Here is a 72,089-nt window from a genome sequence, read left to right on the forward strand (position 1 = left end):
CCAATTAAGAGGGAGTTGTGGCAAGTTCCGGGTTAAGAGGGATTTTTGAATCACCCTTAATTACAAAGGAGTGCAATTGTGTTTTCCACATGCAGGACTAACAACCATAAGTCTAGATGAAGTCCATGAATGGAAATGTGTACACAAGATAGACACAACCTTCTTGTCTTCACTTGGGAGTAAATAATGGGCAGATTAGGTAATCATCTGGTATCCGATACACTTTACTACCTCAACCGTCAATTGTTCATGCTTAGCAAGGCAGAAAGTGATAGAAGTTGGACATTTCCCATATTGGGTTTTGATACCATGTTGGGGACACATGTAGAACCATATTGTGCAAGTAGAACTAACACAATTTGGAATTTTCTCCCATGTTGTATTTTTGAAAAATCCTAATGAAGTCCTTTGGTACATATAGCTAGAAGTCTCCTTGTTGTGCTAAAATGAGATCTGGAACATATATCATTGCACCTTTAAAAATATATTGTAGGTCTTGGGTAATCGTCTGCAATTGGCCATATCTAGAGACAATTGTTCTATGATCCATAGGTTAGTATCCATTCTTATCAATTGATAAGCATAAACTATCTTGGTTGCTTATAATTACTATGATTGTTTTCTTTTTACAAGTTTTCCCTCCTATATAATTCTTGATGTTTGAGAAGTGTTATTTCCTCCCTGGCTTAGCGAACCTCATCCTATAACTTATCAACATATACAACCCCTTTCTCTCTTCACATCCTCCTCCATCTATGTGTTTCTATATTTTTGCATTTAAACTACTAGCATAAAATGGGGCAGTTGGTGATGTGGTCTAAGTTCTCACCTAGGAGGGAACCTTGGTGACTCTAGTTACAACCACATTTTTGTAGAAGGAAAAAATTCTCTATAGGTTATAACTCTTGTGCCTTTGTTGGAGAGGTCTCCTTCTTTTGAATAGGTAACCTTATCTCTTGCCTATGCCCTCTCAAGGTTTGATGATTCCATTAGATGATTGAATTTTGTTTGTTTTGGTGGTATTATAGGTTTGGTAGGAGTTTCTCGCTTTGGAGAAGTCCTCATTTAAACCAAGGTAGACACACTTTCCCTTTGCATAGGTTCCATTCTTGGATTTTGATTTTTGTAATGCTTAGGGTTGGCAACAACCTTGCATTTTTTCTTTTTGATTAAAGTGATTGTCTATTCTACATGGTCCTTTGACTCTCTATAAAACACATTATATCAATATCTATAAAATAAACCCATGAAGTAGGGTAATCTACTCTTTCTAGAGCATCCGACGTTATCACATTGATTATACCTTGATGGGTTAGGGCTCCATTATTTCTTGTTTTTACTTTCCCATCTATTTCATTTAGTGATTGTGTTGGGGCTAATTTTGCGAAGAAGAAATCAAAGAAATATTGATGCTTTATGATAGGTTTGGAAACTCTGTGTAGAAAGGTGGGGAAAAAATAACACATACAAAAATCACATAAATTTGTTGCATTAGGAGGAGTACCCAAAAATGGCATAGAAAGAACAATCATGCAATAAAGAGTAATGCACAAAACGAATGGGAAATAATATTTTACTTTTACTAGACCTTCAAACTGGTTTTTTATTTGGTCTATATTAGCAATAATAGTATGTTTCGCATGGTAATTATATTCCATGGTATCTCCCCTAATATCATGGTCAATTTAGAAGTATGTAACCATGTATAAATAAGTGGACATTGAAGGAATAAATGTTGGTTATATAGTTGGATAACTAAAGGTAGTCAATCATTATTTATTAGTCTACTGTTGTGATATTATGATAATTACGTTGCATTGGTAGTGCTAGAAATTTGTCAACAAAGGTGTCTTGCTAATGTGAGGTCCCAATTAGACCTCACACCATTTGGTGTAGGAGCCCCATCAGGAATATTGGCTAGGTCTCTATATATCCCAAAGATATGCCTTTACTCTAGCTGTCAGAATTAGAGAGGGATGCAATGGTGTCTTCAACAAGTGAGGAGGTGTGCCTGGTGAGTGTCTAGTTGTAAATGTGTCAATTTTATTCTACTTAAGGGAGGGGAGAAAATTGATCCTCTAAGTGAGAGGTAGTAGTACCACCCAAGAAGGGACACACATGAACTGAAAGGATCCATCAAACATCCACTGAATTAGTCGAGAGAGGATGTGACAATCATTACAACTAACAAATGAAGAAAGATATGTCTAATATCTTACAGAGTAGGCCACAAGGATGGAACGATAATGACAAACATTAAAACACATTCTCAATAATATACATACTAAAATAGCTTAAATAGTTCAACTATATTAGCACATGTGAAAGTAAAGATGAAATACAATCATCCGCGGAACAACCTCACAAACATTCATAATCCATGCATGAAAAACGTGTTGGAGTTGAAGGGTTTTGTTATTAAGTAAAATTTCCAAGACACATTTTTACAATGTACATCACTAGATCAAGTAGTGGAACATTGGAGCCACTCCTTGCTCCTCAAAGAACTATCCTATCTCTATAATGTCTTGTAGGAAGAGCCAAGGTGAAAATTTATGTTCTTATACAATGAGGGTGTATATATAACCAAGAGGTGATGCTTCCCCTTTGTGACTCTTCGAATACCCTCATGACTGTTCAACTTCCTATGAATTTTCAACTTACATAACTCTCTATATTCATGTGTGTCCTTTGGAATTCCACTCTAAAATACATTTTGAATATAATATACATGGTCCATAATGATTACATGGCATATGGAAACTCATGACACATAATAATTTGAAACTGTTGAAATGGACTTCTTAATAATGTGGCAGTGTCAAGCCACTATTGTTGTTGTGTCTTTTATGTCTTCTTGAGAACACCTTGTCTTTGACCTCCTCATGGCCTAGTGATAAGACCTTTATGATCTTAAGTCTTTAGTTGTGGTCACAATTTGGTGTCCCTTTGCTTTTCTTTGTTAGATGAGTTGGCATGCCCAACTGCAAATATTTATTTCTACATGCTTCCCCTTTGCATCTCCTCCCTGGTCATCCTGCCATGGTGTGAGATATTACCTGCATCTACAATTCACTCATGACGAGATAGTATTAGTTTGAAAACCCTGTGTCTAATATAGAGAATTTGGATCCATAAACTGGGCCAAGACCAAGTGACAAGTCAGGAGAGAGTGCGCAGTGACTTTGTAATTGTGCAGTTCAAGCGGAAAAGGGTTATACTTGATCCTTAAAAGTATGCAGCGTGCACCTCAAGCCAGACTAAGAGATATATTTGTGCATTCCTCACTAAGGGAAAAATTTGCATAGTCCAAACTAAGTGAAAAAATTGCATAGTACAGACTAAGGGAAAAAATTGCCCAGTCAAGACTGAGGCAAGGGGGACTTGGAAACTATGTAACTGCACATTTTAGAGGCTTAGTGATAAATCTTGATGCTCTTTCTTGCGTAGTGTGCAGTTTAGGCTAGGCTTGGAGGAATGATTATGCAGTCCTGAAGGCTAAGACACGACCTTGAGCATAGGAACTGCATAGTGCTGCGGCATTGAGAAGTAGGGACTACACATTTCTTAGTGCCAAGAGGTAAGTCACACCTTGAGGTATGGAACTACGCAGTGCATAGTCTAGGTAGACTGATTGAAGTTAAGTTGTTGGTCGACAAGCCTCTTCATTAATGGTTAACTGTCGAACTAGTGAGACTAGTGTGTGAGGTCATAAAATTTTGATTGTGATCTCACACTTAAAATAATTGAGGACACAAAAACATAGATAAATCATGAAACATAAACAATGCATTTACCTCTATGTGACAACCTTATGAACAATTGTGATAAGTTTGACACTTCAGATACACTTTGCAATGACTGTGACAACACTTATGCGAAAATGCTCAAACTTTGTGAATGAGAGCGACAAATGTTTGAATTATTAAAAAAACTCATATATAGAAAGATAGACCCTTAAAACCACCAGAACATGCTTCTACACATTGTGTGACAACCAATCATGTGAAAATATGACAGTGTAGCCAACTTGAAAATGGGATGAAAACACTTCAAGAAGGTACATGAAATGAGCTTTGGTGTTTGCGACAACAATGTGCATGATCAAGGAAGGTTCCAAAATTGAGTGTAAGCCAAAATTTTGGAGGGTGTTGTAGCAGCTACAACACTTGGTGATGCAACGGTAGAATCCAAGCTTGCCTTCCTCAGTGAACTTCTTCTGTGTAGGGCCTTGGTTCTTCAGGGAATATTGATTCATCGTGTAGGTTACTTTAGTATTCCAAACTACCACATGAATAGAGATGGGCCCCTTTATTCCTTAACGGTTGAAAAAAACATAATATTGAAAAATATCATAATGTTTGTAGTTGGGAAAGGGAGTGTAGCTCGTGAGCTTAAGATTTTCAGAGTATAATTTTTCATCTCTGGTGTTGCTCTGTTGCCAGTAGGCCTGGAAAATACCCTAGAGGAGTCACGTGGGAACAAAAAAATTTCTCCATTGCGAGCAACCTCGCATAGTACCCTAATGTATTTTCTTGCTTCACCTCTCTGCGTAGGAAGCCTTTCGCTTCCTTCACCTTTATTTATTTATTTTAAAGACGATTGTGCATCAAATATTATTCTTTTTTTCATATGAGAGGGATCCCTAATTATTGAGAGCACAAGAGGTTGTTCCTTCAGAGAAGCATATAAAGACGTCTGATTTAAGTTTTCTCATTTAGATTTTCCCCCTTATCCTCTTATACTAATTGGATAAGAATGAAAACATTGAAACATAAATACCAAGTGTAGGCATGAGGTTTCTGGAATAGACATGGGTTCATGATTGGACCAAAACTCTCCTTACGGTCGAATCGTATTTTTCGTAGGAACCTCATTGGCCAAAAGATATAACCAAGACAATGAAGATAGATAGAAGGATATGCTAATGTTGAAGTGTCATAAGAATCTTTAGAGTTTGGCCACGCACATACTAAGAAGCCACAACATGTTCATGCACAACAATTATTCACACAGTGAGAATAAAAGGAAACAAACAACAAGAAAGAAAATAAAATAAGCAAAATGAAAGGAAAGACAACACACAACAAAGAAATAAAACTAGAGGAAAAGCAAAAGAAGCTAAACCAAAGCATAATGCAAGAGAAAAGTAACGAAAAAAAATAGAGACTAAAGAGAACAACACACGATAGGTGCAAGAGAAGGACAACTAAGATGCAGACAATGCTACTCCTAACTGAACAACTAATAGGTCAGGGTAATGTATAATGAAATTTCCAATGTAGCCATTGTAATCATTCTCGACTTGCAATCACAAAGATATGATCGACTAAAATAGATATAAAGTAGTTTGCAAGAGAAAATATGAGATCTTGAATAACTTGCACAATAAAAGAAAGGTATTTCCTGTGTGCAGAAATATGTGTCAGAACTTCTAATTTCATCTAATTCACATTCTTACCTTCTCGAAGAAAACCAAAAACAGACAAACCTCAAAGAATTCTCGTAAATTCACCTTCTTCTATGTCTTCCTGCTTAGCAAGTACAAGAAAATGTTGAAACATGTTTATTGCAATGTAGATTACCGTGTAAGATTTCTCCAACCATTCAATTATTGGATCATAAAATTCATGATGGTCCTCTTGAAAACCCCCCCAAAAAATTAAAAGTGGATTTTCAATAAGAGGCATTGGATTAGAATGAGAATATTGTGGGGGAAAATAGAGCTGATCATAATCAATAGTCATGTCGAGATAGTGAGGACTTGACATAACCATCAGTGAAGGATGACATGCCTCAACTACTCAACAAAAATATGAATAGTAAGAGGTTGAACGATGAAGATCGATGGATGTAAAACAATTTCCATTAGATGTACTACTGAGAAAATGAAAAGATTAATGATGGTAATCAAAGATAGATTAATGATCAGATGAACTTAAGAAAGCATCATATCTCTAGCTTTCAATTAACAAAGGTAAATCGACTAGATCATTTTCAAAAATGCTCCACATAGTAGGATCATCTACCTCACGTCACGGGTGTTAAAAAAAAATTTCTCTTGACTGGTTGTACAATGTACTCACATTGTAGTCACCAAGAGAAGTAAGCATAAATGATAGTGTAACAAACACATGAAATCAGTCAGGGTAAAACAAGCGAAGAATAATTTGATTCATCAAATAATCCATGCATTCATGATGCTCAGAAGGATTTTAGGTGCGACGAAGAAAAGGATTAGCATCAAAATATTTACAAGAAGGATGATGAGCTAATTGTTTTGAAAAGAGTGTGAGAAGTATGAATCCTCTAGCCAAATATAATATTTAGGATAACAAACACCATAATTCGATGATTCTATGAGGGATACACATTCTGAACTCGAGGATGATACATGAGACTTGCATGAAGATAAAAAATATGGAATTCGATCAGAAATTGGATCTTGAAACTTTGAGAGATCATATCCACAATGCCAAATATATTTCAGGACGGTATTTACATTGAGTGAAACCATGTGGAAAGAAGAGTTTTGCGAAGAAAAGTAGATCTAACTTAAGTCAAGGTTCTTACCAGAGCCGTGAAATCCTGAAATAACCATTGAAAAAAGTTGAAGTGTCCCAACTCCCTAGCAAGTCTTGTAACTTTATGTTGAAGCCTCAGAATTCTGCTGCTCCAACATTGGGGATAGCCACCTGGTTTGGACCTTTAAAACAACCACTTTTCCATTTCATGTGGTGGCTCCAACTAGGGATGATGGGACCAGTTTCCCAAAGTAGGTTTGAAAATGAGAATGGGTGGTTTTCAAATGATTGCAATAAGAATAATGATAACGAAATTACCTATTCTAGAATGCAAATCTCTAGATAACTTAATCTAATATAAACCCTAGGTATTCTGTGTGATATGTGATCTAAAAAGATATCTGTTTTACATGTGATAAAAATATGATAACATGTAAAGATCATTTCTTTGACTAAATAGTTAGTCAAATAAATGTATAAACTATATCGCATATATTAATGATCATATATGAAAATAAACACTTTCAGCTAGGCATCATACAATAGTGCAATTAACACATAACAGAAAGAACATACTCCATATCTAATTCATGAAAATGAAATGTTATCACTAATTAAACAAAACATAACTTAATCATACAAGATAAAAGTACCATATGTGTGAAGTTCTACTCATTTGGCTAGTGACATAGATCAACTCATTTCTTCAAATCAAATTATTCTCCAAGCATACAATAGCGCATCAACAAAGGAAAGTTGTTTGAGATTCAAAAGTAATGACATGTTCCATAATTACATCAAGGCATTCACAAACATAGAAAAGTGAATTCCTTGCAAATGTTTTTGATAAAATTCTGGACCTTTCTCTAAATGCATGAGAAGGGTATAAATACTATCTAACTAAAGTTCAAAAATAGATTATACAAAATATCTTGAGGAGGTTTCAAACAACCTTCCTCTTAACTAGCAACTAACTCTAAAAATAAAAGTGACTTGATGACTAGAGGTTTTAAATATGTCTTTCTATTTTCCAGCTTTTCCTTTAGGTCGCATATATTAGCCATTGGTTTCACTTAATGAGGTGCCCCGAATTGCGTCCTAACCTGTCCTGCAAAGATGGCATATGTGAGAGGTGGAAACATCCTTTGTGTTGAATTGAGTGCACAATTCAACGTGATAATTTGATTGTTAGGATTGACAAGGAATTGCCAATACACCACCCATTCAGTCTTTGATAACTATGCGACTGCTTTGCTTTGCAGTTTCACCTTTTCCTTCCAACTTTTATCCAAGTCATTCAAATCTGGCAGTGACTTTGAGTTACCTTCTTTTATCAAGTTGGTGGTGTGAAAAGTGTGATTGACTGCTTTTATTATATTTTTAGCCACTCCCGCTGCTCTTGCTACTTCTAATTCTGCCTACTTGATCCACACATCCCAATCTGTGAACAATATATCATTATGTGTTTCTTCTATTTCTGGAAGATTAGTGCTTCTTCCTTGTTCAGATTCTTGCCATTCAATGTAGTTAGAGATGTTAGTATTTAAATCATTAAATTTGGTTCTCTGATCAATTACCTTATCTATTAATTGGTCACTGGTAATTATATAAGGGGTGATATGGGACATTCACTAGCAGAATAGATCTTGTTGTTTTGATAGAATAGAGTTTAGCTCCAATGTCTCTTTGATGAATTTATCGATAGTAGGGACATCTTTATACTTTTCTATGGCCTCTTAGAACTCCTAGATTTGCATGTTCCTTGCAAAGATGTCTGCTTTGTGGCTTATCTTTAGTACTTCCATGCTGTGATGCAATTGGGCTACTTATTCACTCGCTTGATTTTTCACATTTTCTTTCTCTATCTCTAGTTGTCACTCGAGTTGCGATATCCTTTCTTCCATTTCCCTTAACAAAATAGATACCTCTGTGGATTTATCCATGGGTGCAATAGCATATGCCCCTATAAATTATGATAGCCTAGTTAAATTTTCAGCTAGGTTTGAAGGAATATCCCTCCAAACTATGTCCATTGGTTCATTCCTATGTGGGATTTTAAGTGTTTCCTCTCTCCTTCTTTTCCTCTATATTCTTACTACAGCCTTATGCAGTGGGTTGTAGAATACATGTAGAGGATGTATCTCTGAAACCTTTAGAATAATTTCAGATGTCAGGAATGTAAAGATGATTTCTATATTCTGAAACTCGTCTATTGCTCATTCCTTGGTTCCGACTCCGAAATTTTCTGAGTTTTATTTGGAATATGATATTCTATGGTTTCCAAGACATTTGTTATCTTGCGGCTATCTTGGAGTTTTTTATTAAATTGGTCCCATTCCAAATTGCTGCTTTTGACTTTGGGATGGGTATCTTTAGTTAGGTCACTTATGACCTATTTTTCGGCTCACCTTCTGCTCAATTCCATTGTAGTCTCTATGTATGGTGTATTCCCTATATCCTGGGTTGTGTTCGCCTGAGATTCTATATGAGAATTTGGCCCTTCGCTTTGTCATACCAGGCAGTAACTCCTCTTCAAATCAATGCATTTATTCATTCAGGTTGATATTTATTATATAAATCAGGGAGAGACTGTTTACTTCATCTCCTGGTGTCTATTCATATTTCTTATTATTTATTTACATCAGTTACTTATTCACCTAATCCTGATGATTAGGTGTCAACATTCCCCCCCTTAATCTGAAGGTATGTTGGTGAGTCCAAGCATCATTCTGAATTGTTCAAGCTTTTCTCTTCCAAGAACTTTGGTGAAGATGTCTGCAATTTGCTCATTCGTGGAATAATGGTGGAGATGGATTGTTTTGGCCTTAACATGATGTTGAATCAGATGATATTTAGTATTGATGTGCTTCGTTCGATCATGGAACTTTGGATTTTTGGCCAACTTTATTGCCAACGTATTGTCAATCATGAGTGGAGTCGATTGTTCTTGTTTTACTTGCAAATCTTCAAGAATTTTCTTGAGCCACACAATTTCTTTTGTTGCCTTAGCTGCTACCACATATTCTGCTTCTATTGTGGAATTTGCTGGAACTGATTGTTTGCATGATCTATAGGAGATAGCTCCTGATCCAACACTCATAGCATAACCTGAAGTAGAGACACCATTTTCTTTGTCTCCATCGAAGTCTAAATTAAAGTATCCAATCAAGCTGAAGTCGTCCACCTGTGTATACTTGATTCCAAAGTCTTGAGTTCCCTTCAAGTACCTTAGAACTCTTTTTGCAGTAGACCAATGTCCCTCAGAAGGCTTTTGCATAAACCTGGAGAGGATTCCAATAGCAAACAAAATTTTTGGTCTGGTAGTAGTTAGGTAGTTGAGACTTCCTACAAGTTGTCTACACTTTGTTCCATCCTCAATTTCTTTTCCTTCAATGGATGTGAGCTTTAAGTTTTGTTCCATTACAGTAGTAAGAGGATTGCATTTTGTCATGCTAAACTTGTTCAACAGATATTCAATGTACTTCTTTTGGGAAAGGAATGTGGACTTAGGATGTTGAGTTACTTCAATACCAAGATAGTAATGAACATAGCCCAAATCAGTCCTTTCAAAACCTTTCCTGAATTCCTTCTTTATGGATGCAATGTAGTTTCATTGTTCCCTATCATCAAACGATAATCTACATATACCACAATATATACAACTGTTTTTCTAACTTTCTTGACAAATAAAGTTGTGTCATCAAGATCGTAATGTTTGAAATTGAGTTTCATAAGACGCTGAGCTAGTTTTTCATACCAGCCTCGTGGTGCTTGTTTGAGGCCATACAAGGATTTCACAAGTTTTCATACTTTATGTTCATGTCCTTTCAAAGTAAATCCTTCAGATTGGGACATAAAAACATTCTCTTTTATATCTCCATTCAAGAAAGCAGTATTTACATCCATTTGATGGACTTTCCAACCATTTTGAGCTGCTAGGCCAAAGAGTGTTTGGATGGTAGCCCATTTTGTTGTAGGCGAAAAAGACTCCTCATAATCAACCCATTCCTTCTGTGAAAAACCTTTTGCCACAAGCCTGGCTTTGTGCTTGTCAAGTGAGCCGTCAGCTTTATAGTTGTTTTTGTAGATCCACTTGTAGCCAATTGGTTTGGTTCCTAATGGAGGATCAACCAGCTTCCAAGTGCCACTCTTTATGAGGGCATCATACTCCTTTTGCATCGATTCCTTCCATTCATCATGAGAAGTATCTTCCTTGAAGGAAGTTGGTTCAAAATCTATAGACAAATTCAATTCACAATCATAAGAAACATCCATATCAACAGGTGAATTAGAGTCATCTACATCACCTCCATTTTGCCAGTTTTAATTTCTAGTTCATGTCTTTCCAACCTCATTAGGATGAACACTTTCAAGTGTCTTTGTCAGCCACTTTGGAGGACCTTTCTTAGATGGTCTAGGCTACTTCGTTGATTGAGTTGGGACTGAATCGATATTGAGTCTCCAAATTCTATCCATCACATCACTTAAAGCATCATCTATTGTTGGAGTTTCATGCGGGGGAGAGAGTGCTTCAGAGGAAGATTCCACATTTTGTTCTAGTATAGGAATCCCCCCTTGAAGATGTGGAATCTGATTATCAAATTCTTGAAATGATTTTTCATTTTCGAATCTATCCTATAGATCAAGTTTCCTCTCAACAACATTATCAGTTTTGGATGATTCAAGAAAGATTACATCTCTAGATACAACAAACTTTTTATTGACTTCATCATAGAGACGATATGCTTTGTAGGTGTTTGAATACCCCAGGAAGATACACTTACAACTTCTTGCACGAATTTTATTTCTATGTACCTTTGGTATCAAGGCATAACTGGTGGAACCAAGGACCTTGAGATGCTTTACCGAAGGAATGTGGCCATAACACATTTCATAGGGAGTCTTGTTTCTGATAGCATTAGATGGACATCTATTCTTTAAATATGTAGCACATGGAACAGCGTCAGCACAAAACATTATTTTTACATTTTTGAAGAAGAGAATGGAGCGTATCATATTTAAGATTGTTTTATTCATTCATTCAGCTACACCATTCTGTTGGGGACTATATGGCACAGTTGTTTGATGTTTGATCCCATGTTGGCGAAGATAGTTTTCAAATTCATTTGATGTGTGTTCTTTTCCATCATCAGTGCGAATAGACCCAATATGAGATTGTGCATCATTTTCAATCCATTTATGAAAGTTCTTGAATGTTTGAAAAGCATCAAATTTGTTCTTCAATAAATAAACCCAACATACTCTGGTGTAGTCATCAATAAATGTCATCATATATTTATTTCCATTTGCAGAATGAATAGGCATTAGACCACATAAATTTGAATGAACGAGTTCAATTTTTCTATGTGCTCTTGAATGTGAATCATGAAAAGACTATTTGATATGCTTTCCTAGAATGCAAGCATCACATTGCTTAAATTTCCTAGGAATTGTAGGAAACTAGCAACACATTTTTCTTCAACAAGCGGAGGCTATCATAATTCAAATGTCCAAGTCTAGCATGCCATAATAAACATTATGGAAGTGTACCTTCTTCATAATGAGAATTGTATGAGAAATTTTGTGCACGAGCAGAGGTACCTTATAGCTTGGGAAGGCTTTCTTCTTCTATTCCCCTCATGACAAGTGAGTGGTCAAATGCATTTCTCACCTAAAGCTTGCCATCAAACCTATGAATGGAGTGACCTTGCTGGTAGATGTGGACCAAGGACAACAAGTTTCTCTTTAGCTGTGGGAGATATAGAACATGATGCAGAAGGAAGTCTCGAAGACCAGGCAATTTAAGCTTGATTGTGCCAAGCCTTGATGGCTTGATTTTTGATTGGTCTGCAAAGTATACTGCTCCGTCAACATTGTTACTAAATTATTCAAAAAAATCTTTTCTATGAATTATGTGGTAAGTTGCTCCTGAATCAAACAACCAATCATTTTTCCAATAAGCAAGTGAAGCATTAAATAAATCTTCATTTACTCCAATATTGGTTTGTGCCACCACATAATGAGAGGATTTAGGTGCTTCACCTTTGTCTGTATCATTAGTTTTACCTTTTTGTTGGTTTCTTTGCTGCTAAATTTTGTCCCATGGTAACCTGCATGTAGAGGCATCATGTGATCCATTTCTTTTGCAATGTATGTAGTGAAAATCTGCCTTTTCTCCTTGAGAGTGTCTGCCCCCCCGCCTCTGAGCAAGATTATTTTCTTTATGAGAAAGGCACACAACCTCTTTAGAAGATTTGGGGGTTGTCTTCTTTCCAAAAGCTTTCTCTTTTTCAACAAATTTTTTCACAAGAGAGTCAAAGTTAATATCTTTGAGATTTCCATTTGCTTGTAATGACTCAAGGTAATTGGAGTAAGTAGGATAAAGTGCCTTGAGAAAAGAGATAAGAGGAATATCCAATTCAACCTTAGTGGCTTTGATATCATGCATTATAGATATTACTTCGGATGCAAGAGTAAGAGGATCATTATTTTGCAATTCAAGAGTGAAGAGTTTAATCATGAGTTGAACAACTTCAAGTGCAGAACGTAAGTCATACAGTTCTTTCAGCTTTTGTAAGGTTTCGAAAGCAGTTGAAAATGGTGATATATGGTGACTCACCTCTTCACTTATAGATGCTGCAATTAATGCATAGGCTTTTCTATTCTTATTTTCCCAAATGGCAAGCTCTTTGCCTAAGGTACGTTGTTCTGGCTCCTTGTCTTTGTCTCCAATACATACTCCTTTCCACAACTCATTGAAAATAAGGGTGTGTTTTATCATCCGGGATCACTCAGGATAGCTCTCCTTGCCAGTGAGAACTATTCCCACAATAGATATGATTGAATGCATACTGTAAAACAAACTTCTACTTTTGATGGAAAAAATGCACTGTAGTAGCAATATTCTGAATTCTTAAGAAAACCAAGAAACAAGCCGCATAGATATTCTAATGCTTCTTTTGGAAAACAATGAATAACATCATGTCAATGGTAGAGCCCTCAAAGATCAACAATCAGGTAGGCCTCATCCATTATCCCCAGTTTCAAATCCTTCCACACGAAATCAATACTCTTATAAAGAGATTCTTAATAGTGTGAAGAATAGCCACCCAAGTTATTCTACAGAAAAAATTCAAAGGAAGAAGCCTAAAATTTATAGGACATCAAGACAATTAGGATCTTGGAAATCTCCATTCCAATTTCTTATTAAAAAGAGTACAAACTCAGCCTGGACATTAAACTATTTCAGAGGGATTGAGGACATCCTCATAGATTTATAAAAGTCGCAATGCATATTACATTGGCTCAAATAGATTCAATAGCAGTATATATAATTGTATATATAGCGACTAAGAGAACATAAAACATAACAGTCGCTGAAGCATAAAGGGGCTTAATTTCCATCATTACTTTCAACGCTTGTGCGTATCCTAGAGATCATGTTCTTCAATTCGATCTCCATTTCAGAAATCCTGGATTCTAGATACACGAACCACAATTCCAATTATCCTAAAATATAAACATTAGCTTAGCTTTTGATAAAGGATAATTAGTTCAATGTTCTGAATTCCCCTTTGATATTTGAGCGACTCAAAGTTTGTATGCCTTATAAGATCTTCTTGAGGTGTCACGCTGTGCAAAAGTATTACAGATCTGTTCAGCTTCCACACTGGAGATGATCTTTGAAACCGAGAGCAACAACGGAGCTACAACATATGGAGCTGCAAAGTCTGGATTTATAGCGTATGGAGCGTGGGGAAATAGCAGCAGCGTAAGGAGGAAGGCCACTACAATGGAAACATCAACTGCACCAAATTTTAAAACGCATATGATAGAGGGTGTAGATTTTAAAATGTATTGACACTGCCTGGAGCAGGCTTCAGGCAACCTGGTAGAATATGGGCAAGAAACTGACACTAGGAGTCACACAAAAGCTAATTTCGGGAGCTGGCTCTGATGCCATGTCAGACCAGGCAATAACTCCTCTTCAAATCAATGCATCTATTCATTTAGGTTGATATTTATTATATACATGAGGGAGAGACTGTTCACTTCATCTCCTAGTGTCTATTCATATTTCTGATTATTTACTTACATCAGTTACTTATTCACCCAATCCTGATGATTAGGTATTAATAGCTTTTAACAGTTACACTGGGCATAGGCTTGTCATCAGCTCTTAACAAATGCAATGGGATTCTTTCGAGCCTCTAATTTCTAAATTCCTGAAACCTTTCAAAACCATCCAGATTCAAATTTTCCTTTGCCCAATCGAATTCTTGTTTGAATTTTTTGGCTGATTGTAAAATATCTTCAAATTCCTGAGCTTCATGGACATAGGGTTTGAGCTTTAGTGTTGTAGTAAAATTTTGTGCTACTTTTTCTGGGTTTAATTGCATCTTTGGTAGAGTATGGAGTTTGAGGCTCTCTAGTTTTAGTAATTACTTATTTGCATGATTGAATTTTGACAACAAAAAAGAACCACACCCTTCCCAAACAGTTTGGTGAGCTATTTCTCTGGCTAATAACTTATCAGAGACATACAAAGGAAGTAAATGTAGGTCTGCTGTAATGCCATAAACTTTGATATATATAAACCATTATTCAGAAAAATACTTTCCTACTACGATAAGGTCTGTAGTAGCTTCTTTAGAAAACTTGGGGGCTTTCTTATAAAAAATCAATTGGTGTAATGGTAAAATAAAACCATCGCATATTTTGTAAAAATGGGGAATAAAATTGGATTCCCACATCTGTTTGTGACTGATATGAATGGGGTAGGGTTCTTGCAAAGTCCATTTCCAACCCACGATTGAAAACTTATTATAGAAATATATGGCATCCATGATATAGACAATGAAATAAAATGGAGGAAGGTTCTTTGTGGAGGTGGATCTCTTTTGGCAATAATCGGAAATAGCAGTAGCTAGGTTATCAGATAGGATAGTGGCCCAATTCATTATATGAGAATTGATGCAAGCATCGATTAAAGGGACCCATTCAATAGAGAACTTGGTATTATTAGGCAATCCATACAATATAAATAACATAGAAGCTACATAGTTATGGGGATTTCATAAAGAAGCAATGTGGTACATACCCGTCTTATCATATTTGAATTTTTTCTGTAGGACTCTCTAGCCCTAAATCATCATGAATGGTTCTTCATTCTTCTTTGCAAATTTGGCCAAAAATGATTTGTCATATATATCCCGAGGGTCCAAAATATGATACATTTGTTTCAAATCTTCAGCTTTGAATGATCCCATTAGCTCCATCTTTGAGTTCCTGAATTGTTTGTGTTCAATACTGAGATTTTGCACCACCCATCTAATCATATTGGTGTATGGGAGTATCTTGGCTCTTTCTCCTCTTTTATGAAGAAAGGAGCAAGTAGCATCTTTGAATTGAACTCCAGAGGGTTTTATTTAGTTCATTGTTGCCTTGGTGATAGTAATTTTAGGCCACTCATGTTCAAGTCTTTTGTAGATGACTCCCGATGTCATTGCTCCTCCATTGGCACTCCAAACTCTATTAGCAAATATGGGTGACATTTATGAAACCTCAAACCTTGAAATGCTCTTCTGCTTCTGCTTTTGCATTAAATTTCGTAATGACATCTCTTTGGAAGCTTGTCTGAAACAAAAGAGATATATCAGCACACATAATAGAGGGAAATTAAGTCTGAGAGCTCTTTGAAATTAATTTGAATTGTGGGAATATTTTGAATGTGATTTCTATGATAACTAACCATAACCTGAAAAGATCAATTTCTGTCCTCAAACCGCTAAACATTAATTACTCTGGCAAACCACTTAATATTTAATTAAAACTCAGTAACTTCCCACGCTTCACTCCTTATTTTCCACATCATAGTTTTCAAACATTGCCATATAACATTTCTTGGAGATAATGTGAAATGTGATTGTGAAAATAACAATATCACATTTCATAATTTTTAAGGGGTCACACAATGGCATGCTTTATTAATTTGCGACTTGAGAAGTGTGATCGCATGTTCTTAGAGTTTTGTGATCAGAAAATCATAGCGGGAGCTTTATCACATATCGCATTTTGGGATTTTCTTTAAGATGTTTACAATTGTCACATGGAAAATTGTGAAATGCGATTTGCGATAAAATTTCCAAGTATGGGTTGCATTCTAATGTTTTAATAAAATTTGTAAGATTAGCATTTATTTTCAAAGGCTAAAAATTTAAAAGGGTCCCCATTTATATGTCAAATATTAACTATTACTTTGTATAAAGGGGGGGGTTGTTACATAGTACAACAATTGGCGATTCACATGGGAGAAGCAGCTACCTCTGATTGGTATTTTGAAATTTCTAAAAATTTCAAAATTAGAAGAGTTATAGGAATAATAATTACATGAGTTATAAACTAAACAACATTTCTCTAAAATCATAATCACTTACTCAATTTATTTACTCAACTACTTTACTCTTGTAGTGATAAGAATACAAATGCTTGCATCAATCAATATTAATATTTAAAGAAATATAGCATGTATCTTCTACAAATTAGTTTTTTCTCATTTACTCATTTATCATAGATAGAACCTCTGCTACTATCAGGAATTCATAGCATCAGCAGGGTTATGTTTTAACCAAAAATGATTCATTGTCCATTTGAGGCAATTTTCTGAATTCAAAATGGTATTCATTTGCTTTTCTTCTCATTTAAACCTTGTTTTTTCCTTTTAGATTTCTTAAGAGACATTGTCTAGGCTTGGTAACCCAATAATGACAATTCCATTCACTGGTTGTAACTAAACTGAACAAGATGGCTCTTGATGAGACCCCTTATCTTTTGATTGATTAGATCATTGGCTATTACCCTGTTCTGATATGCGGTTTTAGTAATATTAGTTTAATTATTCCCCTATGATCATGGTAAACAAGCTCAAAATGAGACTTATTATCTTTCAAGTTTTGCATATTTTAGAATTACATTGAAAAAAGAAAATTTTAATAGATAGGGTTAATCATTGGCCCTTTTTAAGAGTCTTTTGGATGATAATAATAGTGTTTTGAGATACTCGTATGTAGAAATTCCTTACTAGGTTAAAGATTATTTTCATGGTTGATAAGAAAACATCTATACCTTATAAAGATAAGAGATTGTTCATAGAATAAGTGCTTTTAGCAAGGTCAAGCTTTTCCAAGGAAATAAGGTTCACTTTGATACTCAAATGCTCTAATTATTTCTTTAACTTTCCCCATTTATAGAAGCGAAAAATCAAAATATTATCAGAAACTTTATTTTGAGAAGCCAAAAATAAGTACTACTTAACCTTTATTTTCCTAAGAATCATCAAGACAATATGATACAAAATTAGAAGAGGTTGTCCTCTAGGAGAAGTATTCTTTCAAAATTTTCCCATTAATGGCAAAGGAGTCAATTCTACCTGACAGATCTTGTAAAAGAAATGTTGATGGAAAAATTTTCTCAATGATTTGGAATGGTCCAAGCCACAGTCTTTGGAATTTGGTGTGTTTACCCTTTTCCTCATGTGCTTTGTCTCATTTCAAAATCAGATCTCCTACGCTAGAGGTTTTATGACTAGCAGAGGTTGTATCAAAATAGGCTTCGACTAATTTCTGATGATGGTAATGGGTGGATTTAGCATTTTCTCTTTCGTCTTAGAACTTAAGAATCTAATATTGTCTTGCTTGAAGAGAAGAGGAAGGATATTCATTAATAAATTCCACTAGGGTGAGAGATGGGATTGTTATGTTTGTGGGGAGAACTGCTTCTTTTCCATAAACTAAAGCAAAAGGAGAAGAATCCATTGAGGCCTTCTGTGTTATTCTATCTGCCCAAAGAGAAAACGTCAATTATTTGTGTCGATTCCTATGATTTTGGTATATAGTCTACTTGATGATTCTAATAAGATTTTTGTTTGTTGATTCGGCTAATCCATTACCTTCTGGATAATAGTTGGCTGAATACTTCAATTTGAAACCTCTTTTAAAGGAAAATTCTACCATAATATTTCTAGAAAAATAAGATGCATTATCAAACATTAAAGCTGCGGGTAAGACAAACTTGGTGATTATGTACTGATCAATAAAGTCTATAATACTTTCTATATTAGCTACCCTTAGTGGGATAGCTTCTACCCATTTTGTGAAATAATCAATAGCTGTAAGGATGTACATGTGCTTCTTGGAAGAGTTAGGAACAATCTCACCAATTATGTCTAATCCCCATTGTTCAAATTGTTGTCAGATATTCACTGGCTATAAAGGGAATGGGAGTTGTGGTGTTTCCATAGAAATGGCCTCCAACTGGTCCATCATGTAACTCTTGCATAACCTTTTCAGCTTCAGGTTTTTCTAGGCATCTTAATAATACTGAATCATAAATTTTTCTAAATAATACATCATCAATTAATTCATACTGATTTGATTTCAACCTCAAAGCACACTTTGTTTTGTAATTGAGATGTATAGGAGCATATCCATTCTTTAAATAAAACTTCAAATAAGCATACTGTGATTGTGCATCGTTAAGGCTTATCTCTGATATTTGCACTTCATTACCTTGGTATCCTTACATTGATAAGTAGGAAGATCCATTTAGCATGCTGCAAAAACCTTGGTCCCTAACAATGTTAGCTGGCCTGATTTCTACATTGTACTCTTGAAGTGCAGTGACCCAATTTTCTCTTTTCTCCCCCACTTCTCTTTGAATCAACAATTTCCTTACTGCAAGGTAAGGTACTACTATTTTTGTATGATTTTTGATGAGAAAAGGTTTGAAATTCTTCAAGGTTTTAAAAACACCAAAATCTTGTTTCTCAATAGTTGATTAGTTTAGCTCAGCACCCTGTAAATTGGAACTGAAGAAAGAGATAGGTTCCTCAATGTTTTGATCGTTTAGGTATGTTAAAACTACTGCATATAATGTATCAGATGAAAATGTGTATAATACAAAAGGTTTAAGAAAGTCTGGAGTTGTTTAGAATGAGCATTGATAATGGATTTTTTGATTAACTCAAATGAATCTCTTTCATGTTTACCCCATTTGAAGACTGCATTATTTCTTATTGTTGATTGAAGGAGTAGAACAATCTGTGAAAAATCTTGAACAAATATTTTTGCAAAATTAGTCCGGCTTAGGAATGATTTCATGGCCTTTTTATTATGTGGGAGAGGAATCTTTTCAATTTCTTGGATTTGATTAGGATCAATATAAATTCCTTTTTTGGATTTAAAGAAATGCCATGTTTCTTGCATCTTTCAAAAAAATCCTTTAGGTGACTCAAATGATTGTTTATGTTCCTAGAGTAGACTGTGATGTCATCTAGGTAAATAACAGTTGATTTATTAATCAGACTGTTAAAATAAATATCCTTGGTGCGTTGAAATGTAGCACCTGCATTGATGAGTCCAAAAGGCAACTTTTGATAAGCATATGTCCCCCACTTGGTCATTACTGTTGTCTTTAGTCTGTTGTCTGGATGTACAGGAATCTAACTATATCCTGAAAATCCATCTAGAAAAGACATTAGCTCAAAACCTACAACTGATTGCAATATCCTGATAGGAACCATGTTTGATACCCATTTTGAGTGTCTAACAGGAAAGATTATCTTTACTTTCAGAAGTTTGTTTAATTCAGATTTGATTTGAGTTTCAAGGATTGGATGAATCTTTCTAAGCTTCTGTTGAACTGGTTTCTCATTAGAGGTCATAGGTATAGTATGCTGAACTATAGAGGTATCACAGGTATTGAGATCTGAATAATCCCAGGCAAAGACACCTTTATATGTTTTCAACAACTTGATGAATGATATCCTCTATTCGAATGATAAACCAAGATCTAGGTTGACATTTTGAGGCTTTTTAGTTGTGCCTAGTGTTACAGGGAAAAGTGTCTATTTAGAACTGCTCTATCCCACTAAGGTGTGACAGCTGCCTTAGAAACAAACAGAGAAAAAATACTTTTGTATTTCCTTTATGAACTATAGATAGAGAGGAATAGAAAGAACCAACCTGTGTCTTTCGCTAATCCTTTGATCTAATCCCTCTCTTCTTTGACAGTCTCCAGCTACCTGCTCCCTTACTTGCCCAGCTTCACCAAGTACCTGTAAGATCACAGAAGAAGAACACTATACAAAGACATGGATCTATATTCATAAACAACTTAGGATCAGATTTAAGTTAACCATACAAATGTAACAAGCATCAATGATACAAAAGCATGGAGGAAAAACTCAAATAGTTTTTTATTGATAAACAAGAAAAGATCCAGGAGCAGTTACAACCGATGGTTCCTGACCCAACATCAACCTCCCAGCAAAGAATCCCCTCTTCACCTCCAACAAAGCATAGATCACCCAATAGTCTGATGTTTATCTCAAAACCAACAACAATTCCTTACAATATGCAAAATTCCAGCCTCCTGGATCTCTGAGATGAGGGATCCATATATAGATATGTGTAAGGAGGATGAGTCAGCTTGTGATTTGATTAGTGTCTTCTCTCTGTCAGTTCTTTCTTCCACTTGGAGACTAAAGGCCTCTTACTCATCCTTGGTCGAATTCAGTGAGGCAAGTGTCACAGGAGAAGATTCTGGAAGCTTCCATTGTCTCTCCACCTCGCGGAATGACACTGCCATTTGTCATTTCTCGCTCATCGCACCCCACAGAAGGGAATTTTGCAATGCAACACACCGTCACAGTGTATTTAGGTGCAATGCAACGCACCTAGCCAGTGGAGTAGCTGAAATGATCCAGTTTTGACTTATTCTGAGCAGTTTCTGGTGGAGAACTTCTGGGAGAAGCTGTAATCTATTGACCTTGTTCCTTTAGGGGTTAGAACAACACTTTTATGGACTTAGGAGCCCTTGGTTTATGGACATTTCATGCTTAGAGTTGTAAGGCACAAAAATGTCTATAACAGTTGCCCCCTAAAGTATGAGGCCGTTAACCTTTTGGCGTCGGGTGAAATGCTTTATTATGAGGATCCGAAGTTCTTTCAATGCTGGGAGGAGACCTGTAATAAGATACAATACAATACATTATCTTCATACTGTTTTCATGATCTAGCGGAGGCGGGCATTCCCATGCTCAGCTTTATAAATTCATTTTCATGTACATAGGACAGACAATCGTCTGAGTGTAGACTGATGATTCTGATAGAGCCATCATCCTTTTGGTAGATGATTATCTGTGCTGCAATGTTGTACATTTAATGTCTTTATTTCCCTGGATATATATCGCAGCCCGGATGGATGAAACTAGATTCGGGGTCTTCAATCTTGTCTGATCTTCACTCGAAGTACAAGTCGATCCATGTGAGAAATGTTCTGAAGTCGAACATGGAAAGACATCGCTTGATTACCAGTCAATGATGTAAACTGTTAACAAGCGCGAGAGGAATCACTGATAATGATAATGATCCTCAAGGTACTGCAGTACAATTCACGTGGTGTGAATGAATGACTTGGCGTCGAACACCACGCAAAATCTTTCAGTCGAAGGTCATTGATGTAAACCTGTCGCCGGAAGTGAGAAACTTGCCATTGAGGCATGGAAGCTTCAAAGTACTGAATGGGGTGTTCCTAGACCAACTTCTTGGATAATGAGCCGATGTCAACAAGAAGTGATCCGTCAAAGGAGGGCCTTAATGAATCCCACATCAATGACACAGAATGGAGCAAATGATTTTGATGGAGGTGAAAACGATCTGATGATATACGGTTCAGGGTGGCGGTCATGAAAGAATGGAGTTATAATGTATGGTAGTCGGTGAGACACAGGAGGCTTCTCTGGATGACTTCTCTTGAACATGTCGGCGACACTGATGTGATGGATTGGTAACATTAATCCCAAATGTGGATGGTATGGTGTGACCATGGCGATGTGACCGGTGAATGAAACAATCCAACCCGACTCGGACACGGAGTGGAAGTGTCATGTTCAAGAGCGACTTGCTACCAATAAAGATTCTTTGAGTTTTCTTCCCAATTTTTCCCCAGTCATTGCTGACCAGTACCTCTTTATTTTTGTCAAGATTGAGGAGGATAACATATGCTTGTTCTATAATTTTCCCTTCGAGAAAATCCATCGCTATGTTTTAACGAGCCTAGCGATAGTGAAACTCGTTCTCGTCTAAAGACAAGTTTGTAGCTAGTAATATTTTTAACGAGTTTAACGACAAAGATAACTTGGTCCTTTTCAATTTTAGAGAGTCTGAAAAGGTACGTAAAGGTAACTCCAAAATTCCTTTTTCGTCATCTAATCCCTTAAGTCTGAAAAAGTATAAAACAATACAGAATGGATGAATTTTCGATAGTTTTAACGAGCCGAACAAAACAAGTGCTCGATCTTTTTTTGCAATAATCCCTCAGGTCCAAAAATATTAAAATCTAGATGAGGGGTAGCACTTCCTGTCCCTTTAACGAGCTGGAAGGCCAAGGACTCGACAATATTTTCATATTTTATGAGTCAGTTGAAAAGAGCTTAAAGAAGACTTGTCTTTTGAGGAACAAGTGATAAAACGGGTAGCAGCTGATTCCAGATAAGGTTTGGAATTTTCCAATCACGGCAGTGTCACAAGGATGGCTAGTGAAATCACTCTTCGCAGCTGTTCCTCAAAATGGGTAAAAAATCAAATGGAGGTGAATGATCGGCCAATGAAAAAGTGGAGGTGACGGTGCAAACACGACCAAGGCTTTAATGGTTGAAGTACTACATTCACGATGGTTCTTTACCGGGGAATAGTTCATTTTTTAACGAGCTTAAATGCGGGTGGAAACATTTGCTCATGTCTTATGTTTATTTTTTAACGAGCTTGAACTATGTGCTAAAACTGCTCGATGCGGGTTTATTTTTTAACGAGCTTGAACCTTGCGGTAACACTACTCGATTAATCTAGTCGTATGATAAGAATGTCTCATATAAAAACGACAACTTTTAGAGTTTTGCCCCACATCCTTTCTTTATGCAAGTTAGGAGATGACCAATCCTACGTGTTTAAAGGGTTAGAGGTCCTAAAAATTTAAAAAATAAATAGTCGCTCTTTGCTTGCACTCCAAAAGGTTTGCATGCCCCCAGGTATAAAACAGAGTTTCAAAGTCACCCTCTATTCGAGCTGACAAAACATTTGTTTTATCAAGAAGGGTATACCTCTTATAGGTTACCCAAAGATCGTTCTATTCACAGCGCAAACAAAACACTTCTTCAGCAATGTCTACCGAGATAAACAAAGGTGAGTGAAGGAGGCTACTCCACTCACATAACTTTGACAAGAGAATCTTGTTCTAGTCCAACCCCCTCTTCCAATTGCAGATGGGAGTACATACTAGTCATATTCTCTCGCTGAAACCCACCTTATACCCAGAGTTTTCCTGCCAAAGCAGACCAGGGTGCATGCCCCCTGGGTTTCAGTCATATCCCTCCGAATTACTCGCGCTCATCTGGAGGATGGACTGGAGATTGAGACATTTCTTGCGTGAAAAGACCATTCAAGGATGGTATATGACTATTTGCTCTGTATGATCTGAGAAATGAAAGCTGGTCCACGAGCTTGACCACTCTTCCTTCGCGCGGAAAACACATTACTCTAAAGAGTGAGGAGACAATTTCTCCCATGCAATAAATATAGTCTCGTCCAAGGAGTAGATTGTAATCCATGGGTCCTTGAACTACCATTACGTTCGTGTGGACTGTTTTCCTTCTCAATGTTATGGGCACATCGGGAAGGATCCCTAACGGTCGACTGGTTCCTTTATCAAAGCCTGCCAGATTTCTCATCTCAGGCAAAAGCGATGGTGAACCAAGCGCTTTCCAAGAAGTTGAGAAAGGGATACTCACAGAAGCCCCCTCATCTATGATGGTACCAGCCATAACCATTCTATATATTTGAACGATTATTCGGAATGGTACGCTTGCTCGTAAACGGGGTCTGCCTAGTTGATTCCAGTCGAAGGAGACAACTAGGTTGCTTGGAGGTGGGACCAAATAGACGGTCGGGTACGGCTCTGATGAACTTCCTTCCTGCGGTAAAGGAACGGGTAAATTGCCCCCTTGTTTGTCGGAGTCTGTGTTTATGAAGAGAATTTGGACGGTGTCACCCTTGTTCTCTTCAGTGACTGTATCATTTGAAGATGAAACCTCTGAAGGCAAGACCGGGTCAACTGCCGCCTCGACCTTTCGACTTTCGTCTGGTATGGATCTAGATGGTTTATCTTCAATGATAGGTGCTTCAACCGACCACCTAAGCGGGCCAGCCGGATTTTTAACTAGTGACGGACTCGGCAAGAGTTTTTTATATCCAGGAGGAAGTCGTAATGGTGAAACCGGACGATCATCCAAAACTCTTTTAGCTTCGTCTAAGAAGGGACAACGGTGGACAGCATGATCGCCTTCGCACAGTTTACAAGGAAATCTACCTTTCCCTTTTTGTCCTGGGCCTTCACTTTCACTAGTTGATGGTGTGCTTTCAACATGATCATCAGAGGTTGACGACACCGGGTTGTGCAAACGAGGAGACCAATCCCTTAAGATCTGAGGGATGCAAGGACAATCTCTGTGAAAGTGGTCTCCTTTGCAAATGACACATGGCAATTTAGGCCTGGTCGGTGTAGTGTGTGGATTTTCGTTAGACGACACTCGTTTTCCCCCATTCGCCTTTGGCTCCTTCTTCTTCTTCTCTTTCTTCTTCTTTTCTTTCTTCTCCTTAGGAACTTGACTTTTGGCTTTACCAGCCCCATCAAGCGAAGAGGAAGGAGGAGAGGAAGAATTAGAGGAAGTAGAAGGTTGGTGGGCAACTTTGGACTCGTCTAATTGCTTATTCGATTGTTCAGGAATAGTGGTGTTCTGAATGACAGAGGTTGAGAAGAGCCATACAGGCAAACCAATTGTCAGCCCTGGAAGCGACAATGTAGCCATATGGGGCGCACCAACATCTCCCCAAGAGGAGAAGGGACTAGGATTTCCTCCAAGGGGAATTCCTTGGTTGGTAGACTCCATTTTCTCAACCCAAGATCAACGTAGGAAAGGGTAATGATTATTCTGTTTAAAATAAATTTTTATACGCTTTGACACAACTTGTTTTTTCAGTTTTTAAGAGTCGAGAAAAAACAAAAGATGACTCTAGTCTCCTTCGATTTTTAATGAGCCTGAAGTGACAAGTGCTCAGATGGACCTTTTTCGTTAAGGAGTCTGAAAAGGAACGAAAGGGACTACTCTGGAGATCTAAGTAGAGGGAGTACCAAACCAATCGCAAAACTGCAGAATACTTTTTACGGTACGGCAGTCAATCTTCCCGAATGCTGTGTTCAGTGCATTGCGATCGATAGGGCGGTAGACATGACTTCCTAAGGATAAAGGATTTAAGCCTATAGGGGTCTCCAAAAATATACTCGATGGTACGTGGGAGCACAAGTCCGTACTGGCACTTATCGTCTCAAAGTGGAGGAATCACCCAACCATCAGTGAGGACAACAGTTACCAGGCTTTACGACGTAGGAATACGTCTCTAGCCTAGACCTCTAAATGTTGTGCGTTAAGTTTCGAAGCATTGTTAGATTCATTGAATTTATTTTAAGTTGATCTTGCTTATGAAGTTTGCCTTTTGGGTTCACCACGAGATGTAGATGTAATTCCTAAAATTCAATCTAAAGATGTGTTGTGGTCACCAACAACCCCCCTCTTTGTTTAGTATTAGCAATAATATCAAGCAAAGGGGGACCCTTAACAAAAAATCTCAAAAATATTTTTATCAAAATTTTTGTATTTAACTCCCTAAAAGCTATATCGCATCGCAAAGAGAAAGTGAAGCATTTTTCCTATGCGCATAAGTAAGCTACGATGAAGCGATGCGACATTCATCGCATCGCATATTCTGAAAGTGCCCTTAAAAAGAAAAACCTAAGGAATCCCCGATGGCCGATATGCGACGTCGCATATCGCAACGTCGCATAAGAAACACACAATGAGCAAATGAAAATTGCAATATTGCGATTTGCGATCTGCGATCTTATAAACTGCGATTTTGCGATTTGCGATCTACGACGAATGAGACTATTAATTTCTGCGATGTGAATCACAGAAACCACTCATCGCAAAGTTTCTTCGGCATGATCTGTAAACCCAAAATTGAGCGTGCACCTTAAGGCAAATTAATGATTGCACGCCTGAGTATCCAAAGATGATCATGTTGCGTCTTTCGAAGAGTCAAGTCATTATGAGTGTCATGATTATGCATTCATTAGAACTTAAAGCTTTCATGTCAATCTTTTCGTCAATTATCTTTTCCTTTGCGTGAAGTGCAAGGCAACAACTAATATAAATCTATATGCAGGAAACATCCAAGGAAAAGGGGAAAGAGCCAATACTAGAAGAACAAAGAGGAGATGTCTTCGCAGATGAATGCCGCATGCAGCAGGGCCGTGAATTCCATAGTATCACTCAACAGGCACTGATGAAAATAGACTATCCAAGAATCAGAGTCAAAGGCGCACAAAAGCAACATGTTTGCAAAAGATCCTGAAGCTCAGATTGGATAAAGCAAAAAGAAAAATGTTGAAAAGGGATGATGCTTCAGAAAAGCCTGGAACAAAGAATGGAAGCAATTTTCAATACGTAAGATTATTCAGGCAACGAAATCCCTAACTCATTGAGTCATTCACACGGCCGGAAACCGAAATAGCAACAGCACAATCAGTTTGAAAGAAATCTGGGTTATACTAAGTATACACACAGCAAATACACCCAGCCAGAGGAGGATTTTCAAAAATATCTTCTAGTTTGTTAGAAAGAGGTGCCAGCTTTTGTTATTTCTACTTTTATCGCTCGAGCAAAAGGAAAAGACAAACAACCGACTCTTTCCAGGCGAACCTTGCATTGCTTACAACACTAAGGAGCAGATACAGAAACGGTTAGAAATTAGATTCAATTTTTAGAAATAAATTTGCTTTAGTAAAAGGGCAGTCATTTGAAGCCGTTCCCTAAATTTGTGTAATTAAGATTAGTTAGTTAGTAGTATTTAACCCTTCTCATGGCATTTGGAGAAGGGTCCGGAAATTTGTCAAAAAACTTGTCCTCAGAACATGCACTTTTGCACCCTCGGAGGGGGTTTTTGATGAATGGATGGATCAAGATTTATTTATGTTTGCATTTTAATGTTTGCTACTGATGTTGCACTTCTATACTCTTAGTATATGTTAGAAGTAAGTAGAGATAAATCGTTATTGCTTGAAGTTTGTGAGTGAAAATCAGTCATAAATGGTACTTTTATCTCTTGATTAATTTCTGCTCATATTCTTAGAGTGATATACAGCTGATTTGTTTATATGTTGATGTATGAATGTCTGGATTACCATTTGGCACTTTTGTACGGTGGAATCATTTGTTTGTGCTTAACATATAAATAACTTTTCATGCGATATGCTGTTCACAACTATTTTGCCTAACTTCTTATGCAGAATCGTTTATCTTAATTGATTTATATTCTTATGATAGCTGAATGATCTTTATTACCAGTTATTGTATGAAATCTTTTTAGATCGCATGAAGAAAGAATCCTACGCCGGGTTAGTATAGATTAGATGTGTTGTTTTTGTTAGATTACAGTAGCATAGAGTCAGTTTAGAGTCTAGAATTAAATTAGTTTAAAATTACCTTTAGATTAGTATCTTCAAAATCTACACACACACACACATCCTTTTAAATTGGGAAGCTGGTCCCATCATCCCCAGTCGGACCCGCTACACCAAACGGGCATGGATCCGCCAACCAGGTTCCGGACCGGGTGGGTCTCCCCCTTGTTGTTGACCCGATTTCGGGGCCCTCAACATATTTGGCGCTAGAAGGAGGGCACAAACTATGAATGGCAACTAAGTCAAAATCTAAATGCCATTCTGAGAGTAAATCACCCTCATCAACTCCCCCGACTTCTCCACTACGGTTAAACCCGGAGTTAGAAGTCGCTCGAGTATCCACCGCTGCTACCTACTCTAATATATCAGACCAACTGATCATTGAACCCCCTGAAATTCAAACTTTGATTCGTAAACTCCAGGGATTCTCTATTTTTTCTCATAGGTCTGATAAATCTAACAGCAGCGTGACTTCGCAATACAATCCTACTCATCCTCTGACCAGATTGAAGAGTGAAAAATTTGGTATTCAACCAAGTGAACTCCCTCTCCCTACTAGGAAAAGAGCAAGGAAAGCACCACCAGAGTCTGACCGTGAGACTCTTTCATCCACTTCGTCCATTTCAACACCCTCACCGCGAAGTCAACCACCCACATCCTCATCCCAAATCACTCATCCATCTTCCACACTTCCTCTTCAATCATCAAAGATCATAATACCTTCATCTTCTCAGCATCAGGGACCGTCTTCTGCACTCTCATTAACTAGTGGCTCAACGATGGCCCAGTCTCCATGGAACAATCCTGGGGCTGTTTTAATGCCTCCACCCCTGAGCCCAATACTGGCCCATCTTGAGAAGTGGCTACCTAAATTCAATCCAGAAACAGGCATGCTAGCTGAAGAGCATATCAATAATTTCATGCTTTCTGTTAATCTCAACGCAGTTACCAACGAAGATGCTGTCGTCCGACTTTTTCCTTACACAATGCAAGGAACAGCCGGGTCATGGTACTTTTCGTTACCTTCCGGGTCCATCACAAGTTGGGACATTTTTCAAAGTCAATTCCTCACCAAGTTTGGCGATGACAGATCAACAGCGACATTGATCAATGACCTATCTAATCTTAAAGCTGAGGCTAGAGAACCCATTAAAGATTTCAATTTACGGTTCAATAAGATCCTCAACAAAATTCTCGCTGCTTCTCAACCCAGCGAGGAAGTAAGATGTGAATGGTACATCACGGCCTTACCATCAAACTTGGCCATCTTCGTAGATAGGGCAAACAAGATGACCTTAGTTGAAAACTTGACTGAGGCATTAGCAGTAGAAAAACGCGTAGTTTCCCTAGAAAAGAGTTTTGCAATAGAAGAACGCAAATCTAAGAAGATCTCTTTCAAAGAAGACACCAAGAAGAAGCAAACGAAAGATCCTTTCAATATGGAAGGATTACAAAAGGTGTTAAAGGCCATGTCCAACGAGATGATTGATATAAGAAAACAAGTATTAGAAACTTCTTCAAAAAAGCCCTACAGATCTTTTAAAAGAAACCTTCCCATGGAGGTGAAACCACCCAATGCTGTCTCAAACGTCGAATCTGAAGAAGAAGAAGAAGAAGAGAATACCACTGAAGGGCAGACCGATGATGAAGAAGTTGTGGAACTACAAGGAATGTGGGATTTCATCCTCCCACAAGAAGAAGATCAAGAAGCATTTCCGGTTAGCACACGAAGCAAAAATCAACTTGATCCTCCCCAAACTACCCCTAAACAGAAGGGCGCAAGCCCTGCAATAAAGGATAAGGTCGCAACAAAGAAAACAACTCCTAGAGCGACCCAATTTAGCCCAGTCCAATCAGATCAAGTACCTCCATCAAGAACACTGATAGTGTCGGATGAAATGGAGTATAACATTATCGATGACATGAAAAAGACTAGGGCTAATATCACTCTGTATGAATTGAGCAAATTGAAACATCAACAGAAAATAATGATGAAAGAATTACATGTCGTGCCTACTACATCTTTACCTACAGTTGTAGCTTCCCACAACATGGGAAGACCTCCAACCAACATGATCAATAAGATTGATCCGAATTACATTGCCTTAATTGGAGGAAGGTCAAGATCCCATACTCCTCCTTTTCTCCTCACTTATGAAATTTTCAATAAAAACGTGCACAATTGCTTGGTTGATTCTGGTGCTTCAACGAATATTTTACCCAAATCAATATGTGCCAAATTGAATGTTCAGCCTCAGAAATCCGCAGTGCACATAGTTCAACTTGATCGATCTCAAGTCGAAGTGATTGGTGAACTTAACCAGGTGACCATAAGATTGTTGTCTAACCCGAAAGTATGTCAGGTTATCGACATTCTAGTAGCTGATATTTTTGAATTCTATGGTTTAATTCTTAGCAGGGATTGGTCCGAGAAACTCCACGGATATTTCTCAACCGACTGGTCGCACATGTGGTTACCCTACAACGGCAAACCTAATCAAATAAAGGTTGAACGAGAATTGCACCAAAAGTACATAGTGACAGAATTGGAAGGAGAGAACGAAGCAATAGCATACAACAGCAGTATCATAGGAAATTACTCGGTAGATTCTTTCCTCGGCAATTTCAATGCTCACACTTCACCTTACTTAGAAAATTCAGTTTTGTCCCAAGTTGAAATTTTTTCCCAAACTGGTGATTCAAAGTGTTTGAATTTTTTAGATAATTCTGTAAATACATCTTTATTTTGGAAATTGTATTTTGATGGCTCTAAATCTAACGAGGGAGCAGGAGCAGGATGCGTTCTGATTAACCCAGATGGGAACAAGAACATGCTTACATGCAGACTTGAGTTCGATTGCACAAACAATACAACGGAATACGAAGCCTTGGTGCAAGGCCTATACAAAGCAATCGGCTTGAATGTTAAGTATCTTCAAGTCTTTGGAGATTCTGAAATTGTCGTCACACAGGTACGTAACACCATACATTGCCTGTCAAGTCATTTAAAGCACTATCAATCTTTAGTACAAGATCTGACTTCACATTTCATAGCATTCAATATTTCGTCAATCCCAAGACTCCAAAATGCGAGCGCAGACCTGTTAGCTAACGTAGCCTCTAGACTAATTCCCTCCGAAGATTTTAGTCCTGATAGGTTTTCAATAGAATTAATCTTTAAACTATCCATCCCTGAAAACATCACCAACTGGAGAGTATTCAATGACGATCCAGACATTGTAAATTTCCTCACTTCTGAAGGATCCTACTCAAATCAAATAATTGACGAAGACCTTCATGATCACCAAATTAAGCAAAATAGCACTGATAACGCTATACCTAAATCGGTGGTTAAGTTAGAAGATTTATATGATTTGAAAAGTCGGTTTAAAAGGTCTGCCAATTCTAAACTCTATAGTTCAACTCTGAATTATGAATTAGTGAACCTAGGAACCGATCAGAAGCCACAAAACATTAATCCGGGCCACGGCCTAGCCCCTGAAGAAAAATCAGCATATATCCGTCTTCTGAGACAATACAAAAACGTTTTTACGTGGAATTACGATGAGCTGAAAACATACAACACTTCTATCATTCAACACACTATCCCTATGATTGACAATGAAAAATTTGTCCAACAGAAGCTCAAAAAAATCCACCCCAACTTAGAAAATCAGATAAAGACTGAGCTAAATAAGTTGTTGAGAGCCAGAATAATTTTCTCCGTCAGACACTCCAAATGGGTATCCAATATGGTGCCTGTTAGGAAGAAAAACGGAGATATTAGAATCTGTATTGATTTCCGGAATCTCAACAAAGCCTGTCAGAAAGATAATTTTCTCCTCCCACCTATGGAGCAAATACTACAGGCAGTAGCGGGCTCAGAATTAATGTCTTTCCTGGATGGATTTTTAGGATACAATCAAGTGCTGGTACATCCCGATGATCAGTTGAAAACCACATTCCGAACCAAGTGGGGCACATACGCATATCGGAAGATGCCATTTGGTCTGATCAATGCTGGCACTACTTTTCAGAGAGCCATGGACATCGTGTTTAAAGGTTTAGTCAATAAATCAGTAGTGATTTACCTGGATGATATAACAGTGTACTCCAAGAAGTGAAGCGATCATCTCAAAGACTTGAAACAAATCTTTCAAAGATGTTTAAGGTATGGAATTTCACTTAACCCAAAGAAATCTTTTTTCGCATTAAGTGAAGGGAAATTGCTCGGATTCATAGTGTCGAAATCTGTTATTCACATTGAACCTGACAGAATCAAAGAAATTTCCAAAATATCCATACCCCATAACAAAAAGGCCATGCAATCTTTCCTTGGACAAATCAATTTTGTAAAAAGGTTTGTCCCCGATTTTTCACGTATTATTTCTCCTTTACAAAATATGATAAAAAAGAATTCAAATTTTAAATGGGGCATAGATGAGCACGAAGCATTCAACTTGATCAAACAAGCTATCATCAACGCTCCATCTTTAGCTACCCCAAATTTTTCAGAATCCTTTATCTTATATACTTTTGCCTCAGAGAAATCTTATGCCGCGATTTTAACTCAAGCAAATCAAGAAAAGGCAGAAGCTCCAATCGCGTTCTTTAGCTCGAACTTACAAGGTGCTGAGCTCAATTATTCAGACGTGGAGAAACAAGCGTATGCTGTTTTCAAAGCGATCAAATATTTCAGACCTTTCTTACTTAAAGCCCATACCAAAGTCGTCGTACCGTTTCCAGCGGTAAGAAACTTGTTGGTACATAAGGATGTGGTCGAAAAGAGAGAAAATTGGATTACCGCTCTACAAGAATACGATCTTGAGATCAAACCAGCAAACATCGTAAGGGGTCAAGGCTTCTGCAAGATGTTAGCTGGAGCATCGCAAATTCCTGAGAACTCATCTGAAGAGGTACGCACGTATGAGGTAAGCCTAAACGACGCAGAATCATTATATGTGGACACCATTTATTATCTTAAGAATGGGTATGCTCCATCGCACTTGGATCACACCAAGAAAAGAGCTCTAAGATTGAAAGCTAAACAATACTAGCTCATAAATGATGTTCTATTTAAAAGGAATTACGATTCTGTACTTCTTAGGTGTCTTGAGAAACTGAAGCCGAAAAGGTTTTGCAGGAACTCCATGATGGACCAGCAGGTGGACACTATGCTGGAGAAGCTACTGCGCATAAGATCTTACGTGCAGGATATTATTGGCCCACGCTGTTCAAAGACTCATACAATTACGTAAGGAGATGCCAAATCTGCCAAACTGCTGTAGGGAAACAAAGGAAATCGTCCATGCCACTACAGCCGGTTAACATCGAGCAACCATTCAGCCAATGGGGCTTGGACATAATAGGTGAGATCGTTCCTCACTCTTCTAAGCAACATAGGTATATCCTCACTGCAACAGATATTTTACTAAATGGGTAGAAGCAGTTCCTCTCAAGACAGTTAATTCTGAAAACATTATTGAATTCATAGATCAATTTATCATCACTAGGTTTGGATTGCCAATGGCCTTAATGTTTGATAATGCATCATACTTTTTTGGAAATGCAATGACTGATTTTGCATTAAAAAGAGGGTTCAAATTGAAATATTCTGCTAATTACTATCCGCAAGGTAATGGGTTGGCTGAATCAACAAACAAAAACCTAATCAGGATTATCAAAAGAACAGTCGACAAAAACCAAAAGAATTGGCACAAAGCGCTGGTAAATGCTTTATGGGCAGATAGAATCACGAAGAAAGCTTCAATCGGCACTTCTGCCTTTAATTTAGTTTATGGGAAAGAAGTGGTTCTTCCAACTCACTTAGTCATTCCCTCTTTGTCTTTAGTACAACACATCGATGAAGTATCTACTTCCTCTTTGCAATTGAGACAAATAGAGATAATCAGACTAGAAGAACAGCGAGAACAAGCTAAGAAAACCCATGCTCACCACCAAGCGCTAATAAAATCCTCTTTTGACTCAGCCATCATAACCAGAAAGAACTTTCAGATGGGAGATTTAGTTTTGAAATGGGATAAGGCTCATGAAGAAAAGGGAAAACATACGAAATTTCAGAAGCTGTGGCTTGGTCCTTTTCAGATTGTAGAAGTCATAGGCCCATCGACGTTTGTGTTGCAGGATTTGGCAGGTAGAAGAGATTCTTTGCCTGTGAATGGACAGATTCTTAAAATGTATTTTCCATAGAAGATCACTCTTCTATTTTTGTAGGATAGTTTTGGTTTCTTTTATTTTGTTTTTTCTCTTTCTTATAAATGAAACCGGTTGTAAATGATCATTGAAAAGGATTCATGAAAGAGCACACTAACTCTCTATCAGATTTTGATTTCACTTGTACAAATAGCAAAGCTTTTCGAAAAATCTGATTTTTATTATTGACAAATAGAGTTAACTTTAGCCTGAATAATGATATTAGTTTCAACCTTTCAAAAGACTTTGATGAAAGCAACCTTTGGTAAAAAATTGTTTTATGTCAGCACAATGAAAGGTATCATCAATAATAAAATAAATATTCTCTGCAAAACTATTGTTTTCAAGCTCTATTATTGTCGTCCAGAGCTTTCTTAAGGAAAAACAATGACTTCCTCCCTGCAAAAGGAAACCGCAGCATTCAGAGAAACAATCCGAGAAAGCACTATATCTCAAAGAATAAGAGGTCTCATCACGAGTTGGCTTATCATGATCACATATATTATAACTTGCTGACTTTGCCAAAACTGTCTATCAAAACAGGGCAACGACTCAAGACTATTGCAATCAAAAGACAAGGGGTCTCATCACGAGCCAGCTTGTTCAGCAAAAGTGTAAATCAAGTGAATGACTGTGTCATAATTTGGCCACCAAACCAAGACATTGTTCTTTAGAGAATAAAAAAGGAAAAAGTGTCAAAAAGGATTTTTCTCTGAAGTGTTGTAAATAACCTCAAGCAGGAAAAAGGATCATTGCTGGATAACAAGGTAACCCTGTTGAGGCTATGGACGCTTGCGGGCAGCAGAGGCTCTACCTACGACAAATGAGCATAGTTTAAAGCCAGTACGCAGAGAAGACCTTATTTTATCTTTTAAAAAGGACCAAGTAATGTCTGGTATGAATGCAAGAACTAAGCCTAAAGGAAGTAGACAATTGGAATAAAAGAAGGGTTGAGACAAAGTATCATTGACAGGATAAGGGGTAATCTACTCTATCTGTCCATAACAAAATTTAGACATATGAAATTTTTTCTGTTTCAGAAGTGGAAATGTCAATAGAAAAGTAGAGATAACTGGTTCTTCACAGTGAATCGCCATTGTTGTGGTCACCAACAACCCCCCTCTTTGTTTAGTATTAGCAATAATATCAAGCAAAGGGGGACCCTTAACAAAAAATCTCAAAAATATTTTTATCAAAATTTTTGTATTTAACTCCCTAAAAGCTATATCGCATCGCAAAGAGAAAGTGAAGCATTTTTCCTATGCGCGTAAGTAAGCTGCGATGAAGCGATGCAACATTCATCGCATTGCATATTCTGAAAGCGCCCTTAAAAAGAAAAACCTAAGGAATCGCCGATGGCCGATATGCGACGTCGCATATCGCAACGTCGCATAAGCAGCACACAATGAGCAAATGAAAATTGCAATATTGCGATTTGCGATCTGCGATCTTATAAACTGCGATTTTGTGATTTGCGATCTGCGACGAATGAGACTATTAATTGCTGCGATGCGAATCGCAGAAACCACTTATCGCAAAGTTTCTTCGGCATGATCTGTAAACCCAAAATTGAGCGTGCACCTTAAGGCAAATTAATGATTGCACGCCTGAGTATCCAAAGATGATCGTGTTGCGTCTTTCGAAGAGTCAAGTCATTATGAGTGTCATGATTATGCATTCATTAGAACTTAAAGCTTTCATGTCAATCTTTTCGTCAATTATCTTTTCCTTTGCGTGAATTGCAAGGCGGCAACTAATATAAATATATATGCAAGAAACATCCAAGGAAAAGGGGAAAGCGCCAATACTAGAAGAACAAAGAGGAGATGCCTTCGCAGATGAATGCCGCATGCAGCAGGGCCGCGAATTCCAGAGTATCACTCAACAGGCACTGATGAAAATAGACTATCCAAGACTTAGAGTCAAAGGCGCACAAAAGCAGCATGTTTGCAAAAGATCCTGAAGCTCAGATTGGATAAAGCAAAAAGAAAAACGCTGAAAAGGGATGATGCTTCAGAAAAGCCTGGAACAAAGAACGGAAGCAATTTTCAATACGTAAGATTGTTCAGGCAACGAAATCCCTAACTCATTGAGTCATTCACACGGCCGGAAACCAAAATAGAAGCAGCACAATCAGTTTGAAAGAAATCTGGGTTATACTAAGTATACACACAACAAATACACCCAGCCAGAGGAGGATTTTCAAAAATATCTTCTAGTTTGTCAGAAAGAGGTGCCAGCTTTTGTTATTTCTACTTTTATTGCTCGAGCAAAAGGAAAAGACAAACAACCGACTCTTTCGAGGAAAACCTTGCATTGCTTACAGCACTAAGGAGCAGATACAGAAACGGTTAGAAATTAGATTCAATTTTTAGAAATAAATTTGCTTTAGTAAAAGGGCGGTCATTTGAAGCCGTTCCCTAAATTTGTGTAATTAAGATTAGTTAGTTAGTAGTATTTAACCCTTCTCATGGAATTTGGAGAAGGGTCCGGAAAATTGTCAAAAAACTTGTCCTCAGAACATGCACTTTTGCACCCTTGGAGGGGGTTTTTGATGAATGGATGGATCGAGATTTATTTATGTTTGCATTTTAATGTCTGCTACTGATGTTGCACTTCTGTACTCTTAGTAGATGTTAGAAGTAAGTAGAGATAAATCGTTATTGCTTGAAGTTTGTGAGTGAAAATTAGTCATAAATGGTACTTTTATCTATTGATTAATTTCTGCTCATATTCTTAGAGTGATATACAGCTGATTTGTTTATATGTTGATGTATGAATGTCTGGATTACCATTTGGCACTTTTGTACGGTGGAATCATTTGTTTGTGCTTAACATATAAATAACTTATCATGCGATATGCTGTTCACAACTATTTTGCGTAACTTCTTATGCAGAATGGTTTATCTTAATTGATTTATATTCTTATGATAGCTGAATGATCTTTATTACCAGTTATTGTATGAAATCTTTTTATATCGCATGAAGAAAGAATCCTACCCCGGGTTAGTATAGATTAGATGTGTTGTTTTTGTTAGATTACAGTAGCATAGAGTCAGTTTAGAGTCTAGAATTAAATTAGTTTAAAATTACCTTTAGATTAGTATCTTCAAAATCTGCACACACACACACATCCTTCTAAATTGGGAAGCTGGTCCCATCATCCCCAGTCGGACCCGCTACACCAAACGGGCAAGGAGCCGCCAACCAGGTTCCGGACCAGGTGGGTATCCCCCTTGTTGTTGACCCAATTTCGGGGCCCTCAACAAGATGATAAACAAACTTTTATCTCTTTTGTGCAATGAAAATCCTAGCTACTAGAGGAAAAGAAAGACACAATCTTTTCACAAAGAGAAAAGAGCACACTATAAATGCACTTTCCTAAATCAAGCCAAACAGACTATCTATATGCAAATGCACATGTATGTATTTGTTTTCAACTTTCTTAGTATTGATGATAAAAAGAAAGTTGATGTACAAATCTGAATTTCTTTTCAAGCGACAAATATAAACAAGTTCTTTTCGAAATCAAAAGATAGAGACGATTACGACACTTTACGATTTTGAAATGAATACTCGTTTTAACACTAGAAAATCACAAATTCAGACCAAAGGAAATAGTAACAGTATAATCGACCATCAACAGCAATCAAACTTTCTCCTATGATCGAAATCGACACTTGCGACAGATCCAAATCAAAGGACGAGAGTACGACTATTCTACTTTTGCAATGGAAAACTGTAAACGACTCAACAAACACACAAAAACATCTACAGTTCTTTTGTAAAAAGGAGGCGGAATAACAGCAAGGAAAAGGGGTTTTAAACAGACATATACTGATCACAGGCAGCAAAATTCAGAGATAGAACTGGAGAAAATGAAGCACAAGAACCACAGCTGCACAGGGCTAGTCTGATCAGCGCACCTGTGACACAGAGAAACTGCAATGCAGTGCAGGTTGCCCTTTCGGGAAGTGCGCTGAAATTCAGGATCTCTTAACAGTACCCGCGCTAGGCCAGAAACGAGAATCTGTCCAGGTTCTGGGTCACAATTTGCAGTTTGGTCTTTGGTTTTTGGCTGAGTAAAAGCTATCACCAAGGCAATCAGATAGTTTTTGAATCAGCTGTTCAAATCATAAACAAATCTAGTGAATGGATTGAAGCAGTAGATGTCTACTTTGCATTTTTCATGGCAAATGCAGTTCGAATGCTACTTATAAGTTCATGAAACAAACAACAAAGAGATACACAAACAAACTAATTAGACAGTCCCCAGCGGAGTCGCCATTTTGTTATAGGGAAAAGTGTCTATTTAGAACTGCTCTATCCCACTAAGGTGTGACAGCTGCCTTAGAAACAAACAGAGAAAAACTACTTTTGTGTTTCCTTTATGAACTATAGATAGAGAGGAATAGAAAGAACCAATGTGTGTCTTGCGCTAATCCTTTGATGTAATCCCTCTCTTCTTTGATAGTCTCTAGCTACCTGCTCCCTTACTTGCCCAGCTTCACCAAGTACCTGTAAGATCACAGAAGAAGAACACTATACAAAGACATGGATCTATATTCATAAACAACTTAGGATCAGATTTAAGTTAACCATACAAATGTAACAAGCATCGATGATACAAAAGCATGGAGGAAAAACTCAAATAGTTTTTTATTGATAAACAAGAAAAGATCCAGGAGGAGTTACAACCGATGGTTCCTGACCCAGCATCAACCTCCCAGCAAAGAAGCCCCTCCTCACCTCCAACGAAGCATAGATCACCCAATACTCTGATGTTTATCTCAAAACCAACAACAATTCCTTACAATATGCAAAATTCCAGCCTCCTGGATCTCTGAGATGAGGGATCCGTATATAGATATGTGTAAGGAGGATGAGTCAGCTTGTGATTTGATTAGTGTCTTCTCTCGGTCAGTTCTGCTTCCACTTGGAGACTGAAGGCCTCTTACTCATCCTTGGTCGAATTCAGTGAGGCAAGTGTCACAGGAGAAGATTCTGGAAGCTTCCATTGTCTCTCCACCTCGCGGAATGACACTGCCATTTGTCGTTTCTCGCTCATCGGACCCCACAGAAGGGACTTTTGCAATGCAACGCACCCTCACAGTGTATTTAGGTGCAATGCAACGCACCTAGCCAGTGGAGCAGCTGAAATGATCCAGTTTTGACTTATTCTGAGCAGTTTATGGTGGAGAACTTCTGGGAGAAGCTGTATTCTGTTGACCTTGTTCCTTTAGGGGTTAGAACAACACTTTTAGGGACATAGGAGCCCTTGGTTTATGGACATTTCATGCTTAGAGTTGTAAGGCACAAAAATGTCTATAACACCTATGTTTACCACTTCAAATCTCAAAGTAGAACACTGAGCCTTGGATTTCGCAATCTTTTTAAATCTGTCTTTCAAATCATAGAGATATTCCATTTCGACTACAAACTTTGGAATTGGATTTTGATCTTTTTTATGGTTGATTTGTAAGTCATGTTCATGTTAATCTATGATTTGTTCCTCATAAGATCCTTCTAATGTAAGGAAATCGATTATATCAGCATCATCATTAAACACTCTCCAATTTGTTACATTATCAGGGATGGATGGTATAAAAATTAACTCTATAGAAAACCTATTTGGACTAAATTCCTTTGGAGGTATAAGCTTAGATGCTACATTGGAAAGTAAATCAGCATTTGCAATTTGTAATCTCAGGACTGAAGAAATGTAAAAAGCAGTAAAATGTGAAGTAAGATTGTGGGCTAGGGATTGATAATGTTTGAGATGCCCACACACATAATGGATTGTGTTTCTTACCTGTTTAATGACTATTTCAGAGTATCCATACACTTGTAAATACTTGAAATCAAGGCCAATGGCTTTGTACAACCCTTGAATTAATGCTTCATATTCTGCAGTATTATTAGTGCATTGAAATTCAAGCCTGCAGGCTAACATGGTTTTCTCTCGTTGTGTGCTGATTAAAATACATCTAGCACCTTTACCATATTTACATTTGGAATCATCAAAATAAAGAGTTCAGAATAATGAATTATCTACAAGTTTATCAACTACATATATACACTTGGAAGCATCTGTTTACGAAAAAATTTCTATCTGAGATACTACAACATTAACCAGAAAGGGAAATCTTTGTGCATTAAAGGATCCCAAGAATGACTCAGCTAAGTAATTTTTGATGATATTATTGGTGAAGGCTACAGGTTCATTTCTTTGCTCGACATCTGTGACTGTGTACTTCATGAATTTCTCACAGTCTACTCTGATTTGGTTAGGCTTATCATTGTATGGTAACCACATATGAGACCAATCAGTTGCGAAGTATCCATGTAATTTTTCAAACCAATCCCTACTCATAATTAAACCATAAAATTCAGGGATACCAATCACTATCATATCAATTATCTGTGAAACCTTTGGATTAGAGGAAAGCTTGATTGAAATTGATATCATTTCTCCGAGTACTTCTACTTTTGTCCTGTCCAGTTGAACTATGTGTACAACAGACTTTTGAGGTGTAAAATTTAATTTTGTGCACACATTTCTTGGCATGATATCTGAGGGTGCTCCTAAATCAACAAGGAAATTATTGATGTTTCTGTTGAAAATCTCATAAGTAAGAAGAAATGTAGTAGTATAAGAAATATATCTATCACCTATCAAAACTAGGTCTGTAGGATTTACTTTGTTTGAAGATGAAGGAGGTTTTCCCATATCTTTAGCAGCTTGAGTAACTACAATGGATGGTAAAGGAGCTACATGAACTACTTTTAGTTCTCTACATAAGATTTTCTGTTGTTGTTTGAGTTTAGTCAATTCATGTAATGAAATATTTGCTCTTGTCTTTTCCATATCTTTGACTATATTATATTCCACTGTATCCGAGATTACTAAATTTTTGGAAGTAGTTAGAGGATCTAATGGAATAGAATCAGTTTGAGTAGTCTTAGATTTCTTACTTATTGTATTCTCCTCTATATGAGTAGCATCTTTCTATTTCTGATTTGTTGTAAACATATCAGCAAAGGTTTGACTTGTTGTAGTTACTAGCATAGATTGTGCTTCCTCTTCAGTTGGAATAATGAAGTCCCACATTCCATTTAACTCAACTTCTTCTTAAGTTTTTTCTTCTTCTTTAGTTGCTAATTCCTCTTCCGGTTCTTCATTGGATTCAACATTTGAAATAGTATTTGGTGGTTGGGATGTAGAAGAAGGATTTCTCTTGAATGGGTGAAAAGATTTCTTGGGAGCAGATGATTCTGCAACTTGTTTCTTGATTTTGACCATTTCATTTGACATGGTTTTTAACATCTTTTGAAGGCCTTCAAGGTCGAAAGGTTCCTTTGGAGCTTTCTTTTTTGAATCTTCCTTGAATGTCACTTTCTTTGATTTCCTTTCTTCTATTTGTGACCTCTTTTCTAAGGCAATAATTGTTCTTTATAGAGACAACACTTCTTTCATGTTTTTGATGAGAGCAACCTTATTGGCTCTATCTACAAAGGGTTTGATATTAGAGGGAAGGGAGGAAATGTACGATTCAATTTGCAAATCTACTGCAGGTCTAGAGGCAGTTGGCATTTTGTTTAACAACTCGTTAAACCTGTAGTTGAAGTCTTTGATCCTTTCGTCTGAACATTCTTTTTGGTTGGAAAGATCATTGATTAAAGATGCCACGGTTCTATCATCACCAAATTTTGCGAGAAGTATTTCTTCAAAAGTGTCCCAATTTCTTATTGAGCCTCTTGGAAGGGAGAAACACTAGGATCCTGCAGATCCTTGGAAAGTATGAGGAAACAATCTGATAACAACATGTTCATGTGAAACTCCATTAAGATTCATGGCTAACATAGATTTATTTAGATTTTCTTCAGCAAGAAGACCATCATGAGGATTATACTTAGGTAACCATTTTTCTAGGTTTGCTGGGAGTGAATTTGGATTAGCAACCAGTACAGCACTGGGCTTTTCCCAGGGTTGAGCAGGTTGGTTGGCCATAACATTTATTGAAGGTTGTGAAGATGAGGAAGCAAATCCAAAAGTAGATGGTGATGGTGAATAACTTACTATTGGTCTAGTAATACTGGTAGCAACACTAATTATCTGAGTTGAAAAAATGGATTGTTGTGAAGAGGTAGATTGAGTGGAAGTGAATGGGGAAGTAAATAGAGGGAAAGGTGATGTGATTTCGTTGGTATCTGATTCGGATTTTTGATGTGGCAAATTTTTTATGTCATGAATGAATGGGAAACTCAAAAGGGCTTACTCCAATATTTTCACTTTGTAGTTGAGTTAATACACTAGTATCTCGTAATAAGGAATTGACACTTTCCTAAGAAGCCACTAGCTTTTCAGATTTCTCTACAGAAATGGATATATGTTCCAATTTATATATTAAAGAGTGAACTTCAAGAGACCCAAGAGTGTAATCTAAATAAGGTGGTTGTCTTAATAATTTAGGAAACGAGGGAGAGGTTTCTATAAGTTCAGATTTTTGATCTGAATATTTTGAACGAGATCTAAAAGAGGTTGAAGTTGTGGAGCAGTTTTAACTCTTATGAACATTTTTCAATTGATATTTAGATTTATATGACATCCATAGTCAGATGGCCCTACTTCTAGCACCAAAATGTTGAAGCCTCGAAATTCTGCTTCTCCAACATGGGGGATAACCGCCTGGTCTGGACCTTAAAGACAACTCCTTTTCCATTTGATGTGGTCGCTCCGACTGGGGATGATGGGACCAGTTTCCTAGAGTGGGTTTCAAAATGAGAATGGGTGGTTTTCAAGTGATTGCAATAAAAATAATGATAATTGAATGACCTATTCTAATATGAAAATCTCTAGCTAACTTAATCTAATATAAACTTTGGGTATTTTATGTGATATGCGATCTAAAAAGATATATGTTTGACATGTGATAATAAAGATCATTCACATATTAAATAGAGATGATAACATGTAAAGATAATTTCTTTGACTAAATAGTTAGTCAAAGAAATGTATAAACTATATATGTTATGAAACCAGCTCAAGAAAAGATAGAAAAGATAGATCAACGCCTTAGAATTCAGCCTCTTCAAGGGGGCAACCTCCTTTACATTACATAAATGAACAATTCTTCGATAATACAAATGAAAAGACCTCCTTTCTATATATAGGAGTCTAAGGGGTAATAACATAATCAGAGCCGACATAACAATAATAATGTAAGGACACAATAATAACAATAGTGGGCTTCTATGGGGTACAATAGTAACAATATGGGCACTACGTGGGTACATCAATATAATAAGTGGGTTATACTAATAACAATAAGGGGTTACACTAGTAGTATAGGGACCTAACATGCCCCTCTCCTTCAAAAAGCGTTGTCCTCAACGCTTGAGTAGTTCTTGATGCTTCTATATAAAATTCTTGTCCTCCCATGTGAAATCTTCAGTGGGTAAGTTCTTCCACTTGATGAGATACTCTGAAATTGATCGCCTTCATAGCTGTCGGGTTCTTGTTTCTGTGACTGCTCCAGGTTCCAATATGATTTTTCCTTCCTCTTAAATTTCTGGCAATATTGTTTGAATTGAGATCTTTTGCAACTTTTGAATAAGTGGCCATACTTCTTCGTCCTTCTTCCATTCATCCCTTGCTTCGCTTATCCAATCTGGTTGGATAATATAAATAGCACAAAACAATGCTTCCACATCCTCATCCTTGAAGAGTCTTCTCATTCGGTAAGGTTGCCATTTTTTAAGTGCGTGTAGTATTTCCAACATTTCCTTCTCATAAATAGCTTGCTTGAGATGTAGCAGTAAAAATACCCAAGCTTACACAAAAAAAAAAAAAAAAAACTACACACTTTTTTTCACTTTATAGAGGCCTGATATTGAATCTGATGTATCTCTATAATTTCAGATCATCTAGTTCTAAAATTGCTACCTTTAGTAGCCTTCTGCATCCTCTTTCCAATGCCACAAGTCTGAGCCAAATTGGATTCTCCAAAGAAGAGTTATCTGAAATCTCCCACAGTGACTTGCTTTTAGAATAGTTCAGTAGAGCGAACTTGTACGACGTGCCACAAGTCACTGTTTCAACCTTTGAATCCAAAACACATATACAAGAAACTATAGTCCGTCCTCCTTCTGTACCTTCTTACGAAATTTCAATCTGATCCCCAGAGAGAAAGTTATGACGATTTTCCCCAGGTCACCTGTTTTGAATGTAATTCAGGAGTCTACAAAAAGACCAAATTCCTCAGATCATATCTCCGCAAATATCACGCGAAAAGCTCTGAAATTTGGACCCAAGGTTCAGCTTGATTTCTTCTCAAATGGGTTTTTTTTGCGACGTCTGAAACATCACAGAAAAAAAGTTATAGCGAAAATTCCACGATGACCTGTTTGGAGCAGCGAAACCCTAGAATCCAAAGCTCTGATACCAAATGTTATGAAACCAGCTCAAGAAAAGATAGATGAACGCCTTAGAATTCAGCCTCTTTGAGGGGGAAACCTCCTTTACATTACATAAATGAACAATTCTTCGATGATACAAATGAAAAGACCTCCTTTCTATATATAGGAGTCTAAGGGGTAATAACATAATCAGAGTCGCCATAACAATAATAATGTAAGGGCACAATAATAACAATAGTGGGCTTCTATGGGGTACAATAGTAACAATATGGGCACTACGTGGGTACATCAATATAATAAGTGGGTTGTACTAATAACAATAAGGGGTTACACTAGTAGTATAGGGGCCTAACAATATCTCATATATTAATGATCACATATGAAAATAAACACTTTCAGCTAGGCATCAGATAGTAGTGTAATTAACACATCACAAAAAGAACATACTCCATATATAATTCATGAAAACTAAATGTTATCACTAATTAAACAAAATAGAACTAATCATACAAGATAAAAGTAACATATGTGTGAGGTTTTTCTCATTGAACTAGTGACATATATCATCTCCTTTCTTCAAATCAAGTTATTCTCCAAGCATACAATAGTGCATCAACAAAGGAAAGTAGTTTGAGATTCAAAAGTAATGACCATGTTCCATAATTTCATGAAGGCATTCACAAACTTACAGAAGTGAATTCTTTGCAAATTTTGTTGATAAAATTAGGGACCTTTTTCTAAATGCATGAGAATGGTATAAATACTATCTAACTAAATTTCAAAAATAGATTATAAAAAATATCTTGAGGAGGCTTCAAACAACCTTCCTCTTAACTAGAAACCAACTCTAAAAATAAAAGTGATTTGATTACTAGATTTTATAAATATGTCTTTTTGTCTTCCAACTTTTCCTTTAGGTCACATATATCGGCCATTAATTTCACTTGAGGAGGTTCCCTGAATTGCGTCCTAACCTGTCCTGTGAAGATGGCATCTGTGAGAGGTGGCAGCATCCCTTTTGTTGAATTGAGGCTTGACAAGGAATTGCCAATATTCCTCTGAGTCAATCTTTGATAACTTTGCGATCGCCTCGCTTTGGATTTTCATGTTTTCCTTCTAGCTTTTATCCAAGTCATTCAAATCTGGGAGTGACTTTGGGTTACCTCCTTTTATCAAGTTGGTGGTGTGCAAAGTGTGGTTCATTGCTTTCATTATATTTTTAACCACTCCTATTGCTCTTGCTACTACCCGTCTACCTACTTCATCCACGCATCCCAATCTGTGAAAAATATATCTTTATGTGTTCTATTTTTGGCAGATTAGCGCTTCTTCCTTCTTCAAATTCTTGCCATTCAATGTAGTTAGAGATCTTAGTATTTAAATCATTAAATTCGGTTCTCTGATCAGTTTCCTTATCTGCTAACCGGTCACTGGTAATCAGATAAGGGGTGATATGGGACATTCTATGGCAGAATAGATCTTGTTGTTTTGACAAACTGGATTTTAGCTCCAATGCCTCTTTGATGAATTCATCGATAGTAGGGACATATTTATACTTTCCTATGGCCTCTTGTAACTCTTGGATTTGCATGTTCTTTGCAAAGATGTCTTCTTCGTGGCTTACCTTTAATACTTCCATGCTTCATTTCAATTGGGCTACTTGTTTAGCGGCCTTATTTTTTACATTTTCTTTCTTTATCTCCAGTTGTTGCCCAAGCTGCAATATCCTTTCTTTCCTTTCTCTTAACGAAATAGACATCTCTATGGCTTTATCCATGGTTGTAGTAACATATCTCCCCTGTGAATTGTCATAGCCTAGTTAAATTTTCAACTGGGTTTGAAGGAATATCTCTCCAGATTATGTCCATTGGTTCATTCCCAGGTGGGATTTCAGGTGTTTCTATTCTATTTCTTTTCATTTGTCTTCATACTACAACCTTATGCAGTGGGCTATGAATACATCTAAAGGAGGTATCTATATAACCTTTAGAATAATCTCAGATGTGGGGAATGTAGGGATGATTTCTGTATTCTCTGAAGTTGTCCCTTGCTCATTAATTGGATCTGACTTTGAATTTTTTTGAGTTTGCTTGGGAGTATGATATTTTTTGGTTTCCAAGACATCTATTATCTTGGGAGTATCTTGTAGCTTTTTATTAAATTGGTCCCATTTCTGCTCGAAATCACTACTTTTGCTTTTGGGATTAGTATCTTTAGTTAGGTCACTTAGGTCACTTATGACCTATTTTTTGGTTGACCTTCTGTTGGGTTCCACTGTAGCCTCTATGTCTGGTGTCTTCCCTATATCCTCGATTGTGTTCACTTGAGATTCTATATGAGAATTTTGCCCTTTGTTGTTAATAGTTACACTGGGCATAGGCTTGCCTTCAGCTGTTAACAAATGCAATGGGATTGTTTCGAGCCTCTGATTTCCAAATTCTTGAAACCTTTCAAGATCATCAGGATTCAAATTTGCCTTCACATAATCGAATGCTTGTTCAAATGTTCCAGCTAATTGTAAAAGATCTTCAAATTCCCCAGCTTCATGGACATAGTGTTTCAGCTTTAGTGTTGTAGTAACATTTTGTGCTACTCTTTCTAGGTTGAATTGCCTCTTTGGTAGAGTATGGAGCCTGAGGCTCTCTAGGTTTAGTAATTCATTATTTGCATGATTGATGTTTGCCAACAAAAAAGAACCACACCAGATGGGAAAGGGTGGCCATAATGATTTTTTTCTATCTTTCAAGGTCTTGGTCAACCCCTTGCCAATAGTTTCGTGCGTTATTTCTCTAGCTAAAATCTTATTGGAGACATACAAAGGGAGTACATGTAGGTCCACTCTATTTCCATAAACTTTTATATATGTAAACCATTATTCAGAAAAATACTTTCCTGCTACAAGAAGGTATGTAGTGGACTCTTTAGAAAATGTGGGGGCTTTCTTATCAACAATCAATTGGTGTAATGGTAAAATAACACCATGGAATATTTTGTAAAAATGGGGAATAAAATGGGATTCCCACATATGTTTGTGACTAAGATGAATGGGGTAGGGGTCTTGCAAAGTCCATTTCCAACCCATGATTGGAAACTTAGTACAGAAATAGATGACATCCATGATATAAACACTGAAATAAAATGGAGGAAGGTTATCTATGGAGGTGGATCTCTTTTGGAAATATTTGGAAATAGTAGTAGCGAGGTTATCATATAGGATAGTGGCCCAATTCATTATATGGGAGTTGACAGAAGCATCGATTAAAGGGACCCATTCGATAGAGAACTTTGTATTATTAGGTAATCCATATATTCTACATAACATAGAAGCTGCATAATTATGGGGATTTTCTAAGGAATCAATGGGGTACATACCTATCTTATCATATTTGGATTTCTTCTCTAGGACTCTCCAGCCTTGAATCATCTTGAAGGTTTCTTCATTCTGCTTTGTGACTTTGGCCACAAATGGTTTGTCATATATATCCTGAGTGTCAGCAATATGAGACATTTGTTTCAATTCTTTAGCTTTGAATGATCCCATTAGCTCCATCTTTGAGTTCCTGAATTGTCTGTCTTCAATACTGAGATTTTCCACCACCCATCTAATCATATCATTATATGGGAGTATCTTGGCTCTTTCTCCTATTATGTGAAGAAAGGAGCAAGATACATCTTTTAATTGAACTCTGGAGGGTTTTATTGAGTCCTTTGTTGCCTTGGTGACAATAATTTTAGGCGACTCATCTTCAAGTTTGTTGTAGATGACTTCCCATGCAGTGTCTCCTCCATCGGCACTACAAAATGTATCAGCAAATACGACAACATTTCTGAAACCTCAGACTCTAAAATTCTCTACTGCTTCTACCTTTGCATTACCTTTCATAATGGCATCTCTTTGGAAGATTTTGTGAAATGAAAGAGATATATAAGCACACACAATATAGGGAAATTAAAGTTGAGCTCTCTTTGAAATGTCTTTAAATCATGGGAAGATTTTGAATGCGATTTTTGTGTTAACTAGCCATAACATGAAAAGATCAATTTCTCTCCTTCAGCTACTAAACATTAATTACTCTGTCAAACCACTTAATATTTCATTAAGACTCAGTAACTTCCCATGCTTCACAACTTAATTTCCACATCGCAGTTTTCAAATGTTGCCATATAACGTTCTCGAAGATTATGTGAAATGTGATTGCGAAATCACAATATCACATTTCACAATTTTTAAGGGGTGACACAATGGCATCCGTTATTAATTTTCAACTTGCGAAGTGTGATCACGTGTTTTTAAAGTGTTGTGATCAGAAAATTGCAGTGGGGGATTTATTGTATATCACATTTCGGGATTTTCTTTAAGATATTTATAATTGTCACATGGAAAACTGCGAAAATGCGATTTGCGATAAAATTTCTAAGTATGGGTTGTATTCTAAGGTTTTAAGGAAATTTGTAAAGTTAGTATTTATTTTTAAAGGCTAAAAATTTAAGGGTTCCCCATTTATATGTCAAATATTAACTATTACTCCATATAAATGGGGGGGAGGGTTGTTACATAGTACAACACTTTCCAAAATTATAAAATCACATCCTGAAGTTTGAACCAAATCGTGCATGGTGTGAGGATATATGCATTCACTAATTTTGATGGGATCAATATTAACAAGGTGGAAACCATCTATGTCACTCACTTTATCAAAGTTCTCAACAAGCAGATTACTCAAGTTAAATGATTCATATGATCGCAAATATGAAGATGTATGAAACAGGAAAATGTCATCAGCAATCTGGCTTAGAGAGTTGTCTTCAAGCAAGAGAAAAGATAATGAGAGATGGTAAGAGTACTCAATGATTTTATTGTGTTCCTTTCCATCATGGATCATCTCACCACCTTGTGTTAATTGAGAAGTTAAATCATCGGATTAAGGACTTGAAGAGTAGGGAGTATATTTGTTGCAAGTAGGTGCATCAAAAGTGGTAGAGCATAAGGGATTGTGAGATGAAGAGGAAGTTTTGATATGGACATTTTACTTGGCCAGATCAAATTCTAGATATAATTTGGTCAAATCAACATGTTCTAGAGGATCTGAAAAATCATATGATGCACATGGGCATTTGTGATCGCATTCATCATCATGGGAATGATTGTTTCCTAAGGCTACAAATTATTTGAAAGATTTGATTGCATTTGATCCACTATCGAGATTAGAATATTAAAAATAACACAAGAATGGAAGTGAATCATATTGACATGGAGGATATTGACAAAAATAATAAATATTGAGATCATCTTCAACTTCCTTCTCCTCTCCTTGTGTAAAGTGACTCTCATTTACCTGATCGCAGTTTGGACCAGCAACATGAAAATAAAGAGAGTGTGAAAGACTAGTTGGTGGAGCAAATCAATCAGGCATATCACATTACAAAGAGTCATGGCATGTAGAATATAGAGGGTCATAGAAATATAGATCATATTGGAGGCTAGAGTTATGAATGATAACAACATGTTGTGGAAGGCGAGGCTAGTATTCACCGTGGGCATCATCAGCCATTCTATGATTTACTCCGTTGAATCTAAGTAATGAGAAATGGAAGAAGAATGAGAAGATGGATTAGGAATTTGATTTGTAGATTTTCCAACTTTGTTACCATCACAGAGAGGCACCACCATCAGAACTTGAAAAAGAGGAGGAAAAAGAATAGGAGTAGTAAATTCCTTCTTTGAAATTAGAGGTGTCTCATGATTCACAAGAGTTGGAGAAGTAGGAAAATCAGGGGGTTCAAGCTCATCGTGTAAACAAATAATAACCAAGTGCTCAAACTCTTGTTTCAAGAAATCCTAATTCATATATTCTTCAGAAATTTCACAACAAAGGTGAAGGAATCCATCAAAAAAACTATGAAATGATTGATTGTTAAGAGATTCATCCTTTTACAGGCATCTCAGTAATTATACCTATTAAAGGCTTGATGGAGATCCCTGAGGAAATTGATGGAGGGAAACATTAGAAAAACACCCCAGAAATAAGACTTTTGTATGAGCCATTTAAGGTAAGAGATTCAAACCAGATACAATGGGCTCAACTTGTCATCTGTCCCTCCTTCTAGCACCATTGTAGATGGTGCTAGAAATATTTCAACCAAGGGGTCTGCCTGATGTGAATTCCCAATTAGACCTCACATCGTTTGGTGTAGGAGACCCATCTGAAATATTGGTGTGGTTTCCAAATATCTCAAAGATATGCCTTGGACCTAACTGTCAGTGTGAGAAAGCGATGTAATGTTGTCTTCGAAAAGTGAGGAGGTGTGCCTGGTGAGTGTTCAATTGTAAGTGTTTGAAAGTTCTTCTACTAAGGAGAGGGGAGAAAAGTGAGCCTCGAAGTGAGAGGTAGTAGTACCACCCAGGAAGAGATGCACATGAATCGAAAGGATTCATCTAACATCTAGCATAATATTCCACAGAGGATGTGATGGTCATTACAACCAACAAATAAGGAAATATGTGTCTAATATCCTACAAAACAATTCACAAGGATGGGACAAAAATGACAACCATTACAACACATTCTCAATAAGATAAGTAATAAAATAACCGAAATAGTTCAACTATCTTCGCACATGTAAAAGAAAACATGAAATCCAAACATCCACAGGATAGTCTTAAAAACATTCATAATCCATGAATGAAGAATGTGTTGGCCTTGAGGAGTTTTGTTATTAAGTAAAAGTTCCAAGACACTTGTTTACAATGTACACCACTAGCTCCAGTAGTGGAACATTGGAGGCACTACTTGCTCCTCAAAGAACTAGCTTATCCCACTAGTTCTTTGCTTATACAATGAGGGTGTTTATATAAATAATGGGTGATGATTCCTCTTGGTGACTCTTTGACTAACCTCACGAATTTTCAACTTCCTATCACTTTTCAACTTACATGACTCTCCATATTCATGTGTATCCTTTGGATTTCCACTTTACAATACTTTTTGAATTTAATATACATGGTCCACAATAATGATGTGGCATATGACAACTCATGACACATCATGACATCAAACTACTGACATGGACTACTTGATAACATGCCAATTTCAAGACTCTAATGGTATTGTGTCTTTGATGTATTCTTCAGAACCCATTTTCTTCCAGCTCCTCATGGCCTGGTGATAGGAAACCTTGATGATATTAAGTCTTGCATTTTGGTTGCAAGTTGGTCTACCTTTGCTTGACTTTCATAGATGGCCTTGCATGTCCAGTGTCAAAGATGTATTTGTGCATGCTTCCCTTCTACATCTCCTCCCTCGTCATCCTGTCATGTTGTGAGAGAGTACCTACATCTAAAATTCAATCATGGCAAGATGATATCAATCTGAAAAGCTCTTGTCTAATATGGAGAATTTGGATCCATAAAATGGACCAAACAAGGTGAGAGGTCGGGATAGAGGGCCCAGTTGCTGCACAATTGTGCAGTTCAAGTGGAAAAGGGTTAGGCTTGATCACTAAAACTTCTGAGCGTGTAGCTTAGGCCAGACCAAGGGAAAAAAATTTGCAGTCGAGACTGAGGTAACTGGGACTAGGAAACTATGAAACCATGTAGTTCATAGGCTCAGGGTGAGACCTTGATACTTGTGTTTTCATAGTGCGCAATTCAAGCTAGGATGGGAGGAATACTTTTCCATTCCTAAATGCTGAGGCAGGGCCTTGAGCATAGGAACTACGCAATGAACAGTTTGAAAGGCAAGGACTATGCATTGTGTAGTTCGAAGAAGGAATTTCACATCGTGAGGTATGGAACTGCATAGTCCATAGTCTATGCAGGTCGATTCAAGTCAAGTTGTTTGTCAGAAAGCCTCTTCGAGGGTGGTTAAGTGTCGGACTAGTGAGACTAGTGTGTGTGGTGATAAACTTTCGAATTTGATCTCACACACAGAATACTTGACAACACAAAAAATATATCACCCATGACACATAAAAAATGCATTTACCTTTGTGTGAAATCCTTATGACCAGTTACAACAAGTGTGACATTTAACAGACACTTTGCGATGAATGACACTTGTATGAAAATGCTCAAAACTTTGTGGATGAGTGTGGAAAATGTTTGAATGGTTAGAACAACTCAGAGGCAGAAGGATAAACTCTCGAAACCATTTGAAAAGGCTTCTACACATTGTGTGACAACCAATCATGTGAAAAGACGACATTGTACCCAACTTGCAAAGGGGAGCAAAAAACTTCAAGAAATTACATGAAATGAGGCTTTGTGTTTGTAACAACAATGTGCAAGATAATGTGAAAATCCAAAAATCAAAGGTTCGAAACGTTGCTTGTTCGATAACGTGGTCATAGATCATGAGCACAACTTTTACGAGACTAGAGTTAGAATCATAAACAGTTATATTAGGGAAACATACCTTTTAGGGTTTAACTTAGGGAAACGTACTTTTTAGGGTTCAACATACTGTATGTGTCTATTCAAGCATCGAAAATGAATTGTCAATTCACGGTTCCAAAATTGTTGTCGATGGATCATGAAGCTTATTGATTTTTATATGAAGTGTCATCATTACATAAAATCTAGGTCAAACTCAACAAAAATTACAACTTGACATAGGCTTAAAGCAGCCTTTGTCACTTCGGATAGAATGATACTATTTTCGGATACCAGGACTTAATGTGGCATGATATCATTGTCGGGCTCGTCATCGTCTTCTGTTTTCATGTCCATCGCTTTGCCCCAAAGTGTAGCAAAAGACCTTCGACAATCAAAATTGCGCCCACCACACTACACGGTTTTGATCATCAAAATAAAGCATAAAAAACTTTGTTATACACTAGCGTTTCTTCAGGATTTTCCGAACCAAAATCAAAATATTCATGAAAGCATATCATACATGAGGGTAAGAACTGTGTTATACACCTGGGCTTCTTCAAGATTCTCATAACCAAAATCAAAAGGCTCATGAAAGCATATGGTTTCTATTTTAGAAAATCAGAGGACGTGTATAATGTGAGGTAATTTGAAGCATTCTCTGGCTTTTCAAAATATATGAAATGGAAAAATTTCCAAAAAGTGCACTTAAAGAAAGAATAAGTATATTAATTAGCTAAATAACCTAGAAAAAATAATGACTATATAAATTATCTACCTACCTCCCCACACGAAGATACACATGAAGAATGACGAGTTCCAAAATTGCCATTACAATCATGTCTACTGGATTGAAAATTGCCATGAATACAGGCCCCTTTTTACTTACACACCAAATTTGCAAAAACATCATTAGTCCAGAACACATTATCCCCTGGAACATTCAATATATTAAACAATCGATTAAAATGGTGGATTTCTCAACAATCAAAATTCAGTTTTTACAGTTGAAGTACAATGTCGTTAAAGCTTTCTATTCCAATCGAATTTTTGCTCAAAATTCAGATGCTGACAGCGTATAGAATGCTCAAAAGCTCAATATTCCATCCTACAACCAAGAAATTTGATTTCTTATGCTCGCAGATTATAGCAATTAGCGCAGATTCTGCTGCTCCAATAAGACTTGTGAGAGTTGTTAGTGATAATTGACTTCCTGAACAAAAACTATTGCACTACAATCTATACTCAGAACAAAAAATAATTTGACTGCCTGAAATGTACGACCGTTCCTCAAAAAATGGTTCAAAGGACCTAGTAATAACTATATAACAACTTTTTTTTTAAACTAAAGAAATTGTGAGGGAGTAGCTTATCAGGGATAGTGATTGAACAGGTTATCAGGCATATATAGTCTTGGTCAGTATTAGACCACAATATTTGTTAAGACTAAATCTCCCGCCTAACCATTAAAACACATCTTGAAGAGTAAGTATATAACAACTTGTACCTTAGGAATGTGGCCATTGTAAATGTCAAAACAGGAGGTAGATTAAATGCTGCTGCAGCAAAGGTGGAAGAAGTGTAGTATAATCCTGCAGTGTAGGCATTCTGAGTGATCGCGATTCTGTAACCACAGATCGATAAAGTTGATTTTACATTAATGGATTGCAAAATCCATTCAACAATATCAACGAACATACAAGGAAAAACTAATATACATAGCAGATTCTTATCCACTTCCGATCAGGAAAGTTTGAAATGAGGTGGGCCAAGTCAAATATGGCCGTTCTTTTCTGCAGTGGCAGATGGTCGACTAAATAACACTGAAACAGATGAGTGTCTGTCTGTGCTTGCGAGTCTATTTTTCATATTTGTAGATTTAAATATACGAGTGCTTACCTTTCTAAGAGGTAAGCGAATGGAGCAATTGCAAATGTTTCCACAATCTGTCTGTACATCACAAAAACAAAGTGATTCATTCCATGTATTAAGACAATCCTAGCGATGATTAACATGCCTGCAAATGCTACGTGGACTATAATTTGAGAAAAATGGGGCTCTAATTTCTCATCTCCCTTCTGTTATAGACATTTTTGGGCCCTACAACCCCGAGCATGAACTGTCCATAAACCAAGGGCTCCTAAGTCCCTAAAAGTGTTGTTCTAACCCCTAAAGGAACAAGTTCAACATATTACAGCTTCTCCCAGAAGTTTTCCATGAGAAATTGCTCAGAATTGGTCAAAACAGGATCATTGCAGCGACTCCACTGGCTAAGTGCATTGCATCTCACCCAAATACACTGTGAGGGTGCGTTGCATTTCAAAAGTCCCTTCTGTGGGGTGCGATGGGTGAGAAATGACAAATGGAAGTGTCATTCCATGAGGTGGAGAGGCAATGGAAGCTTCCAGAATCTTCTGCTGTGACACTTGCCTCACTGAATTCGACCAAGGATGAGTAAGAGGCCATCAGTCTCCAAGTGGAAACAAGAACTATCAGAGAGAAGACACTAATCAAATCACAAGCTGACTCATCCCCCTAACAGATATCTATATATGGATTCCTCATCCCAGAGATCCAGAGGATGGAATTTTGCATATTGTAAGGAATTGGTGTTGGTTTCTTGAGACAAACATCAGATTGTTGGGTGATCTAAGCTTTGTTTGAGGTGAAGAGGGGCTTCTTTGCTGGGAGGTTGATGCTGGGTTAGAACAACTGGTTGTAACTCCTCTCGGCTCTTTTCCTGTTTATCAATAAAAGCCATTTGAGTTTTCCTCCATGCTTTTGTGTCATTGATTCTTGTTACATTTGTATGGTCAATTTACATCTGATCCTAGATTGTTTATGATTATAGATCCATGTCTTTGTATAGTGCTATACTTCTGTGATCTTACAGGTACTTTTTGAAGCTGGGCGTGCAAGGGAGCAGGTAGTTGAGGACTATCAAAGAAGAGAGGGATCAAATCAGGAGATTAGCGCAAGACAAAGGTTGGTCTTTCTGTTCCTCTCTATCTATAATTCATAAAGGAAAAACAAAAGTAGCTTTTCTCTGTTTGTTTCTAAGGCAGCTGTCACACCTTAGTGGGATAGAGCAGTTCTATATAGACACTTTTCCGTGTAACAAAATGGCGACTCCGCTGGGGAGCTAATTAGTTTGTTTGTTTATCATTCTTTGTTGTTTGTTACATAAACATACAAGTAGCATTCGAACTGCATTTGCCATAACAAATGCAAAGTAGACAACTGCTACTTCAATCCATCTACTGGATCTGTTTATGGTTTAAACAACTGATTCACAAACTATCTGATTGCCCTTGTGATAGCTCTTAGATCCTCCATAGATCTACCCATGATTGTTGCATTATTGATTGCATTTTGCTCGGCCAAAACCCAAGAACTGAACTGCAAACTGTGACCCGGAACCCAAACAGAGTCTCGTTTCTAGCCCAGCGCAGGTACTGTTCAGAGATTCTGAATTTTAGTGCACTTCTGGAGTGGACAACCTGCGTTGCATTTCAGATTCTCTGTGTTACAGGTGCACTGATCAGACTAGCTCTCTACAGTTGTGGCTTCTGTGCTTCATTCTTTCCAGTTGTATTCCTGAATTTTGCTGCCCGTGATCAGTATATGTCTGTTTGAAACCCCTTTTCCTTGCTGTTATTCCGCCTCCTTTGTACAAAAGAACTGTAGATGTTTTTGTGTGTTTCTTGAGTCATTTACAGTTCTACTTTGCAAAAGTATCGTAATCGTACTGTCGTCCTTTGATTTGAAACTGTCGCAAGTGTTGATTTCAATCATAGGAAAGAGTTTAATTGTTGTTTATGGTCGATTACCCTGTTACTATTGCTTTTGGTCTGAATTTGTAATTTTCTAGTGTCGAGAACAAGTATTCATTTCAAAATCGTAAGGTGTTGTGATCGTCTCCATTTTTTGATTTCGAAAAGAAACTTGTTGATATTTGTCGCTTGAAAAGAAATTTAGATTTGTGCATCAACTTTCTTTTAGCATTCATATACTAAGAAAGTCGAAAACAAATACATGCATGTGAATTTGCATATAGACACTCTGATTGGCTTAATTTAGGAAAGTGCATTTAGAGTGTGAGTCTTTGCTCTTTGTGAAAATATTTTGTCTTTCTTTTCCCTAGTAGCTAGGACTTTCATTGCATAAAGGAGATAAAAAGTTTGTTTATCATCTTAGATTACATTTTAGGAATTACATCTACATCTCATGGTGAACCCGAAAGGCAAACTTCATAAACAAGATCAACTTAAAATAAATTCAATGAATCTAACAACGCTTTGGAACTTAACGCACAACATTTAGAAGTCTAGGCTAGAGACGTATTCCAGCGTCGTAAAGCCTGGTAACTGTTGTTCTCACTGATGGTTGGGTGATTCCTCCACTTTGAGATGATAAGTTCCAGTACGGACTTGTGCTCCCACGTACCGTCGAGTATATTTTGGGAGACCCCAATAGGCTTAATCCTTTATCCATAGGAAGTCGTGTCTGTCGCCCTATCGATCGCAATGCACTGAACACAACATTCGGGAAGATTGATTGCCATACCGTAAAAAGTATTCTGCAGTTTTGCGATTGGTTTGGTAATCCCTCTACCTAGATTTCCAGAGCAGTCCCTTTCGTTCCTTTTCAGACTCCTTAACGGAAAAGGTCCATCTGAGCACTTGTCACTTCAGGCTCATTAAAAATCGAAGGAGACTAGAGTCATCTTTGGTTTTTTCTCGACTCTTAAAAATTGAAAAACAAGTTGTGTCAAAGCGTCTAAAATTTATTTTAAGCGGAAGATTCATTACCCTTTCCTACGTTGATCTTGGGTTGAGAAAATGGAGTCCATCAACCAAGGAATTCCCCTTGGAGGAAATCCTAGTCCCTTCTCCTCTTGGGGAGATGTTGGTGCACCCCATGTGGCCACATTGTCGCTTCCAGGACTGACAATTGGTTTGCCTGTATGGCTCTTCTCAACCTCTGTCATTCAGAACACCAAAATTCCTGAACAATCGAATTAGCAATTACACGAGTCCAGAGTTACCCACCAACCTTCTACTTCTTCTAATTCTTCCTCTCCTCCTTCCTCTTCGCTTGATGGGGCTGGTAAAGCCAAAAGTCAAGTACCTAGGGAGAAGAAGGAAAAGAAGAAGAGAGAGAAGAAGAAGAAGGAGCCAAAAGCGAATGGGGGAAAACGAGTGTCGTCTAGCGAAAATCCACACACTACACCGACCAGGCCTAAATCGCCATGTGTCATTTGCAAAGGAGACCACTATCACATAGATTGTCCTTGCATCCCTCGAATCTTAAGGGACTGGTCTCCTCATTTGCACAACCCAGTGTCGTCAACCTCTGATGATCATGTTGAAAGCACACCGTTGACTAGTGAAAGTGAAGCCCCAGGACAAAAAGGAAAATATAGATTTCCTTGTAAACTGTGCGAAGGCGATCATGCCATCCGTCGTTGTCCCTTCTTAGATGAAGCTAAAAGAGTTTTGGACGATTGTCCGGTTTCACCGTTACGACTTCCTCCTAGATATAAAAAACTCTTGTCGAGTCTGTCACTAGTTGAAAATCTGGCTGGCCCGCTCAGGTGGTCGGCTGAAGCATCTATCATTGAAGATAAACCATATGAATCCATACCAGATGAAAGTCAAAAGGTCGAGGCGGCAGTTGACCTGGTCTTGCCTTCAGAGGTTCCATCTTCAGATGATACAATCACTGAAGAGAACAAGGATGACACCTTCCAAATTCTTTTCATAAGCACAGACTCCAACGAACATGGGGGTAATTTACCTGTTCCTTTACTGCAGGAAGGAATTTTGTCAGAGTCATACCCGACCGTCTATTCGGTCCCACCTCCAAGAACCTCGTTGTCTCCTTCAACTAGAATCAACTAGGCAGACCCCGTTTACTAGCTAGTATACCATTCTGAATCATTGTTCAAATATATAGAATGGTTATGGCTGGTACCATCATAGATGAGGGGGCTTCTGTGAGTATCCTTTCCTCAACTACTTGGAAAGCGCTTGGTTCGCCATCGCTTTTGCCTGAAATGAGAAATCTAACAGGCTTTGATAAAGGAACCAATCGACCATTAGGGATCCTTCCCAATGTGCCCATAAAATTGAGAGGGAAAACTGTTCACATGAACGTGATGGTAGTTCAAGGACCCCTGGATTACAATCTACTCCTTGGACAAGACTATATTTATTGCATGGGAGCAATTGTCTCCTCACTCTTTAGAGTAATGTGTTTTCCGCACGAAGGAAGAGTGGTCAAGCTCGTAGACCAGCTTTCATTTCCCGGATCATACAGAGAAAATAGTCATATACCATCCCTAAATGGTCTTTTCACGCAAGAAATGTCTCAATCTCCAGTCCGTCCACCCGATGAGCGCGAGTGATTCGGGGGGACATGACTGAATCCCAGGGGGCATGCACCCTGGTCTGCTTCGGCAGGAGAACTTCGGGTATAAAGTAGGTTTCTGCGAAAGAATATGACCTTCGTAGTCCCGTCTGTGATTGGAAGAGGGAGTTGGACTGGAATAAGATCCTCTTGTCAAAGTTATGTGAGTTGGCGGGCATCGCCGCTCACCTCTATTTATTTCGGTAGACATCGCCGAAGAAGTGTTTTGTTTGCGCTGTGAATAGAACAATCTTTGGGTAACCTGTAAGAGGTAGGCCTCTCTCGCTAAAACAAATGTTTTAACGGAAAGAAGTAGGGGTAACCTTGAAACTCTGTTTTATACCTGGGGGCATGCAAACCTTTTGGAGTGCAAGCAAAGAGCGGTCATTTATCTGTTTTTTGGATTGGTCATTTCCTAACTTGCATAAAGAAAGGATGTGAGGCAAAACTCTAAAAGTTGTCGTTTTTATATGAGACATTCTTATCATACGACTGGATTAATCAAGAAGTTTTAGCACATGGTTCAAGCTCGTTAAAAAATAAACATAAGTCATGAGCAAATGTTTCCTCCCGCGTTTAAGCTCGCTAAAAAATGAACTATTCCCCGGTAAATAACCGTCGTGAATGTAGTACTTCAGCCATTAAAGCCTTTGTCGTGTTTGCACCGTCACCTCCACTTTTTCATTGGCCGATCATTCACCTCCATTTGATTGTTTACCCATTTTGAGGAACAACTGCGAAGAGTGATTTCACTAGCCATCCTTGTGACACTGCCGTGATTGGAAAATTCCAAACCTTACCTAGAATCAGCTGCTACCCATTTTATCACTCGTTCCTCAAAAGACGAGTCTCCTTTAAGCTCTTTTCAACTGACTCGTAAAATATGAAAAGATTGACGATCCATTGGCCTCTCCAGCTCGTTAAAGTGACAGGAAGTGCTATTCCTCCTCTAGATTTTAATATTTTTGGACCTGAGCGATTATTACACAAAAAGATCGAGCGCTTGTTTTGTTCGGCTCGTTAAAAATATCGAAAATTCATCACTTCTGTATTGTTTTATACTTTTTCGAACTTAAGGGATTAGATGACGAAAAAGGAACTTTGGAGTTACCTTTATGTTCCTTTTCAGACCATCTAAAATTGAAAAGTACCGAGTTATCTTTGTCTTTAAACTCGTTAAAAAGATTAATAGCGACAAACTTGTCTATAGACGAGAACGAGTTCCACTATCGCTAAGCTCGTTAAAACATAGCGATGGGTTTGGCCGAAGGGCAAATTATAGAACAAGCATATGTTATCCTCCTCAAACTTGACAAAAATAAAGAGGTAATGGTCAGCAATGACTAGGGAAAATTGGGAAGAAACTTGAAGAAACTTTGTTGGTAGCAAGTTGCTCTTGAACATGACACTTCCACTCCGTGTCCGAGTCGGGTTGGGTTGTTTCATTCACCGGTCACATCACCATGGTCACGCCATAACATCCACATTTGGGGTCAATTCTACCAATCCATCACATCAGTGTCGCCGATATGTTCAAGAGAAGTCATTCAGAGAATTCACCTGTGTCTCACCTACTACCATACATTATACTCCATTCTTTCATGACCGCCACCCTGAACCTTATATCACTAGATCGTTTTTACCTCCATTAAAATCATTTGCTCTGTTCCATGTCATTGATGTGGGATTCATTAAGGACCTCCTGTGACGGATCACTTCTTGTCGACATCAACTCATTATCCAAGAAGTTGATCTAGGAACACCCTATTCAGTACTTTGAAGCTTGCATGCCTCAATGGCAAGTTTCTCACTTCTGGCGATAGGTTTACATCAATGGCCTTCGACCGAAAGATTTTGCGTGGTGTTCGACGCCAAGTCCTTTATTCACACCACGTGAATTGTATTGCAGTACCTTGAGGGTCATTATCATTATCGGTGATTCCTCTCGCGCTTGTTAACAGTTTACATCATTGACTGGTAATCAAGCGATGTCTTTCCATGTTCGACTTCAGAACATTTCTCACATGGATTGACTTGTACTTCGAGTGAAGATCGGATGAGATTGAAGACCCTGGATCTAGTTTCATCCATTCGAGCTGCGATATATATTCAGGGAAATAAAGACATTAAATGTACATCATTGCTGCACAGATAATCATCCACTCAAAAGGATGATGGCTCTATCAGAATCATCAGTATACACTCAGATGATTGTCTGTCCTATGTACATGAAAATGAATTTATAAAGCTGAGCATGGGAATGCCCGCCTCAGCCGGATCATGAAAATATTATGAAGATAATGTATTGTATTGTATCTTATTACAGGTCTCCTCCCAGCATTGAAAGAACTTCGAATCCTCACAATAAAGCATTTCACCCGACATCAAAAGATTAACGGCCTCATGCTTTAGGGGGCAATTGTTATAGACATTTTTGGGCCCTACAACCCCAAGCATGAAATGTCCATAAACCAAGGGCTCCTAAGTCCCTAAAAGTGTTGTTCTAACCCCTAAAGGAACAAGGTCAACAGATTACAGCTTCTCCCAGAAGTTTTCCATGAGAAACTGCTCAGAATTGGTCAAAACAGGATCATTGCAGCTACTCCACTGGCTAAGTGCATTGCATCTCACCCAAATACACTGTGAGGGTGCGTTGCATTTCAAAGTCCCTTCTGTGGGGTGCGATGGGCGAGAAATGACAAATGGCAGTGTCATTCCGTGAGGTGGAGAGGCAATGGAAGCTTCCAGAATCTTCTCCTGTGACACTTGCCTCACTGAATTCGACCAAGGATGAGTAAGAGGCCATCAGTCTCCAAGTGGAAACAAGAACTATCAGAGAGAAGACACTAATCAAATCACAAGCTGACTCATCCCCCTCAGATATCTATATATGGATCCCTCATCCCAGAGATCTAGAGGCTAGAATTTTGCATATTGTAAGGAATTGTTGTTGGTTTCTTGAGACAAACATCAGATTGTTGGGTGATCTAAGCTTTGTTTGAGGTGAAGAGGGGCTTCTTTGCTGGGAGGTTGATGCTGGGTCATAACAACTGGTTGTAACTCCTCTCGGCTCTTTTCTTGTTTATCAATAAAAGCCATTTGAGTTTTCCTCCATGCTTTTGTGTCACTGATGCTTGTTACATTTGTATGGTCAATTTACATATGATCCTAGATTGCTTATGATTATAGATCCATGTCTTTGTATAGTGCTATGCTTCCGTGATCTTACAGGTACTTTTTGAAGCTAGGCGTGCAAGGGAGCAGGTAGCTGAGGACTATCAAAGAAGAGAGGGATCAAATTAGGAGATTAGCACAAGACAAAGGTTGGTCTTTCTGGTCCTCTCTATCTATAATTCATAAAGGAAAAACAAAAGTAGCTTTTCTCTGTTTGTTTCTAAGGCAGCTGTCACACCTTAGTGGGATAGAGCAGTTCTATATAGACACTTTTCCCTGTAACAAAATGGCGACTCCGCTGGGGAGCTAATTAGTTTGTTTGTTTATCATTCTTTTTTGTTTGTTTCATAAACTTACAAGTAGCATTCGAACTGCATTTGCCATAACAAATGCAAAGTAGACAACTGCTACTTCAATCCATCTACTGGATCTGTTTATGATTTAAACAACTGATTCACAAACTATCTGATTGCCCTTGTGATAGCTCTTAGATCCTCCTTAGATCTACCCCTGATTGTTGCATTACTGATTGCTTTTTGCTCGGCCAAAACCCAAGAACTGAACTGCAAACTGTGACCCGGAACCTGAACAGAGTCTCGTTTCTGGCCTAGTGTAGGTATTGTTCAGAGATTCTGAATTTCAGCACACATCCTGAGTGGACAACCTGCGCTGCATTTCAGATTCTCTGTGTTACAGGTGCACTGATCAGACTAGCTCTGTGCAGTTGTGGCTTCTGTGGTTCATTCTTTCCAGTTCTATTCCTGAATTTTGCTGCCTGTGATTAGTATATGTTTGTTTGAAACCCCTTTTCCTTGCTGTTATTCCACCTCCTTTGTACAAAAGAACTGTAGATGTTTTTGTGTGTTTGTTGAGTCATTTACAGTTCTCCTTTGCAAAAGTAGCATAATCGTACTGTCGTCCTTTGATTTGAAATTGTCGCAAGTGTCGATTTCAATCGTAGGAAGGAGTTTAATTGTTGTTGATGGTCGATTACCCTGTTACTATTGCTTTTGGTCTGAATTTGTAATTTTCTAGTGTCGAGAACAAGTATTCATTTCAAAATCGTAAGGTGTTGTGATCGTCTCCATTTTTTGATTTCGAAAAGAAACTTGTTGATATTTGTCGCTTGAAAAGAAATTCAGATTTGTTCATCAACTTTCTTTTAGCATTCATATCCTAAGAAAGTCGAAAACAAATACATGCATGTGCATTTGCATATAGACAGTCTGATTGGCTTAATTTAGGAAAGTGCATTTAGAGTGTGCTCTTTGCTCTTTGTGAAAAGATTATGTCTTTCTTTTCCCTAGTAGCTAGGATTTTCATTGCATAAAGGAGATAAAAAGTTTGTTTATCATCTTAGATTGCATTTTAGGAATTACATCTACATCTCGTGGTGAACCCGAAAGGCAAACTTCATAAACAAGATCAACTTAAAATAAATTCAATGAATCTAACAACGCTTTGGAACTTAACGCACAACATTTAGAAGTCTAGGCTAGAGACGTATTCTGGCGTCGTAAAGCCTGGTAACTGTTGTTCTCACTAATGGTTGGGTGATTCCTCCACTTTGAGACGATAAGTGCTAGTACGGACTTGTGCTTCCACGTACCGTCGAGTATATTTTGGGACACCCCAATAAGCTTAATCCTTTATCCATAGGAAGCCGTGTGTGCCGCCTTATCGATCGCAATGCACTGAACACAGCATTCGAGAAGATTGACTACCGTACCGTAAAAAGTATTTTGCAGTTTTGCGATTGGTTTGGTAATCCCTCTACCTAGATTTCCAGAGCAGTCCCTTTCGTTCCTTTTCAGACTCCTTAACGGAAAAGGTCCATCTGAGCACTTGTCACTTCAGGCTCATTAAAAATCGAAGGAGACTAGAGTCATCTTTTGTTTTTTCTCGACTTTTAGAAATTGAAAAACAAGTTGTGCCAAAGCGTCTAAAATTTATTTTAAGCGGAATATTCATTACCCTTTCCTACGTTGATCTTGGGTTGAGAAAATGGAGTCCACCAACCAAGGAATTCCCCTTGGAGGAAATCCTAGTCCCTTCTCCTCTTGGGGAGATGTTGGTGCACCCCATATGGCCACATTGTCGCTTCCAGGACTGACAATTGGTTTGCTTGTATGGCTCTTCTCAACCTCTGTCGTTCAGAACACCACAATTCCTGAATAATCGAATCAGCAATTAGACGAGTCCAGAGTTACCCACCAACCTTCTACTTCTTCTAATTCTTCCTCTCCTCCTTCCTCTTCGCTTGATGGGGCTGGTAAAGCCAAAAGTAATTAGGGTAACGTTAGATTATTAGTAATTAAGGTAACGTTGTTTATTATTTTGAGTGGAATTACCTGGGGAATCACAAGGCTCTGAAAAGTGTACAATCTATAAAATTTTGATATCATTTTTAATGATATAAGTTGTTTTTTATATGATATTAAAATAATATAATAGTTATTAAATATATTTTTAAATAAAAATTGAAAAATGTTTGTTAATTGTTTAACTTAACCTATAAAATACATATTAATCGTTGCACTAATAGCGACATAACCTAGAATAAAAATTTAGCATAAACTTGCTTTATGGATTATCTTCGAGCTTTTGTTCTGTGCTATATATTTTAGACTTAAATATTAATATTCTTCTAAGATCTGAAGAAATCAAAAGTTAGCTTCCGCTTAAGGCCAAGATATCTCAAATGGAGTCTTTACCTTTTAAGGGAACACATCAATGCTGTATTGGGAATTTGAACTTTCTTTCTAAAATCTCTTTCAACCTTTTCTTTATGTTTTACATTTTTAAATGTTAAAATTTGAGGTTAATATATTAATGAATATTTGGTAACTTTTGGGTTAACATAATTTGTATACTTATAATTACTAATATAATTTGTATACTTATTATCAATGCTGTATTGGGAATTTGTATACTTACATTCCACGTGTCCTTAGAGTGGTCTATACGTTTTCCTAACATTCTGAATATTTTAAATATGTACCTGGTCAGTTTTCTTGCATAAAGTTACTTTATTAGTGTGACTATTTTAGATTTAAAGAGTTATGTTAAATTTCAGTTAAAGAGTATTTATTTATTTAAATGGTCAATAATGAAAAAAATTAGAAAGTAGAATTCTAATTAAAAGCGTGAGTTAAGTAAAGTGTAATTCTAAAAAATCTAATAATAAAATTATTTTTTAATTTCCAATTTGATAATTAATAAAATACATGGTTGTATTTTTTAATTTCCAATGCGATAATTAATAAAATACATGGTAGTAAAAGTTTAATTGTGCGTTTTTTTCTATTAAAGAATTTGAATATTCTTTAATATTTTTATTAAAGAATTGGATTTTTTTTTGTTAAAGAACTTTAATATTTTTATTAGGGTTTTATTTTATAGGTTGGTGATGGTTAGAAACTTCTTATAGTAAAAGTGATATTAAAAACATAAAACTAGACCTGTTAAATGTTGGTGTGGTCTAATCTAGATGTAAAGGTAGTGATTTGTTAGACTATCTAGTATCCCAATTTATGAACATGTTAAGAAAAAAAAGAAAAAAGAAAAATAAATAATGTTTATAAATTTTAGTTAATATTCTTTTTTTTTGGAAGTGTCAAAGTGTTACAATAATCAATTGTGTGTTTTGTTAGCATTAAGTAGCTACTGTAACTGTAGGGATGACATGAATTGATAAGAAATTGACACATAGCGTTACCAATACAACAAATAAAACTTTGATACATATAAAATCTATGAATATGAAGAAAGAGGAATAACCTTATTTAGTCAATATCTATTATGATAAAAATGATTCTTCTTAAGGAGTTAGATAATCTTTTGCAAATCTACATATTTATGCTCATTCTATGGTTGAAAACCCTCCATAGTTGTGATTATGCAATTTTTTTCGATCTTACGGTATACACCATAGATTATTATAGTTTCACCATGAGCTCTTTGATGTTGGACTTGTTATTTTCATTATGAGCCATCTAATCAGAGTCACCTCTATTTTTTCTAAGTTGAAAGGTACATTTTCTTTGACGACAGTGGCATAGGTTTGTTGGATAATTGTTGATTTTCTTTTCACTTAGGATCTAGTCTTATCCTATATGGATTTGATATTTTTCCAATGGATGGGATAACTGTAGGGATTTTTTCCCTAGTATTTTTCTTATGTTCTAGCAAGTGCCTTCTTTTTTCTTCTGATGTTTTTTTTTCCTTATGTGTTCTTCTTTCCTTATTCACATTTTCCTTGCCCCTTGTTTCACTTTTCCTTGCATATTCTTTTATATGGGTGATTATGGGCTTGGAGTAACTTATAGATATAATATTTCATCCATGTTCTCTTTACGAAACTATACCGATGAATTAGGTGAGATTTCCTTTCTTGCACATCACAAGCAATTATTTTGATAAGCTAATGGTGGGATAATAGTTTTACTTTTACTCTATTCACATTTTAGCTCATATCTTGTAGTAGTAAGGAACTATGAGGTATATTTTTTCTTTTGATAGTAAAAACGCTCTAGATAATGCACTAGCTTGAAGTGAAAGCCATAAACCATTCTAATACCCTTGTAAATTGTATATTTAATCATGTATAGAGTTATGCCATCCCAAGGTGATGGTAGTGTTTATATCTTAAAGGAAGGATTTATGTACACATAGGGACGATTTCCATTCCTTTTTCTCAAATGGAAACCCATTGTGAAGTCATATTACTTTCACTAGTATTTTTTCATTGACTTCAATCCTTATATCACTGAATATGGTTGAATGCTCTTATTCCTTTAGATTGTAGAAATTGAGGATAATTTCGAGGCAATGTTCTCATAAAATCCTTGATGCCTATTGAAGTATTCCAATAGGTTGGATTCCTAAAGCACTTCAAAGCTTATAGGTTTTCATATGCTTTAGTGGAGCTTGTGGTGCTAGAGACAATATGTTTCTATTTAGCATCCACTTTATGGTATTATTCCATTGATGGTAAAAAAACAACCATTTTTTAAGAATGAACATATTTATAATTTTAGTCCACTCTATTACTCATAAAATAAAGAAACAAATCCATCAATTGTATGTAACTCCTTATTCCTGTTAATCACTTAACTACAAGTTTCCTTCCTATAAAAGGAGATACATTTAGAACCTTCCTCACTTATCTTTGTCCATAGTTGTAGTATTAGGATTCCCTTATATTTTTCTTTTCTTTTTTGCAACTATCCTTGGGTGTATTCAAAAAATTAGGCTTCTCATAAAACTCATAAGTTTTTCTTAGGTCAATTTCCTTTTGAGATTCAAAAATATTCATAAAACTTATGCTGCTCTTTCTTAGCATGAGATCAGACTTATCTTGTTTAGAATCTCAAAATGTTCATCCTCGGTTCAAGATCATGTTCAAGTTTTTTCTTACATTTTTCCTTTTTGATGCTCTACCTCACATATTATATTATAACAACTCAAATTCTAGTTTTATCTATGGAATTAGTGGTCTTATTGATTTCATGTTCATGGTTTTCTATTAATGTGCACACAACCTTTCACTTTTATTACTAAAGATCATATGGACTCACCTTGTGTTATTTGTTTAGTATCCTCATAAAACCATGTTCTTCTTCCCATCTAAAATTTCATTGTTTATGATGACCAGAATATTGATTATGTTTATTGGTAGATAGAAGTTAGTGTTAGGGATAGATATAGGATTAGTGGCCTGACATGCATATCTATGATTTGTGATTTCTTAAAATTAGTAGATTTGACTACACTTTCATTGGTTAGATATTTGATTGGAAGAGTTGTAATGTTCAAATGTCAAATATTTGAAATGTGTGAATAATATTGCATGTTACATATATGAGTTTGGGATATTTTATCTGCTTACATAATGGAGTATTGAGAAATGCCATCTTCTATAGTAATCATTTTCTTGGTATATAGTATATCGGTTTAGTATTTGTTTTTATATAGTTCTATGTAGGTCATTAGTCTAGAAATTTCTACACTAAAAAGATCTAGAATCTAGAAAAAATTAATATAATAGTAAAAAATAATAGAAAAAATAAATTTTACTTAACATGTAAAAAGTAAAGCATAAAGTAAAGCACATAATATGAATGAATGTATTTCATTATATTACAATGCAATATATAAGATATATCCAACTTCATGCAAAAAAATTGTGCCTTAATTAGTCGAATGATGTGTACCTTCATAAGGGAGTTAACTCGGTTTTCAGTAAAAAAAAGTTACTCAAATAACTCATGATTTTTTTCTCCAAGAATATGGGGTCTAACTAATCCTAAAACATGCACTTATCTCCTACAATCAAGGAATGAATTACTGTTTCTCCAATAACATAGGAATTGGGAAAAATAAAAAATGGAACTGATGAATCGTGACTTATGAACCCATCGTTTCAACAACGGATTGTATTTTCCCATGGTTTCACATTCAATAAAACTCGATTGCACTATAGGAAAAGATAACTACGCTTGCGAGGTAAATAATGGTTGTAAAAAAACACACTTGCCCATTGTTTCATCAACCCATTGTATTCTCCCATGGTTTCACATTCAATAAAACTCGATAGCATTATAAGAAAGAGATAACTATGTTTGTGAGGGAAATAATTGTTGTAAAACAACATCCTCCTCCCCTGCACCACCCCTTAATCTTAACTTAGGTGAGTATGATGCACAAAAAAGTTTGGTCTCAATAATATGAATCTATAGACAATATAGTGGGAATAAAATACCACCTCATGAAGAGAGGATATTGTAGAGTAGACATCTCCCACATTTTTTAGAAATTTCATAACTATGTGAACTTTTGTTTAGTGAAGGACTTGGTGAAGATTCTTACACTCTATTACATTATTGGATTGTATTACAAATCAATTAACCTATCTTAAATTGACCCTTAATGTAATGCATATGAATCTCTATGTGTTTGTTCTTTTATCTATTAACTCAATTGGTGGAGTCCTTTATACCACTCTAATTGTGAATCCATATGACAATTATATGTTAAAAATATATAAAACTATGAGGATATTCTACGACCAAATTGATTGGGTTATTTCATTTACTAAAAATTTGTACACAACATTCATGGATGATAAAGAAATATCAAACTACTTCTTATCTTACCAACATAGAGGTCCTAAGACAAAACTAATAAGAATCACCATCATCATCCCAATAAGAATCACAATAGACAACAAGATATAATGTACAATTTTCTACCTAATGAATATGAAAATGGGAATTTCCCTTATCATACATAGGAATCCTCTTGGAATCTTTTTGGGGTAGATCAAGATGCTCTTGCATGTACTAGAAGCCACCTGAAACACATAGGAGACATCAGGTCTAGAGTATTTTAGATACATTAAATTCCCTAATGACCCTCATTATTGAGCAATAGTGTTGTAGCCTTGTGACTCTTAACTTCCTAAAATTTGTACAAACTTAAGAGGTATTGTTCATTGTATATGTAGTTCACAATTTTTTCTCTTGTTTTGTGAACACTAATCTATCAAATATCGAATTCAATGTCAATCAATTTGTATTTTAACAGGGTTAGCCTAGAAGGAGGTGAAGATTAAAATATCTAAGTGCATAAATAAAAGTTGTAAGAAATTGAAGAAAACATAATAGTAGGAGTGAAAGTGTTGGAAGGTATTTTTTCAAGAATTCAAACTATTTTACTATTATTTAAGATAGTATTCTATATTTTAAGGAAAACCATGTTATTCTAATGTATAGAATAAAAGAAAACAATCCACTTAACAACTTAAAATAAGACAGTCCTGTAGGAAACCTTATAGTTGTAACAACTTCCTTCTCAGGTCATCCTTATTCACCTAATCATACTAACTTACTAACTAAGATGTTCTACAAATAACTGATATGAAATCATGAATAACCAAGAAAAAATATGCTCTCAACTTTATTCTACAAGAAACCCAATATTCTATAGGAAGTTGAGTAATTATATAGGAAACCCTAGAGATTATATAAATGCAACAAATTAGTGAAGAAAATGTGCAATCAAATATGTGAGAATAATAATAGCTTATAGGGAGAAAGATGGACTTTCAGTAATTTAGAAATGCTATCTAAAAGTATCTACATGAGCATCAGATAATGTAAATATCAATACACAATAAACACAAATTATGAAAACTTACGAAATATGTATTAACTATGGTATAGAAGATAAAACAAGGGTTCCATAATTCTTATGGGTGTTCCCTCTTGAGAATTCTCATGAACCTCAAGCAAAATCAACTCAAAACACTTGAAAAAAAATATTCTTTCATTTAGAATAGAATTTCACTATAGAAAACGAAAATATAGCAACTAGAAAAGTTGCAAAGTAGCAGTACCATGTTCTCTACCACTAAGTATTACCTACTATTTGAAGCCATGTAAGGGAGAATATTCCTCAATATGAGGGTTTCATTTTAATCCAAAAACATATAGTGATTTTTCCCTTAGGTATTGCTGCATATACACCTTGATTTTAATTGTTGGTATCACCATGTTTCTAGCTATCTTGTAGGTAGATATTGACAATAGAGGAGATAGGGCAATGATATTGACATTAGGATGCTAGTTGGATATTGGAGTAACTTGTTGAACTTTAGAAGCATATCGACGTTAGGATGATAATGCTACCAAAGTTCATAAAAATGATTAGTATGGAAAAATTGTATAGGAACACATTTCAATCTAATGAACGACATGTATATTGACAAAATGCACAATATTCAAGGTTAGTAGTACATGTATTCATAATTTATATAGGTTATGGATGGGAATTTAGATGTAAAATTGAAGAGCCCATCTTATCCCTCTCTTTATATTTTCTCCAATACCTCATAAATTTATCTTTCTTAATCTTATTGATCTCTCAGTTGTTTCTCCATTATATCCTTAACAATTTTCCTATAATACCATGCTACAAACTTAGGTATTTGTCTTGGTATACTGAAACTACTTTCACTTTTTATTTCCTTCAATTTTCTTGACTCTTCTTCTTCACTAATTTTCTTTTCATCTGAGCCACACTAAGGAGTTGATTTTAAATCAAATCCATCGTTTTTACATTCTCTATATTATCATTTTGTAAAGTGGGGTTTTGGCTAAGGAATTATTTAGCCCGATATGTGTATGGGCTTCCCTTAGTTTTAGGTTGTATGGTATGTATTGCCTATTGGGGAAAATGTAACTAGGTTCGTTATTCATAGATGTAATTTTGATATTTGTACTTATTCAAGAAAAGAGAAATTAATTTTGTATTATTTGTCAATGAGTTTCTTGCTCATTGAA

Source organism: Pinus tabuliformis, chromosome 2_1 (genome assembly GCF_031772625.1).
Source record: "Pinus tabuliformis cultivar Carrire ecotype Pingquan chromosome 2_1, CPIR1, whole genome shotgun sequence".
NCBI classification, from domain to species: Eukaryota; Viridiplantae; Streptophyta; class Pinopsida; order Pinales; family Pinaceae; genus Pinus; species Pinus tabuliformis.